The following is a 63,745-nucleotide window of genomic DNA, read 5'->3' as shown; positions in this document are numbered from 1 at the left end:
CCTTTGCCTTTCTCCTCACCCTTGCTGCCCTGGGACTGCACCTCCTAACAAAATCTTAGCACTTAAACTTGGCCTCGGGCTCTGCTTTCTAAGATAATCCTTTAGCCGTGTTTGGGCTTTCAGTATGTGCTGTACTGAAAATTTCACAGCCACAATAACAAAGAAAATTAGATTTAGTTTTGGCTCTGGTTTACTGTCCTGTTAGCCCTAAACTGCTAAAAACAAAAATGTTTTAACTTTTAAAAAGGCAACTAGTTGAGACCAATCCTCAATATATAAATTTATATATACATGCCTCCATGTTAGTATAGATAAAAATGTTTTTCCATTTATTGGTTCTTAGTGGTACTTCCTCTCAAGAGTAAATTCCTAGAACACAGGCGTTTGTATGTTTCAAACATTTGGAAGCTTAAACTTGAGATGAACGTGGGTAGAAAACAAAGAAAATCCTTTTCAATCATGATCATAAAGCTGTCAGTCGCCTGACGGTCTAGTTATATGTTTTTTGGTTCATTCATAAAGCCATGTTCTGACTTTCCTAAAATCTTACTAGGGAAGGCTATGTTAAAGCCATTTAAAGGAACATTTGCTGGTCCAGGATGCTTTGCAAAACAGCTTTTCTCTGATTTACTTAAAATATTGAAGACCTGACTATGTATTTTTCATGATCACAACCACTGGCTTTGTGGCCTCCTATTTATTGCAGGTTTGTCAGACCTTTCTCTTCCTCCCACGTGGCTTGCTAACCATCTGCAACTTGATCAACAGTAATTTGAGATGAGACTGGCCAGGGTCATATGTTAAACAGGACATTTCCACTTTCTTGACGACAAAATCCTCCCTTTCCTGGCCACTTAAACACTGCTGCATAATCTAAAAACATGGATCTGATGATCTTCTGCTACACGTGTTGGCAAAGGTCACACCTGCAGTCTACCTTTCTATTGGCACAATATTTATTTCATTAGAGACATTTTTATTGCTTATAATCTGGTGTATCAGAACATTTAAAATAATTTTTTTTAATGTTCTGCCTTCACCTACATTATCATGAATTGATTTTTGCAGGGAAAACTTTGTCATTCTATCATACAAACAATTTTTAATCTTTGCATTTGAAAAATGTTTTATGGGCTTAATTTCAATCACAAGCAAACATGAAGCCAGGCTGTACATATAATGTCTTTAAATACATTTTCACAAAAAGAAAAAAAAGTAAAAATATCTTGGGTTATAGATGTGGTATCAGAGCACATCCCATTAAGCAAATGTGAAAGCTTCTCTTTAAATTCTAGCACTTGGCTCTTTCCAAATGTATGAAGGCAGATAATGTTCTGGCAAATATACCGGTTTTATATATACAAATAGGTTTTGGCGCTTTCAGAATAGGTCATAAGCTTGCTGCAATTGTATTGCTGTTACCCAAACATTTTTAGAATTCTTTAGAGTTCTAAAAGAGACTGAGTCACATTCTTTTAAATGACATCATCAGTGATAGCAAACCTTTCTCTTCTGAGAATGGATTTCATTCTTAGAAATACCCCAGTCATTTGAAACCATACCAAGCTTAGAAATGTTTAGCAGGGAAAAATTGAACATGAATAAAAATAAGTGAACTGAGCCATATTTTTTTTAAATTAAACTTTGAGAAAAGGAGAATTAAGGAGAGATTGAAGCAGAAATTAATGAATGAGAAAACAAAACAAAAAAAAAACACAATTATTGATCAATTCCAAAAAGAATTCTTTGGAAAAATGGAAAGAAAGTAGAGAAACATCTGGCAAATCTATTTAATTTAAAAAAGAGAAAATATAAAAATTTTAAATGAGAAAGGAGACATAATACATAATAGATATGGAGAAGTTTGAGATTTTTTTAAATTATGTGGGATTAATATATACAGTTAGCTATATGCCAATACATTTTTTTTCTGGAAAAACATAGTCACTCAAATTTAATCAAGAAAAATTTAGAAAAAATAGCTCAAAACCAGAGAAGAAATCAAAAAAGAAATTTTATAGGCAAATTATTACAAATTTTGAAGGCCATATTATTCCCTTTAATATGTATGCATAAATATATTAAAAGTTAATTCATTTTATGAAGCAAATATAATTGTTTAAAACCTATCAAAAGTGTTACAAAAAGAGCAGTCAAAAAATATAAACTCACATAAGAAATCAAAACCCAGAATTCCCCCTGAAAATATCAGTAGATCACATCAATGAAATAAAAATTTTTAGCATGATCAGGTAGATTTTATCCTAGAAATGCCAGGCTATCTTAATAATAGGAAAATAATGGAAATAATAACTCATACATTTAGGCCATATAAGAAAAGACCTTATCTCAATAGACAATAAAAATCTAACATCTACTCCTGATTAAAACCACAACTAAATTTTTTTAAAAACCTCTTAAGTAAATATTAAACCAATAGCCAGCATCATATCTTTTAATGATGTTCTATAAAAATAATAATGCTCATGGTAAGATGGCCAAACTGTAAGGAAGAGGAGGAAGTGTAAAATAATTCCTCAGCCTCCCATTGTCACTCCTTATTCTCGCTCCCAGACATAACCTCCATTAACAGTTTCTTGCATATCCTTCCAGAAATCTCCTGTGCACAAAAAAGTTCTGACCATCCCCTTTGAAAAAAACATAGAATCATACTATACATATTGTTCTGCACTCACTTTTTTCATTGTATACCATGCCTTGGATATCTTCCCATACCAGTACATACATCTACCAAAATTTTTCCTAACAACTTAATATATGAATATATATATGAATTACATGACTATAACTGTTTATATATTATACAAATGCACCATAGTTTTTCACTCATCTATTGGGGAACACTTTCTAGTTCTCTGCAATTATATACAGTTATAGTAAGCATCCTTGAGTATCTGCCTATTGATGCTGATGTATTAGGATTAATGCCCAGCAATGGAATTACTGGATCCATTTCTGGATGGATATTTCCAAATTAGCACCTAAAAATTCTGGATTAATTTATAATCCCTCTAAAAGTCCTTGCAAAAATGTTGATAATTGTCGAGGCTAGGTGATGGGCACATGAGAGTTCATTTACTCAATCTAATTTCGTGTTTATTCCTAAATTTCCGTACTCAGTGATAGAGGCATTCTCATTAAACTCAGGTATAAAGATGCCCAATATCAACAGTATCCTTTAAAATTATGTTGAAATAATTCTAAGAAACAGAAACAGGTAAAACTATTGAAAATAGAAGAAAGGTTGCCTTTATTTGCAGATGATACTTTTGCTAGGAAACCCAAGAGACCTGATTAAAAAGCTCTTATAAAATAACGATTAAAAACCAACAACTTTTCCAGATCTAGTAATAACCTATTGGGAAATATATATTTTTTTAAAGATTCTATTCACATATAAAATAATATTGGCAACAACTGGAAGGGATTAATAGAAAAAAAGGAGAGAAGAGAAAAAACACAAAGGTAAAGAGATTTAAATAGATTGAGAAATCTGTTATGTTATCTTCTAGATAAATGTATCTATTCTTTATTTGTGATTTTCATAAAAATTCCAATAAGATTTTTTTTTGGAAGTTTAAAAAAAAATTAATTTCCGTTTGGAGGAAAAGACAGGAGAGTAGCCAGAATACTTTGGGAAAGGAAGAATAGTAATAGGAGATTCACCAGATGTACCAGATGTTAATACATATTATAAAGCCACAATAATTGCAATGACTTTGAACTACTGAGAGAAGCTTGATAGATTAATATTTCAGAAAAAGGCTTGAAAGAAAATTTAATATGCCCATAAATGAAGCATTGCCAATGAAGAGGACACAGATTATTCAATAACCAGTACTAGCAAAACTGGCCAATAATTAAATCAATAAGATGTTCACTTCATACTATTTACTCAGATACATCCTAGACGGATTAAAGGGACAAATGTGAAAATGAAACTATGAAAGAACTAAAAGAAAATGTAAATGAGTATTTAAGTGATTTTGGGTGGGGAAGAAACTAACAAAACATGGAAGATATATAGATGTACCTGCATAAGCATTTAGAACATCTGTATGTGTCAAAGATTACAAACATTAAATAAGTTGAGAAGTAGAAAGATATTTGTTGTAAATACAAAATGGCGGAGTTAGTATTTGCACCAAGGTCCTTAAAAGCCTTTTCAAAGAAGAAACCCCAACACCTTTTGGGCAAAAACATCATCATTGTATTATGGGTTATATATTAAGAGTTCAGTGGGAACAACTTTGAAGAAGAAGGTTCATTTGGAAGAATCATTTATCCCATTTTTAGAATGCAAGATACTTGTTTTTTGCATGTTTTGTTTTGTGTTTCCACCTTATTTCATGCATACAAAGTGATGGTATTTGGATTACAAATGCTTTTTTTCCAATTTCTTTTTCAAAAGCACCCCTAGAATATTGTGCTTCCCTGTCTTCTCTGGAAGGGGTTTACTTGATTTAATCTCATTGCAAACCTAGGGGTAGATACTCTTCCTCTCCCCATTTTCCATATTAGGAAGCTGTATTTTTGTAGCTTTAAGTACAAACAGGCAACAAACTGAAATACCAACATAAATAAGTCATTAGAGGAGAAGCCAAGCCACGCAGAGTGAACACCATTTTGAGAGAGAGGCAATTGTTAAAAAGTACCTGCCAATCCTCAAAGGTCTGTGCTTAGCTGGGTTCTCCCAACCTGCCCCATCTTTAGATGTCACAGACCACGCCCAAGGGATATAGCCTAGCTTTCTGCAGTGCCTGAATGAGCACGAGTTCCAGAGGCCCTATTGGAGAGAGGCTGTGAGGAAGTTCACAGATGCCTGCAGTTGTGCTAACACCTGCTGGGGGCTTAAAACAGGGGCTGTATTTAGCATGTACTGACTTTGCAATATGCATGAATTGTCTCATGTAACCATCACCAAACAATCTCAGACTTAGGTACTTTTATGATCTCCATTTTCCATATTAGGAAACTGAAGTACAGAAAAGGTAAGCAGCAGGCTGAAGCTCACACACTTCTACCGGAGTGGTAGAAGCTGCCCTTGACCCAGGCAGCTGGGGCTGGAGCCCAAGCCCCTTGGCCACGTGTAACCACGTGTACAGCCCTCCCATCCACAAGAGCTCATTCGACCCTCACAACTTTGTAAGCAGGTCAGAAAATATTCTCCCCAACTGACGCCACGGCAGTGGGAAGCCAGAAATGGGTTACTGGAATTAGACTTTTTTTTTTAAATGATCTGGAAGAAGCTGACAGCAGAGCATGGATAGACATGTAATAAGGAATGACTGGAGGGAAAACAAGACTTACAAGGCTTGGATCAGAGAAAGAAGTGCCCTGGACTTTAAGTAGATTAAACACAAGCTGCATGGAGGGGAGGGAGCTGGGGAACAGGCGAGCCACGGTTATCCTGAGTGTGGGGAGGATGAAAATCTTCCTAGCTCACGAGTACTGATGCTCGATGATAAACAGAGAGAGCCATCACACTCACAGCATTCTCACCACTTTGAGCTCGTTTACCTTCCTGAAATACCAGCTTGTACTTCGTATCACTGTTTGTCTAAGAATCCTCTAGTTAATTTATGTCTCTGTTTATTTACCTGGCCTTTGTTAGTTTAGATAACAAGGCTAGAAGTTATGTCTAAATGACCAAAATGAAGCTGAATTGCACAATAGGATTTTCATGCAGTTTTAAAATACAATCATGGTACTAAAGTTTATACAAATAGTTTTAGAGTTTGCTCTCATAGAGCTAAAACAGTATTCGTTAACCTCTGAACTTTCTGCTTGTTTTTTGATCACCTTATTTTTCCTAATGTCCTGAATACAAAGAAACTTCACAAGAAACATGCATGTTCTGATAAACTTACATCCATAAAATGGTCCACGTTAGATGCACCAGAACTCTATCTAAAAGTAGGAAGATAAAGAATCCTTTTGTTATATGATTGTTGCTCACTGATTTGTCTGGTTTTGTTTAAGTCTCAGATGATAGGTATTGGAAAAGATACATATATTCTGTACTCATTTCAAAATGAATATGTTCTTAAAATCAATATGCATCATCAACTGCAAAGGAAATTTTTTTACCTATTATAAATTCAGCATTAACCTAAGTTTTATGTATTGTTATATCAGTATCAAGATTTATAAGAATGTTATCTCTTTAAGTATAAACATTTTCATAAATAAATTTCTATCTAAATCCTCTCTCAAAAGTGAATAAATCTTGTGTAGTAAGTCCTTCCTAACTTCCTTTTCCTGCTCCAAGTCCACATTCTTTCCTTCTGTAAATCTTGGCCATCAAAAGCCTTCAGTGACCTGTAGCCACCAAACAGGTTCCCAGTATTTAATCTCAAATAGTTTAAAAAAAAAAATGAGGGGATTGTTCAGAATGAAATATCTGGCTGTGCCTCAGGGGAAAGAAATAAAAGACACTCAATCCATGGTTCTGCCAACATTGTTCTGATTTTTTTTTAAATTATTGCTGGTGCTGGCATGAATGAAATATAGAATGATTCATCCAATGAGAATGTGAGTGCTGGTAGAAAAGAAATCCAGGTGAGTTGAAAGAGAAAGAGATGAGGGACTTCTGAGGAAAATGCAATCAGAAAATGAAAAGAGAGGTTCTATGGAGGCAGGAACTCTTATATTTAAAGCCTGCTAGAGGCCAGTGACAGATGACACCAGGATGGGAGAAGAGCCGGGGGTGAGAAATTTCCAAGCTGACTGTTAAATAGATGTAACTCACTGATGAGTGTGCCCATGTGGGATTTTAATTACTCAGACATCTGTTTAGCAAAGTGTATACTAAATAGGGATCAAATACAGAGATCAAATTATGTGGGGAGGTGGGGGGAGAGTGGAGATGACATTCATGACTCAGAAAGGAGAGCCATCGGCCAGGGGAAAAATCAATCCCGGCTTTACATCTCACCAACAGAGAAGCAATTATTTTAGATGTGCAGCTGGTTAGCATCCTAGGTCATGAATTTAATTAAATAACCCTCGAGTGGCAGAAAACAGAACAAACCACTGTATTTAACTGTCAGTAAGACATGCTGCAAATCAATGGTCCTAATTCCTCCTCTTCTCCTTCCCGCCTTACAGTTGTCAGTAACAAAACAAGGTAAAAGATGCAACAGCATGGATGGACTTGGAGGGTATTATACTTCGTGAAGTAAGTCAGACATAGAAAGACTAATACCGTATGATATCACCTCTGTGTGGAATCTAAAAACTAAAAGGAATGCATATAACAAAACAGAAACAGACTCACAGTTATAGAGAACAAATAGTGGTTACCAGTGGGGAGAGGAATAGGGGAGGGAGATAAAATAGATGTAAGGGTAATATTAAGAGGTACATACTATTATGTATAACATAAACTATAAAGATATATTAAACAGCACCTTCAATACAGTCAATATTTTATAACAACTTTAGATGAAGTATAATCTGTAGAAATGTTGAATCACTGTGCTGTACACCTACATAAGACATAAAATATTTTAAATTATTATATCTGACTGCATAACACATATAATATTATAAATCAACTATGCAATAATAAAATGATAAAAATAAAAGCCAGTTTAAACCTAAAGAAAGTCCAAAGTGCCTTAACTAAGTGATAAATACAACAGTTACAGTTAAGACTCTAATTTGATCCTTTTAATCTCTGAAACTTAGAAGAGCTTCAAATTAGTCTTGTCTACACAGTGAATTTTGTGGCAAAATAAGGCACAGTATACACAAGCCTCAACATTTGCTAGCATCTAACTTAATCAAAGTTAGGCGATTTGAAAACACAGCAGACAAATCCTTCATGCTTTCGAGGTCAGTTTCTACATTTGACATCTTAGATTGGAGATGGCCTCACCCAGGAATTTAAGGTCAAGGTTTATGAATTTAAGGAAAGGGTTGGAGATTTGAAAACACAGCAGACAAATCCTTCATTCTTCCAAGGTTAGTTTCTAAACTTGACATCTTGGATTGGAGATGGCCTCACCCAGGAATTTAAGGTCAAGGTTTATGTTAAGCAGAACCTCAAATCAAGTTTAGAAACAGGCAAATCTTTAATCCTGTCTTTAAGAGGGTGGTTGGAGAGGAAAGGTTAGAAAAACAGGTCAGCCTCCTGTAAATATGAGGTTGTCATTCGCTTTCACACACTGCATGGAAAATGCCCGCGTGGTGCTCTGTGTCCTGCGCTTGTTTTACTCTCTGTGTCTGGGCAAATGTGTTTATATTAGAAAACTCCATGAGGGCAGGAAATTTAGCTTTTCTTTATCATAAATCATCTGGTATAAACTCCACTTATCTAAGAGTATGGGGCCTGGGTGCCCAAGTGCTGGCCAAAATGCGTAATCTGTCATCGACTATCAGATTGCCCATAAATCACATACTGGTTTGCACAGAATGGAACAGTTTACAAAATTGTTACATGCATCATTGCAAGTTATCTTTATAAGCATCTTATGAGTAAGCTGAGCAAGAATGATCACTCTTACTATTTAACAGACATGACTAGAACCCAGATTTCTATCATCTCCTTTTAAGCATCACTGATAGATGTGCACTTATTTCCACAACAGGTGAACTGAATGAGTAATAATAAGGTTTAACCAACAATACAATTCAACCATTCTATTCCTGAGCTAAAGCCCTAAAAATAAATTGTTGTTCATATAAGGTAAATGGGATATCCTAATGAAAGTTGATTTTTAAATAAACTGCAGTGGGGGTGGGGTGGCAGGGGAAACAATAAGGCAGGTTGGTCAGCCCAGAGAATTATAATTGACAAAATTCAAACTGGGGTGAAAATATCAAAGGATAGCATCATCAAGAGACACTATTTTTCCTCTAGCACAAGTAGGAAAATATTTTTTAAAGCCTCATAATAGAGTTTTTTCAAAGAATAAACAAACCTTCATTTTGCTTTAAGTGTTTCATGTCAAGAAACATTTCATAGCATATGAAATAAATAAATTGCAGATGATCAGGTTAAAGCAACCATCCAAATTCTATTAAATATCTTATTTTTCTTAGTTTAAAACTCTTTGATAAGTATGATGTTAAGAAGTGAAAATTTTCAAATACAACACAAGATAGCAAGAAATACATAACAGGAAATTCACCATTCTTACAACATTTGAGGAGGTCTTATCCCAGATAGACTGACTAGTTTCTGTCATTATTAGCACTGTCATCTAAGAAAAATAGTATTAATGAAGACAGATGAAAACTACTTTTATTTTCTCAGATTGCTAAAATGTTCATAGGAGAAGCTGGGCAGGCAGGAAGGAGAAAAAGGGATCCACAAAATTGCAGATAAAAATTACATCCTCTTATGCAATGGATCAATGAAATTACTGCAAGGAAACAAAATAGGCCCAAAAAACATACTAAAAAGTCAAACTAGAGGCAATCCTAGATTGATACAAGGCAAAAAGAAATGAGACAATCTTGGGTATGATGAAGTTTTAAAAAGATGCAACAAAACTTCACTGTTGGGAAATGATGACAGAGGTAAATCCAGAAAATGCCAAAAATAAATGGGTAGCTTTCTTTTGAAGGGGAAAAGAAGAAAGAGTCCAAGAAGGAAACCTGAAAGCCAACAAGATGGAAACAATGTGTCCAAGTGTCATCATTTACCTCCTCTCCAGGCCTCCCCGGCCATCACTGTAAGGAATGTCCCTTTAGATTTAAAAAAAAACACACACACACACATGCCAACTAAAACTCCTCAGTCTAATCACATATTCCCCAAGGTCAGAAACACACTAGATATGAAAAATGAAAGAGACAATTCTAATGCTGCTTTTACTTAAAATTTTATTGCAACTCCCTCTCACCCTTTCAGCTCCGCAGACCAAAATGCATGTGAAGTCTGAGTCTGATGGTACTCTTTTCAAATTATTCCTTGAATCTGACTTTTGAAACTTGGGTAAGTGAAGCAAGGACAAGGGAACACTGAGGATCTGACTTGCCTGCTTCCTTGTTTATTCATGAGCAGGGCTAGACTCAGAGGAAATCTTTCAGTGAAAATGAAAAGCGTGTCTGTATAATGCTTCATACTGACTTCCAGGAAAGGCAAGGGTAGAATTTAGGTAGAATAACAAAGGAGTTAGAAAACTTGGGATGAAGAGGAGAGCTTCCTAATTTCTTAGGAAAACTGACATAGATTCCATGTGTTGGGTTAGCACATTTGTACAACTAGCATCAGTGTGTCTTTCAAATGCTCTGTACTTTGTCATCCATGTCCTCTTTCAAAATATCTAAGAGTTTTTGAACATCCTCTTTCATCTCCATCTAGTTGAAAGTGTGTGTGTGGTCTTTAACAGAACAATTTAACAAATGCCTTAAGATTCTTTAATATCTTTTTAAAATTTACCTTTAGAACAAATCCAATACCAATTACCACGAATAGTTCCACATATATTCAAGCCACTAATTCTTAAAGTACTACCTAAATTTAGAAAATATAATCCAAAGATATTTGCCATTGAATAAACCTAGAATGTATTTTGTTCAACTATTTTGAGACATTCTTCTACGAATTTGGGTATAAAATTATAACTTTGTTCAGTGAGTAAGTGGTTGATAGCTGTCCACTCTCTGCAGAAGTGTGTCTGAATATCCAGGAGAGTAATACCTGAAAAAGAAAATTTTCTATTAGATCTTTGTGAAAAGATTCAGCACAGTAGGCACAAAAGATTCAACATTAGATATTTATTTGAAATAATTTTATGAGGGAAACTTCAAATACACTGACCAGTGATGCTCCAGAAATGCTTTGTGCATGAGGTTAGAGATGATCCAGGAAGACCATGTTAGATAAATAGCAGGACATTTAAAGGGTGTCATTGCAGTGGCAAAGAAGGGGCATTTCCAAAGCAGGAAACTTGGATCTAGTGACAGTGTTTTATTAGAGAGACTTAGTCTGTATTATGTCAAGTGACTGATGTTGCTTTGATCATCACAGCTAATAGGGTTTTTCCCGTAAGTTAGACAACACAGTCTATCATTACTAACCAATGCCTGCATCCTGACTGCCTTACAGATAGATTATTCTCAATGTATGTTTTAATTAGATCTGGTCACTCACGAGACCAAAAATTTCTGGGAGTATCATTCACATTAAAGAACTATTTAATAAATAGTTTACAAACAGCCCAGCATACAAACCTAGGAGATTAATCATTTTCATTGGTTTGGGGCATCTATAGTACTATAAATTTATACTTACAAATTTAATGTTTTATAAAATATATAGTATAAAAGTATTACATATGTTGATCAATGCATTGTGGGGTGCTTCATATATCATGGAAAGAATTTATATGCATATAAAATTATGTCAAAAATTTTGGCAGACATTCTAGAATAAATGGATAAAAAAGCTAGATAGGTGTAATTAAAAATTTCCCCAAATATTCAAAATAATTAAACCTTCTAAGGTGTTTTCTCCAGATTAAAAAAAAAAAAAGAAACCTAATGTTCAAGACTTGTTTTATCCTTTGTTAATTATCTTTATCCTCAAATGCCTGACTTAAAAGCTCATAATTTATATTACATTAATTTCTTCCACAATTTGTCAGGTTAAGGTGGATAAAACAGAGCTGTTTTTCTTAATAGTGTGCTTACAAACAGTCATAGATAAACAGATACATACATGCATACATAACGAGCTACCTTAAAGGATGTTTCTCCTCTAAAGGCTTCCTACCCTCAAAAAAATTGTCCCCCAGCAGTGAGTCTCTTTGAAGTATTCCTAAGTGAAAGAAGTTATAACTGTTTCTCGCTGAGTTAGTCACAAATTTTAAATCAGTCTTCACCTTCCCAGTCTTATAAATGTGTTAGACACAAGATAGGTACTTTTTAGAGAAAGGGTAAAAAGTAGATTTAGAAAACCAAAACTTGAAAATTGTGCTGTTTCATATGGTAGCCACTAGCTGTGTGTGGTTCTCAAGCCCTAGAAATAAGCGGAATGTGAATACGAGAAATATAACTAAGTGACTGAATTTTTGTCTATTCAATTTTAATTAAATATTAAAAACTGGTATTTGATTCATTTATTGGAAAAAATTTAGGTGTGTTTGTAACAACTTGTGAATATACTTTTCAACTGTAAACTTAACATAAGCTAAATACAGATCAAGTATTTCTAATGAAATTTAGTATCTGAATTGAGATGTGCAGAAAGTGATAACTACCTACCATATTTCAAAAACTTAGGACAAAAAATGTAAAATAGCTCATTAATAGTTTTTATGTTAATTACAAGTTGAAATTATAATACTTAGATATATTGGACTAAGAAAAATACATCATTAATATTTATTTACCCTGTTCCATTTTACTTTTTTTAAATATGGTTACTAGAAAATTTTAAATGACATATGTGGCTCACATTATATTTCTATTGGATAGCATTACTTTTAAGATAAAGCTTCCCCAACAAATCAATCAGAATCTACCAATAATCCTTGAGGTTTTACCTGGCTAATTGCCAAGCAAACTGCCACTGCATATTTCCCTCCCCGGGGACCTGGAGATGCCACAATCCCCAGGATTCCCCACAGGGTAGGAAATGTGCTAAGGGAGGACTTATACTGCTCACCCCCATCAGCAGAATGCTAAATTTAGCACTACCCAACTGCTCATAAATGCACACATGTACGTATCTTGGTATATGATCCTGTAAATAAGTACATCAGGTTGTCCATTAACTGTCAGAAACCCCCTACCAGCTAGAATCTGTCTGATGCTAAGGCATTCAAAAGCAGCTTTCCATTAGAAAAAAGTGTGGAACCCCTACATTAGCAATTAAAAGCAATTTAAATCTAACCAGAATATTTGTTTATGTCTTTTATATTGGCAAAAAATGACACAAATATTTGCTTGATGTACATTTATCATCAAAACAAATAGTGAAAAAATGTAAGTGGCCAAGTGCTGCTACCCAGTTTCCTCAGTATTATTATAATGTTAAGTTTGATCCACCTAATAATGTGATTTAACCCGGATATAAAAAAGAGAATAGGGGCACCCACAGAGGACTATAGAATATTTACTGAGTTGAATTCTTCCCATGTGCAAACCCTTTGGCTAAACATTATCTCACTTAATCCTGATAGCAACTCTATGAAGTAGGTAATGATCCACATTTTACAGATGAGGAAAGTGGCTAAGAGGGTTAAGTAGTATCTCCAAAACCACATTACTAAGTAGTTGGGACTGAGATAGGAATTTTGATCTGTTTCATACCTAAGTCCGAGCTTTTAGCCATACTCCTTATGAAAGAACCAAAATAAACCTCCCCCAAAGCCCTGGAAATTCCTTTCTTCTGCTGTCAACCACTGCTATTTCGACTTACCTCTTTATGGCCTTTAAGAATATAGGGGAATCAACTTCACCCTAGACCCAGGTAGAATTTGGGCTATTCTATTGTTATCATACCAGAAATGTGCCTACTGGAAGACTGTATGCATGCCTCCCTCCCCAAATTAGATGTTTCCTAAGAGCAACCTCGCCTTCCCAGTTTAGGCAGAGATCCAGAAGACAAGAGTTCCAAAAATACTTTCTGGCTGTAGGATGGCCCAGGACTAGAACTTAGGTCTTCTGACATCTAGTCCTGGGCCCCTTCCCTCTCATCATACCAACCACCTTTATTAAACATCTTTAAAGATTGCTAAAATTAGGAGGTAATATGAAATAACTGTTTAGGCTAAAAATAGCTGAGAGAATGTATCCACTGATACTGTGTCCTATAAGGAATAATTCTAAAATAGTCACCAAGTCATTTTTGAGAATTATGATAGCAAAAAATAAAACCCTTTTGAGATCATATTTGTCTGTTTTCATAGAAAGACAAGGTTTCAAAGAATTCTATAAAACTCCTCTAAGTTCTATAGAATCTAATGCTTCAAAAAATATCAGAAACTAGAAACAGTTGGCAAACCAAAATTCTTCATAATTAGCCAGTTTTTAAAATGAAATCCCAGATCACAGAATGTGAGAAGTGGAATTTACAATGGTATTTTGGCAAAGCAGCAGATCCAATTCTAATACGACAGAGTTTTTGATTTCCCCTAGTGCTCTGTAAAATAATCCTAGAAAGGAGCAGAAAGAAGACTTCTACTCAAGGAAGTACCTTTCCATTGGTTGATTCTAATAGGTCACTCCATTTGGGGAGCCCTTTAGTTTGCTTTTCTTCATTTTTCTGTAATTTTGTTTATATTAGAAAATTGCACTGAAAGCATTCTTCCTGAAGGGACATACATTCCATGTATAAAAATTAATTTTATATTCTTGATAAAAGATTTTCCTATTTCCTTCATTTACTGGTTTTTGTACATATTTTATATGTTATATAATCCTGTGGGTATGTTATTTTATTCATATATTATATATAGTGGATATACATGTTACACTACTCCTGGGATGTATTTTATATATATATAGTAATTTTCAAAGCTGTTATTGAAACCCTTTTGGTCAAGAAGTTCTCATAAACCTCCCCAAAGTGCATTAACTTGTACCTTTGGAAAGAATTTACTGGCAGAATACATGTGAATATAGAACAAATTTCAATCTTAAAATTATTTTTGTGCTTTTAAAATCAACGTTACCATATGTATTAAAAACCACTGATGTTAAACAGGAATTATAGTTTATATAACTTATATAAATTGTAACAAATTTTAAACATTGGAATTTATGTTCTCCAATATCAATTAAGAGAAAATAAGAAGTAAGTGTAGTATTAGAAAAATATAGATAAATATGGCCTTTAATTCTGTATGTTTTGTGGACACTTTTCAAGATTCAGTTGCTTAATAACTCTGTTTTTGGTAACTTTCTTATTTATTTGGGGTTTAGTGGTTTAGTTCTCCTCTAGTCTTACAAGGACTGAGACTTAGGTTTAATGCTCTGCAAACCAACATCATTTTAAAAAATTAATCTTGAAAATAGCTTCCTAATAAAATGTATCTAATTTGCAAAAAAGAAAAGAGCTTCCTGCTACATTACTATCAAGCATCTGCATTTCATAAACATTATTTATTTTTTCAAATATAGATAGTAACTTTCTTTTTTGCCATTCAACATCTCTTTTCTATTTGTAATACTCTCATTGATATGAAAGTGAGCTTAAGGCAGAAAAATAATATGCAGGGAATGGTGAAAATCAGACTCTTTCTAAATCAGGCTCACATTAAGGATTGTTAATGTAACTTGAACTCTGTATTTGGGTACTCTTCAATAAAGCATGTATTAAATTAGTACAGAAATGTCTCAAATGACATTCTAGTTCGATTTGGAAATGTATGTGTCAATCAGAGCATCGTTTAACTTGAGGGATAAAACAGATCAAGAGAGTAGTATACATTGGTCTTATGTGGTATTTCAAAGTCCACATTTTGATTTCAAAGTAGATATAAAATCTAGATATAGAAGAACTGTATTATAACTTTGAACTTCTCAAAGTCCATTTTTCCCACCTTACTATTTCCTCTGGGTAACAGCTGTTAATACTGTTGATGTACTCCTGAAGGAGAGATCCAGGCTCTGCTTTTATCTCTTGAATCTTTTTAAGTCCACCACTTGTTACAAAAAGCCTTCGAGCTTTGCAGTCATGGGGCAGCACCTTGAAAAGTGAAGCACATAAAAATGTCAGCTTTTCTTTTCCAAGTTGGATTTTTGCTACTGAAAAGCAGTAATACATCCGAGGAAATATAAAAGAGAATTTATGTCCAATATACCTGTAACATAATGAGCCTCAATTTGCTGATGATTGGAAGTAAAATGTGGCCTTTTTAGAAATGTATTAACTTTTTATGTTGTGGAGATGGAATAAAGGCAATGAACAGGAATAAAGGTGATGGAGATCCACTCATATATGTAAGATGCCAAGTGGTGTCTGTCCTTTGCTTATGCCCACTTGAGGTCTCTCCAAAATTAAAGGCAAGCTCCTTAACAAGGCACAGAAGGCCTTCTGTGACTCAGGTCCTAAATACCTCTCCAGCTTCCTTCTCCACCAATCTCCATGCTGAATTTTGTGTGAATAACCTCAAAGGGTGCATCCAAGCTATTTCTTGCCTATGCTGTTCCCTCTTTCTAGAATGCCCTTCCTCCCTCCATGCACGTCCCCCATTTCTTGGCTAACTCTTGTTCATCTTATAAGACTCAGTTCAGGTGTCACCTCCTTCAAGAAACTTTCTCTGGGACAACCCTACTCTCTTTTCCCAGGATGAGTTAGGTACTTTTCACCTCTTACAACATTCTGTTAAACCCCTATCAGTGCACATGCCATGTAATATTTTAATTATCACTTTATATGTCTGTCACATGTAAATGTCATCGAAGGAAGAAACCATTCACTCATTCATTTCTCTAGTGCCTGGAGCCTAGCAGACACTCTACACACATTTAACAAATGAGTGAACATACTAAGGAGTAGCCAGAGAAAGGAAATTGAGATGTTAGAGACAAGAAAAATCAGGGAAGTAGGGAATCAACAAATCCAAGCGTAGATTTTAAGAAGCAACCAATGAGAACTAAATAAAGCCACAGTGGATGTTGTTGTGTTTAGAAGAAAGAGGCAGTGGAGATGAAGTTAATTATTCAAGCCAACAGGACCATCAGACAAGGAGGGTGGGGCTGGGAATTACTGCTCTCTCTCATGGTCATTGCTACTGTTGCCTCTAACAGAAACACCCTTTCTTCCCCCTCCAACCTTACTCTTTTTTCAAAGACCAGCTTTTTTCACTTGTACTTCCTCCATTAAAGTCCTCCCTGAATACCTCAGGCTGCATTCACTTATTCCTTCTCAAATGAAAAAAATAAATAAGTAACTTTATCTTGAAGTCTAGCACTCTGAAGTGTTTTCTAATTGTTTTATCTCATGCCTGCAGCTAGATTATAAAGTTCCTTGAAGAAGAATTTGGTCTTATTCTTTTTGGTCTATTGCTTAATCATTAACAGAGTGCCAGGTACACATAGGCATTTAACAAATACTTAAAACTACACAAGGATCTTGCTAATAAAATGATAATACACATCAACTGGACAATAAAAGGTGACACGTGTATTTCTAGCAAATGGAATAGCCTACTGATGTGTCTGTTTAAAATATTTTGTTTGGCCTGGAGAGTTTTCATTACCTCCTATCTGTCTGCAGCCAGGTTAAATTAATATCTTTCTCATTCTGCCTTAAAGCACTTTCCCATCTCTTTCTAGGGCTCTGGATCCTTAGATTATGAAAACACAAAATTCCACCTGAAGCAAATATTCCCAAAGGCACATTTATAAGAGTATATGATATGCAGTATTGTCTTCATTTGATCTTGGCTGACTTCTACAAACCCCCCTGATTTACTTTAAAAGTGACTTATTTTGAACTCAGTTCAGGTTAGTGTTCACTTTCATAGCAAGTTCAATAAAACTAGAATATCTCACTCAGTAGCTGAAAATATTAGACTGTAAAATGAAGCTTGGAGAAATCATGTCAGCTGCTCATTTTCAAGAGCTGGTGACCCCCTGTCTGTAGATGAACCACTCATCTCCTTACTCCTCCCTCCCCCTTCGCTGGTCAAATTAGCAGGTCACTCCCTTACTGAGCACTCAGAAAGAAAAAAAGGTTGATTATTTTCTTAGAAGGAGGAAGACAGAGCATAAGTGTTAGAAGCAGAGAATTGTACACTGAGGTGCCTTCAACAACATTAAACCTTCTACCATTCAGGGACTGTGGTCCTTGAGGGGCAGCCAGGCTGTGGGAGATCATGGAAAGGGTTCGGAGAACTGAGGGCTGCTAACAGTATTATCTTCAGATGAGTACCAAAAACTAGGCCCATGCAGCTGCAGGGCCTAGTTTAAATGCTATAGCAATATATACTTTTGTTCATTGTTTGTAGAAATACAGAACACAAGCAGTAGGACCTCCTTTCTACAGCATTATAACTGACTATTCAAATGAATTTCCACTCCACCATTCATTTTTTATTAATTTTTAAAAACCAGCCTTAAAACATCAATGTTTTACTTCTTAAAAACAACTTTTGGGTTTTTAGTGGGGTTTTTTTTTTTTTTTGAATGCTTGATATGTGCCTGGGATTAAGCTAAATTCTTTACATATAACATCTCATTAATCTTTACAATGGCCCTATAAAATAGGTTCTCTTATTAGCCCCATTTTATGGGTCATTATACTAAGTTTCAAAGAGGTCAATACTTAGCTAAAAATATTACAGCTGGGAAACAGGAAACCCAGGCCACCCAACTCCAGAGCCTGAGCTCACAGCCACTGTGGGACACTAACTCCAAAAACCCCATTTGCTTAAATCCAGTCCCCTGAGCACAATGTGGCCAGTTCTCGATAGCTTAGCGTCCCCATCCTGGCTGTCCATGGCTATGGGAAAGCACTTTCTCTCTCTCTCTCTCAACCTCTGCTGTCAGTAGTCAGCCCCACTGGCTGTACCCCTTCCAGCAGCTCAAACTTTCTACCTTACTACTTTTAATCTGCATTGACCTAAGAAATATGACGGCCACATTTGTTAAAAGTGTTCACAAAATAAGTCAATAAACTCCAAATGACTGAAAGCATCTCCAGTAAAGTGCATGAACTTTGCAAAAAATATTTTGGTGACTCAGAGACCTTTTACCTTTTCTTTATAAGATCTTTCAGATGCATGAGACTAGCAGACACCGGAAAAATTACCCAAAGTTGCTTATCAATATAAATTATCTGCATTATAAGGTTTTCATATGTTGACTCTTTCCTCTCTCCAAGAACATAAAAAAGACAGTACAGAGGCTGTGAGAAAAATGTGAGGAAGAAGAAAGTGTGAATTTTATTAACTTATGTTCATTTTTTAAACTATATTACCTTCCCTGTCAATACAGCCCATGAGAGAGAAATAAGAAAACCCTGCCCCCAGCTTGCAGAAGACAATATTGACCCAATGGGAAAAAAATGAGCTAATACCTCATTTTAATTTTCTTCCCCCACTTCCAGGCTAAGAGAACAGCCCTTACCTTACTGAACTGTCCAACCACATGCTTCAGAATGTTGGGAGGAGCGTCATACAGTAATGGCTCAAGAGCTGGTAAATAGGTGCATTGTTGTAGGATATTCTTTAAGGCTTTTTTACTCTATTGGAATACAAAGCAAAATACATACCAAAGTAAGTAATCAATGAAAGCAGGACAAAAATTCATGTCTTGTGTTCCTGGAATTTTAAAGTGACATGAATTTCCTGGTATAACCTGGAGTTTCATTGTTTAAAAATGGTTGTCAGAAAAACTATCTTTCATTAGTTCACCATCAAATACCTTGACAGTTGTCTTCATGTTAAATTTTTAAAGGTACAGTGTATTATTGAGCTCTTAAACTATCTATGTGGAAATAAAGCTATAGCATAAAGCTATAGATTGTAAATTAATATATATCATATTTTATTAGTATAAGAATTAATATATATTAAACTGTGAGATAACTAATATGTCCTATTACTTCCAATCAACAAATGAGAGAAGGTGGTTTATTGTAGAAAGTCATTATCAGGCATTTCACGTTCTCCAAAAGGTTTCACGGCGTACAGGCATGTAGTGAGAAATATTCTATTATGTGCATCATTCAATGAGCATTTGCAGATATGCTGCTACAGCACATGGTTAGAAATTGCTCCATTCACAGACAGAAACAAAACAGAGAGGACCCACTCTACTGTGTAGAAAAGCTCCCCTCAGCAACAGGGGCTGTAACACCAGCAGTAAAAGAAGAGGCACCTGCATGGCCCCTTCCCACTCTCCCCAGAACCCTGTATTTCACAGTGATACCCCTTGGCACTGCCCCCTACCATAAGTGGGGCTGAAGAAGGGCCCCCCTGTGACTGTAGGACATCCCTGAGGCAGCTCTTGGGCCACGGCTGGTGGTGATTCTGTTTCCTTATAGTATGAAAGCCTGCCCCCTTCACTCTAGGAGCTTCGTGTTCACTAGAATTCCACACCTGCTTGTACATGGTTCTGTGCTTGAGCGCATCCTTACAACCTCTCCTCTGATCACCTCTTCCCTCTTCAAAGCCTTAGCCGACCTAGTCTTCTGGGAGCTTGCTATTGAATGTCTAGCAATGCTTTTGAAATGTCAGAGAGAATTTTGATTTTCACACCATGAATTCTACAATTAGTAAATGGATTCACTAAAAAAAAAAAAAAAAACAAAAAAAAAACCCTTTCATCACACTTGTGCTGTCAGTAAAGGATCTCTTGATTTTACGGTTTCCCAGAGACCCAAGCTAAACAGTCTTATGTGACCGCTTATCTCTTGACACTTTTGTCCTCAAACATTGTTTTAAAAACTAGATTAAATAAAAACAAGGAATGTAAGAATGTAGCCCAACTTTTCTCTACAAGTAATAGAAGCTGGAATTAAACTCTCAATTCCCAACACACCTAGTTATATCTTTATGAACCACCTTAGGATCACAGTGCACTTAGCAGGCCAACACATTTAACTTAACTGCTGTTGGTGACAAGGTCTACTAACAGGATAGCCAAGATCACATCCACTGTACCACGCAGACAGATTTATTCCAATCCTAGCAGTTCCAAGGTGTTGATAGACTGTCAAGTTATTAATCAAGAACTCCAATGACACTAGAGATCCACTGAGCTTTACCATCCTTTGTCAAGAAACATACTCAGTTTTCAACTATAAACTTCCTGATAGGGATCTATGTCATGATCAATAATCAGCTGTATTATCCAGAATGAAATAAATATTAGTATATTAGAAAAGTAAGATTTTTGTTTACTTGTCAACTTCTGGGCTTAAGATTATGAAGATGTAATTTATTTACTATAAATTCACTCATTTAAAGTGCACCATTCAATGGATTTTTAGTAAATTTACAGAGCTGTGCAACCATCACCACAATCTAGTTTTAGAACATTTTCATCATCTCAAAAGAAACATCATGCCCATTTTGTAGTTACTCCCTATTGCCTCCCCCTACTTACCCCATCAGCTCCAGACTACTCCTAATTGACTTTCAGTCTCTATAAATTTGACTTTTTTGGCCAGTTCATGTAAGTGGAATCATACAATATGTGAAGTGTTGAGTGTGGCCTTTTTCGCTGAGTATAATGTTTCTAAGGCTCATCCAGGTTAGACAGCGTGCATCAATGCTTTGTTCCTTTCATTGTTAAACAGTATGCCATTACACAAATTTACCATGTTTCATTTAGCCATTCACCAGCTGATGGACATTTGGGTTAACTCCACTTTTGGCTAATATGAATAATGCTGCTATGAGGATTCATAGGCATGCCCTTGTGTAGACAAATGTTTTCATTTCACTTGGGACAATACTGATGAGTGGAGTTGTTGAGTGATAATGGTAAATGGATGTTTAATATTTTGAGAAACTGCCAAACTGTTTTTCAACATGATTGCAACATTTTACATTCCCACCAGTAATGTAAGAAGGTTCAATTCTCCATATGATGATCAACACTTGTAATTGTTTGTCTTATTAATTATAGTCATTCTTGTGGGTGTGAAGTAACATCTCATTATGGTTTCAGTTTGCATTTCCCTAGTAACTAATGATGCTGAATATCTTTTCATGTGCTGATTGATCATCTGTCTGTGAAATGTCTATTTATATTTTTTGCCCATTGTTTAATTGGGTTATTTGTCTTCTTATTATCAAGTTGTAAGAGTTCTTTACATATTTTGAATACATGCCCTTGCTCAAATACATGATTTGTAAGTAATTTTTCAAAGTCTGTGGCTTGTCCTTTCATGTTCTCAGTAGTGTCTTTTGAGGCATACAAGTTTTTCATCTTGATGAAACCCAATTTATCAATGTTTTCTTTGATTATTTGTGCTTTTAAGTGCCATGACTTGTATCCAGAATATCAAAATCACAATGAGATACCAATTCACACCCATTAGGATAGCTATAATAAAAAACAAAGACAATAACCAGTGATGGCAAAGATGTGGAAAAATTAGAACCCTCCTATATTGCTGGTGGGAATGTAAAACACTGTAGCCACATTGGAAAACAGTTTGGCAGTTCCTCAAAATGGTCAAAAGAATTATCATGTGACCTAGTAGTTCCATTCCTAGGTGTATACCCAAGAGAAATGAAAACACAAGATACCTCTAAATCTAAACAAATGGAAATGCAATTGCCTGAATATTTTCAAAATACATGTAGGTAAGCTTCTTATATACAACATATATATTGTTTCAGTTTTTATAAGGTATTTGAAATTACACAGGTGCAAGCAGATAGTCAGGCTATGCGAAAATGTGCAAGAAATTCCAAGGGGCTGCTCCTTGGCTCTCCTGGATCAGAACCAATTAGAGATGCTTACAAAAGCTGACATACCTTTGGGACAAAATGAGCTTCATCATGGCTTTATAATTTGAAAGCTGCTACAGAGTAACAAATGAGAAACACCATTAGACAGTTCTTAAAGCTCTTGGATATATTTTCCCTACTAAGATAGTGTCAAATTGAACAGGCTTGGACTTTAATCTAAAGCCTTTAAAACAACTGATAGAATCCAAGAGACCTTGGGGAAGAGAAAAAGGGAATGATTAAGTCCCTACAATAAGAAAATATCTGGGTGGACTTAAAGCCTTGGAAAGATTGCTGACAGGGTAATGACTGATAAATCACTTTTAATTTAATACCCACTGTATTTCCTGAAAGTAAACATTGTATCAAATAAAGGCAGAAGGAACCTTTTATTAGTAAACCTAAATGTCTTAATAAAACCACCTTTGTTAAAATAGTACACAATAAAAATTATCTGACTTCAAAAAGTGAAGTTTTCAAACTTATTTTACTCCAGGGATATGTATACAATATAACATCATAATAATTCATTAAAAGCCAAGTTATATAAACTTGGTAGTATATAAATAGTATGTAGTGCTCCCCAAGTAACTATTTGCAAGGGTTTCTCAAACCATATTTACTATTGGCTCTGCTATTAATAATTCATGCTCTGGCTCATGTATTCTTTTATTTCCCCAGATCACCAGATATGAGGGTGGGGCAGATGAGAAGTGAGGAGGAGGAAGGAGGGGAGAGGGACGGGGAAGAAGGAGGAAGAAAGACAATGATGATAATAGGATAAAGAAATATGAGGCAAAAAGAGAACTCCATGTATGGGTTAAAATTACACATATGTAAGTCAGCTGTACTTGGACAGCTCATGACTGGAAATGGAGTTGTGGTTTCTCATCAGAAAGTCAAAGATGTACAGAACTGTTAAACAGGAAAAGACTTTAGCATGTTGTCAATCTCACTCTCTACAAAGCATTGCCAAGGAATGGACTCAAGATTGGAGATGTGTAAGGGGACCCCTAAAGCTATTAAGTCATTGCTTTGATCTAGAAAGTCTTATAAAAATTGAAAAAGGCTTAATCTTAGAAATCAACTTCCCTCAGTGAATTTGTAGAGAAAAAAACATGTACACATAATGAAATCAACATAAACTCACTTTTATAAAATTTATAAACCAAATAAATGACTCCCTACATCACTTTCAGATTCCCTCAACTGTGTGGCTCAAAAAGACTACCCGCTTCACTCTACCATCTAAAGTTGCTCCAGCAAATATGTTTTCCTATGTTACTTTATTGTTCAATTAAAATTCAAATGTAATTTAACTTACTGTTGATATTATTTTAAATTATTGTCTTTTCTGTGTAATTCCCCCAATCCAAGTCAATTCTGAAAGTGGCTTTCAAAAAGTTACATGTTTTCCTAATAGTGAGCATTCTGGGAAATATTTTTCTTTCTTTGTGACTCTAAATTATTTAAAAATTCATTCTACTTTATATTCATGTTTTATGAATCATTTTAGTAGCTAGTAACATTTTTTTTCAGAAATTTTGATTTTTTTTAAATGCATGATTTAAAATGCTTAGTGAATCTTATGGTCAATTTTCTTTTAAGAAACAAAGATATAATTAAAAAATCAGGAAGAAGGGGGAGGGTATAGCTCAAGTGGTAGAACGCATGCTTAGCATGCACAAGGCCCTGGGTTCAATCCCCAGCACCTTCATCAGAAAAACTACATAAATAAACCTAATTACCTCCTCCCTGAAAAAATAAAAATTTAAAAAAAAAGATCAGGAGGACTTGGAGTCAGGAGAGGTAGCTCGTGGCTTCAGGAATACCTTTGGAAATCACCTAAAATTCTTTTAGACTCAATTTTTTAATGTAAAATGGACTAAAGTTCTCTCTGGCCAATTTCACATCCAAAATTCTATTATTCAATCCCTGTTTCATAAGAAAAGTCCACAGAAATGTAGAAGGCAGCAACCAGACATTCATTGTATAAACAACTTTGTACTTGTTGAGAACTTAATTTAAAATACCTCTCGGATTCTTTGAGTCAAGGGTAACTAATGCATTTTCAGTCACCTCAGTTCTTCAGATAAATGTCTTTCTCAACACAGAAAAGCAATATTGTCCGTAGTGAAAATTAAAACATTTTAAATTACATATTTTTAAGAGTGAGTCAAAAATCTAACAAGTCTTCATTAAAACGGTGAAGAATTAAACCCTTACTTTTATTTGAAGATCCTCAGAACTTTCTGTTGACATGTACAAAGAAAGCAGAACAGGCAACGTATTGGTGACCACGACAGCCCGGGCGTGCTCGGGAGTGTGTCTCCCAATCTGTCCTAAGGCCCAGGTGGCAGCAGCCTTAATGTGGTCTTCTGGCTCTTCCGACAAGCAGACTGACAACATGGGCACACCCTGCAGCGTTGATCAAAAGAGCAAGTGTTATGAATCTCGAGCGGGATTAAAGAGTCTTCCCTGCTTCACAAACATTAGAAGGAATCATTTTGGTCTTGATCCTTTTTTCCCCTAAATGGTTCAATAAATGAGCACTTCACAGGGGCTGTCATTTTTCAAGTTGATAAAATGGCTAGAACTAATTTATCTTAATTATCTGTTACAATCCAACCAAACTAAATATCTCTACTAGCATTTACTCCCCAAACAGAGGCATTTAATCAAAAAACAGATGCCACAGATTAGTATTTAGGCAAAACCAGATTCCACTGTGACAAATCAAAAATGCAAAGGACTTTAAAACCTTTTGTTTTTCTTTTGTCAAAAAAGTTAACTTAGAATCCTTTTAAAAAATTGCCTCTTCACCAAGTACAATAGATCTGAGAACAAAATAACTACTCTAGATCCAAAATCAAATGACTAATATGAGCAAGGATTCTATTTAAGTGAATTTTTCACTAAATATTCACTAAAACCTTTCCTGAAATAGTAAATTTCTGTTAATTTTGGTCAACTTTTAAATGATATTTTTGCCCATTTTCATGTGATTATCAAAGCAGAGATGAGTATTTTTGTTATACAGATGGCATGTGCTTATATTCTGCACTTCAAACTTCAATTTTATCTAAATAATCAAAACAGAATTAACTAAAGGACCTCAAATACATTACAGTTTATGTATCCAAGGAAGACTCAAATAACCATATCAAATTATAATTCCAGATTCTGTATAGGCATAATTTTCTAACTCAAGACAGTAAGAATTATCACTTTAAATTGAGGACCACAAAAGCCACGATCACATGGTCAGGCTACCACAGCAAAGGCCAAGTGATCATATATACATTTTTTCCCCTCCAACTTAACATTTGGTTTTTTAAGACCAATCTCCTGAGGAAATGTGCCCTATTTCTTCATTGGTAGCCCTTACAGTGCCACTTGGAAAAGGAAAAGCCTGAGACAGTGTTGTGTGGTTTGTCTCAAACCGCTGCTGCCCCCACCTCGATCCTCAACTGAACAAAGGACAAACCAGGCGGGAGAGGCCAGCCGTGGCCCCGGACCAAAGGAGGGGAGCACCTCCTGGTTCATCTGGGGAAGAAACAGGAAGGAAAAGCAATCACTGCGCCTTTCAACCTCCTTCCTACATGCAGACTTTCTGACTACCCAAAAAGGACTGAGAATCAGAAATCCCAAAAACATCCCCACGGTGACCCTTCAGAAAGCAGTGCTGCTGCTCTGGCCATGATCGGAGACTTTCATAATAGAAGGGCAAAAGGAAAAGCGCAGGATAAAAAGGGAATGAAGTAAAGAATTATCAAGGAATAGGTAGAACATAAAGATCTGAGGCTCTTTTTTATCCTGAGGATTAGCAAGGGATTGAAAAAAAAACAACACTTCTGTTTAACATACAGAGGCAGATTTTCCATGCTGATAAGAAATCCATACCCTAGAGGGTCTCCAGAGACACTGGGAGCACACAGCCTTTGAAGCACGTTTTGAGAGATCAATACATTCAACAAATATTTTTTTTGAGCACCTACTATGAGCCAGGGCTACACAATCTGGTGGGTTAATACCAAGTTGTAAATTGAGATACCACCAAGTCCCCAGAGCAAGGAAACAAATGTTGCTATCCACCACATGCTCTGAATTGCCTCAGTCCAACAGAGAAACCACCTCATGGAAGCTGCAGGAGAGGGAGCCTACCCAGTGGCAGGAAGGGGGAGGATGTACAGACCTCTGAGAATAATGAAAATGACCATGGGGCATGTCCTTTATGATAGCTGTCTTTAATCAAAGTATGCTTTATATTATTTGTAAATAGATACAGCCAATCCTTCAAGATACAAGCATGTAATATTTAAGTACAGATAATACTAATAATACTCAGAGGTATTGATATTAAATACTGAGTAGAACTCTAAACTTCCTGCCAAGTAAGCCTTACTTCAAGCATTGCTTTGGGAAACTTACTAACTTGAAAAGAACTGGCAGTTCTTTGACTCTGGTCGGTTGTATTTCACATCCTGTGGAAGAGCATTCATCTGTGGTTCTGTCTTAGAGTCCCTCACTGCAATCATGAGAGGAAAATGCAGCCAAAACAAACCTTGGAGATGATGACAGCCATTGCCAGGTTCTCAGAATGAGCCGCCACATAGCCAAGCATCATGATGCCCGGCAGCCTGATGTTCCCTTTGCAGGATGCGATGCAGTCGATCACAGCAGCAACTCCTCCTGCATTCACGATCAACTGCGAAAGCTAAGAGAAGAGGAGGAGAGCTGGATAACCCATGACCCTAAAGGGTAAGGTGGTCTTTAAATGGTACTCTAGCATTGCCAAACTTTGATATTTAGGACCTAGAATGCATCTGGTAAAATCTGAACTGTCATTTAGTGAAACTATTATATTTATCAAAGAACTGTGCAAGGATAACCATCCTATTTCTGGCGTGTAGACAGGGCTCCCTGTGAGGAGCCTCTCCGTGGTTCGACTTTCCATGCATCGATGGCACAACTTTTATCCCTGTCATTGTGGATGTCAAAATTCCTCATCCAAACACTAACCCTAGGGCCACTTTGTAACTAGCTAACTGCTGAAATCCCCCATCCCCGTGCGTGAGTATGAAGCAGACTGGTCACACTCACTGAATGCTGAAAGGCAAGGTCAGACTTGAAGTAGTCCAGCCTAATTATCCCTCCTTTGCTAGCAATGGTCACTAGCTGATGGCATTGCCATCTTGAAAAATCTCAGCCAGATAAAGACACTGGGTGAAATAAAGGATGAGGACTTTTAAGGTTTAGTGAAATGAAACTGATTCATCAAAATATACACAGAAGAAGATACAACTTCAGGATCCACCTGTGGTCACTTGGTCTCTATTCCTTTTGCATCTAAGTGCTCGGATGCACCATGTACAAGTGGCTGTTAGGTTACACCAGGTTGGGGGCCTGGTGGGCTCTCCCAATCTAGGGGTGCACTATCTCTTACTACACCCAGCTGACCTAAAGTGATGGAATGACAAAGTCTACGGTCCCTACAATCTAGAAATGGAAAGTAGAAAATGGTTAAAAACTGAGACTTCAGATTGAAACTCTGTTGATATAACCCAATGGTTCTCAACTGGGGACACTTTTGTCCACCAGGAAACATTTGGCAACATGGGACACTTTTGATTGTCACAACTGAGGGGAGGGGTGCTACTGGCATCTAGCAGGCAGAGGCCAGGGATGCTGCTGAACACCCATCCTACAGTGCCCAGTACAGCCTCCCACAACAAAGAAATATGTGGTCCAAAGGTCAGTAGTGCTGAGGATGAGAAATCCGGAGAACATGTGACATCGTCCCGGGACTTTGTGAATAATTTGACATCTTACTTAAAAACTAAAACTAACTACATATTATTGTAATCAGAAACTGTTTTTTTTTTTCCTTCTTTTACCTCAGGTGTATGCTTTGCAATCTCTCTAATTAAAGTGGAAGCATTTTTCTTCACATAGTCATCTTTGTCCTTCAGACACGTGAGTACAACAGGGAAAATCTCCGCTTCAACCACCATTTCTGCCATATTCACAGAGTGTTTTGCGATCTGACTGAGAGCGGAAAGGACCTGACGCTGTTAAGCAAAAACCAAAGCAAAACATCACGAAGAGTCCGCTGAAGAGCTCAGGTGTAATTTAAACAGCTTTATGTACAAGCAAATTCCTTTATGAAAGGGAAAAAATAATCACATATCCAACATGGCCTAAGATTTCTGAGTCACGAGGCACTCACATCCTAGTCTTACACCTAAAAGCTCAAGTTCTTAAATTCCCTAATTCCCAAGTTAAAGGTCTTAGTTCACACTACTGACTATTTAAACCTCTATCTACTGAGGCTGGTCAAAGAATGATCCCTGGATGAATACTATTTCTTAATTATGCAATACTTAAATAATTACAATAAAGGCAGTAATGTAACACAAAAATAGTCAAGCAGAACTAATATTTTTGGCATGTTGCTGATACCGTTTTAAAGAACTTTCCATTGCTTAATTAACACTACTAATTTAAACCTAATAGAATATAACTATTAGAATATAAAAGTATAATTGGTGACTATGAACTAAAAATTAGATTTTAGAAAACTATAAAAAGACTAATATAAATATGGCAATTTTCATAAGAAACTTCAGTAGTCTAGTGGGCTAGAAAACTTTTAGGTCTCTTCTAACCCTGAGATTCAATCATTTTGTTATTCCTGATTTTAACTATAAATATTAACTCTGATGCTACTCCTAGTTTTCAGCATTGCACACATTTTTCCCAGTCACGTTTCTTATTGTCTAATCCTTACAGCATAATTTTCATGCATTAAAGGACCAAATACATAATATATTCATATCTCTTTTCCATGATAATTTACTAATTATTTTTTAAACACATAATAAGCTGCACACATTTTCATTTTCTTAGATTATCAGAAGCCTGGTTTGTTTGCTGGTTAACTTTATTTTTAAATACCTTCAATTTAGCATCAGGGTTCAGGATCATCTGGGCTAAGTGAGCGATCGCTCCCACATCCACCACTGTCTGAGCCAGCTCTGGAGAATGCTTTGCTATATCACTAAGGGCCGAAGCAGCAATCCCTTTCAAAGCAATTTCTGGCTCCTGGATACAGAGCACCAAAAGAGGAACGGCTCCCGCATCCACCACAGCTTGTGACAGTTCTGTGGGTCCAAGAAAAGTAATTAAGTGAGTATGGGTTACTGACCCTGGTACAAGCCACTTTTCACCCTGACATAGACAGCAAAGGGAAGAGGGGAGGGCGTACTTCACTGTCTCGACATCTGCATTTCTAATCAGCCTTCCTGGCTTCATGAACCATGTGGACCAATCCTGAGCTGAAAAGAATGCAGGTCAATGGACGGACCTCAATTTACATGAACACATTTGAGGTAGATTAGGCTGAAATGGCTTGTTATTCTTTTTTTTTTTTTTTAAGAGAGTAAGCAGATGTCAGCTGTTTAAGCTCTGACAATTCTGCGCTTCTCAATAGGCAAGCATTTTATGCATGGTTTACAATAACAGAGAAAATTAAAGTACCAAAAATTTACCAACCACACTAATTAGGCAGTATTTTGTGCTACTTACATGAGTAAACATTAACATGAAGCTTGTGCCAATAATGTCGATTTTTAAATTCCTTTCATCTTAGAGTACTTTTAAAAGATTTTTAAAACTTTTATCAAAAACTAAAAGATGCATTTTCATTATACACATAGGAACACTTTCAAAAATGAGAGCTACAATTGAACAAAATACTTTAATATATATACATGTTAATGTTAGATAAAGAAATAAATTTCTCTTAATTTTACATGTCAGAAATCATATGTTTTGAATATACATGTTGATTTACTTGTGTGTCCAAGAATAACAGCTATAAAAAAACACATTTTTAAATTATAGAGAACAGGAATCAAGCAGGCAGATCCATACAATATATGTGTAAAAAATGTCTTTTGAGAAGCATAAAACACAGTACATACAGATTCTACTCTCACTGTGTTGATGGCCTCTCTTACTAAATCACATATATCCATTTCTACAATCTCTTCCTTTCAAATTATGTTCTCATTTTCTCAGATTTGTAGTGCCTTGAAAATTTATGTCTTAATAGCCAAGCTATCAATTGAGCATGTCACAGTCTTTAAAGAAAATAGTCTTTAATTTTTCAAAAGATTGGTAATATCACATTTTCTAAAAAAAAGAAAATAATGTTAGAAAATGCAGGTTAGTGTCCAACACTTGTTTTCCTTCAATTATTACAATTATCTTAGAAGTCCCAAGATCGTCTAAATGATTCATTCTTTCATTAAACAAGTATTAATGGAAGGTTATTATGTGCCAGACTCAATCGGCACTGGTGCAGGTGACACACGTCTACAAATTAACACTACGCTGATTAGCAAATATGTTTCAATTTACAAACTCTAGTGTGAAATATGAAATACAACAGGAAGTTAATTTGTAATCTCAAGAACCAGATGCAGATAAGAGGAAGATGGGTTTTTTCCAAAAAGGACAATAGCAGCAACAGACTGGAATATCAGTCTAACAGATCAATAGAAGAGATTCCTCAGAAGCATCTCTGAGGCTCTACTGCAATCACCTGAAGACCAAAAAGACAGCAGGTGAAACACATGATCACTATTTCTGTCTGGCCACCCTCACCCAAGGGAAATGGGAGGAAAACAAAGTGTGATGTCCTGTGATGTCTAGATGTAAAATTTTTATACTTTATCTTAATTATGAACTTGTTACTTAATTCAATTCATTCCAAATTATACAGGTGTTGTATGGTAGCATCAACTTTATATGTATATATTTAAGGGTACCTGGAAAAAAATATATATATATATACAGTTGACCCCAAACAGCACTGGGTTTGAACAGTGTGGGTCCACTTGAAGGCGGACTTTTTCAATAGAAAATACTGCAGTACTACACCATGGTGGTTGGTTGGATTTGGAACCACAGATACGCAGGAACTGCTGATAAGAGGCTGACTATAAATTATACTCAGATTTTCCACTTCAGGGAGGGTCGGCACCTCTAACCCCTGCATCATTCAAGGGTCAATTCTAAATAGGCTAAACACTTTATTTTGAAAGAGTATTATTTGAAAGGATTAGTTCATCTATTTATAGATTTTCACTTCTATACATAGTTTCTAAGAGTAAAGAATATGCAGTAAACAACTGTTTAAAAGTACTATTACTAAAAACTTTATCTTTTCCTCAAATAACTGAGTGCCATATCCTCCTCTCCTTGGACTGTATAATGTTAATAATTCAGCAAGCGGTTCTTCTGACTTGTTACCCATTCCCCTCTGAAGCTGTTTTCCATTCTTTCTGGAGCAGTGATATTAAATGCGGGAAGGGCTGCGGATGGCACCAAAGAAGGGTTTGCCTGAAGGGAGTGAAGATTCCAAGGACCTGGATGGGGCCTAGCAATTTTGTGCTTGTAGTTTCATATACTTTACAACTCCAATTTATATTGTCCTACAAAACCCAGGTCTGCTTGTGGGTGGCACACATCATCGCTCATAGATGACATGGTCCTACCACCTTCATACAGATACTGGGTGCATAAGACAGTGCATATCAGGTAACAGTACAATAGGCCTGAACATCCCACAGGCTCACGACTTCATCCTGCCACAGTCACTGCTCTTTTCCCTGTGGTATATCTTTGTCTTCTTCCCTTCTGTCACTTCCTCTGCTATTCCTGTGCCAGTCGCTGTTGGCATCCACCTAACAAGCCTATGTCAGTCAGGGCATGGGCTTGTGAATCAATCCTGGCAAGTGGACCCTGAGAAGAAGTCAGCTAGAAGCATCTGTGAGAGGTTTTCCTCTGTAACAAATGGAGATATACAAGAGGAGACACGGCCTCTTCTTTACTGGATGTGGTCGTGTCTGCCTGCAAATGACATCTGGAACACCTACGTCCATCTTGCAACTAACACAGAAGAAATCAACAATGTGCTGAGGATGGCTGAGTACAAAAATGAAAACCATCTGGGTCCTCCATGACACTGTTGAGCTGCATAACCAACCTTGGAACTGCCCTGACTCTGAAGTTTGTGTCCTGTGAAAGTTTTTAAAAAGTCCACATTGCTTAAGCCACTTGTGTATGAGATTCTGTAACTTACCCCAAAACACACTGATACAATTCTATCCTTTCTCAGGCTTGTTGTATCTACATATTTCCCTCTCTTTTCTGGTCATTGAGTATTCATCACATGCTTAATATGTGCTAGAAACTCAGCTAGATCTTGGGGAAGCAGAACAGAGTGAAACTGTGTTCTGTGCTGGCAGATTCTGCTCAGGGTGAATATACAAACAGACCACCGTGCAGAGCGGAGCTGGGAGTCAGGTGTGTGGACTGTTTGGGGAAATGCATACACGGCTGCTGTTTCGGGCAATGCTTCCCATCTTACTTGCTTCTCTCATTTTCTTTTTCCCTATACTTTTCTACCCTAAAAAAAGCAGTACAACACGTACAAAATTCTGGTACACTTAAAATTACTCCCCATAGGAGAAATCTCACAGGATACATTCTTAACTCTAATTTGGAAATGAGTTTGTGTTGTTCAATTAATTATTATATTTAGGAAATCAAAGATTGATATGTACAGATGCTCGTAAAAGGTTTGATCAACAAAATAAAAGCAGTGAGTCAAGAAATTTGTCTTCAGTGCCTGAAAATATCTTAGCCTTATTTTAAATTTTAAATGAATCTTCAAAAAATTAATTTTTAAAAACTGTACCTTTTATGCAAGAACATGTGACATAATCATCTACTGTTAGATGACAAGCAAGATTAAAGTAGATACGCAAAAAGATGCAGAGAAAAAAGCTCCACTAAAAGGACTTATATGGTACCGATGGTACTACTGATGATGTATTTTTCTTCTCTATTTGCCAAATTTTCTTCAATGTGATTTTTTAAACATTTTTATATTGAGTTAGTCATTTTACAATGTTGTGTCAAATTCCAGTGTAGAGCACAATTTTTCAGTTATACATGAACAACATGATTATTTTTTAAAAATAAAAGATGGCTTTCAACTATACATACAGCTACTGCTGGGAGTAACTATACTAACACTACTATTAAAAGGAAAAATAAATATAAAGACTTTAGCTTGTATCTCAATAAGGCAGAAAGTATCCTGCTTTAAAAAATGGTGGGAATGTATGTGTCTTTTAAACAAAATATTAGGAAAGAGAGTGCATACATGAATATTCTTTGAAGAATTACTAACATGTACTAGAAATATGATCCATTTACTCTTTCACACTTTCCCTCATCTTAATTCATGCCCTTATTGCAGTTAAAATGTTACATTTTTTAAATGTTAAGGATTATTAATTTTTAACAATTTTTTTGGGCTTCAAATTGTCAGGGGAAATAAAACCATCCAATAGCACCTTCCTTATTCATAAATAATAATTAAAGCCATCGATTACATGCATGAAGGCAATGAAATATACAGTCCTCAAATGTGATGGCCAGTGTTCTCAGCAGAGGACTAGCTAGTTCTGTCCACCCTCCTGAATATCTCACTATTGAGTGGAGGAACTGAGGCAGCCTCTTCTATGGGACTGTGACAAGCATTAGATATAATTTTAATATTAAAAGAGACATGGATAAAAGGGAGGACTTTTAAGATCAACAACATTCATAAAATTAGTACTATCTAAAGCTGGATGAGTGGAATATTAGAAGTGACTTTCTGCTGATCAGAAGAGACTTGCACAGACAGGAATGCCCATCAGCATAAAACAGGCTGTAACAGGTAAAACCAGGTACATCAGGGCAAAGGGATCTTGCTTTAACAGGGCTCACAATGGCTTTGACCCCCTCCTCTTAATTGTTGTGGCTTAATTGTTACATTTGTTTAGATCAGGAGTGGTAAACACAGGGCCCAGGCAAGTAGCTGAAATAAGCAAAGTCAGAGGCGAAACAAAAATAGCAAGTGTGGAGCTAGGAAACTGGAGCTAGGAAACTGGACATTTACACACAGCGGCTGCAAGGAGCAACCATTCAGCTTCAGCCTGGGGCTGCCACGCAGGGATATAGGACTACTGTTGTCAGATCTTTGGATTTTTTAAGAGAAGCCAGACATCAGATTTTTTAACATGAAATTGCCCGGGTTTTAAGTGTTAGCAACTTAAAAAAAAAACCAAAACTGCGTAAGACAACGTAGCACAGGCCAAATAAAATACGTCCATCTGTGGGTCACCGTTTTACAACCCCAGGCTTAAACCTTACACCTTCTAAAATGAGCTGTGGGGACTTTCTGGAGGTAAAAAGGTGACGTTCTTTCTACTTTTGATTCTTGAAGACATGTTTTGGAGTCATAAAGGAAGAACCACTATAGTGGTCGTATAAGAAAATTCAGAGGTGAATTCCAAGAACTTGATGAAAAGCTAAAAATTGGCCTGTTAAAAAAAAAAAGGATTAATCTAAACGTATATTATGATACTCAACTAATTTTTCTGCTCATAGTGAAAATGTAGGAGGGAAGAACTTGAGCAACATTAAGGGGTTCATCATGAGAACTCATAAAAAAGACTCAAAATTTTAAAAGACTCTCCCAAAGGAAAAAAGGGGGAAAAATCTATGTGTCTTTAGCACAGTAATTCAAAAATAATTAAGAAAACACCTCAGAAACTCTTAATTCCTTTTAACTTTATTGCCTTTTATTTATTTTTCCAAACATGGATTTTAACTGCCTGTTTCTAAGTCCTACAAAAAGTTATATTTTGTTTCATTAAAAGAAACTTATGAATCATCACTTCTTTGCATTTAGGTGGTCCCATCAGTTTAAAGGTAGGCTGGTTTTATATCTGGCTCTGAAGTACTTAACTGTATCACCTCAAGACCTTTTTGAAATAAAGCAGGTTAAAAACCACATTTAAGACTTGGCTACCATTTATGATGTTAACCTTATGTTACAATAATCAGCCATCCTATTTAACCAAATTTTTCATGACTCAGTGAAATTATAGAGAAAACAAATATGGAGTTGCAATCACCAAAGCTGCTTATATGCTGACCATACTCGAGTATGATTTTAGGAATGTCACTTCCAAAGTAGAAGACATTTGTCTAGTTTTTGGTCTAACCCAGCTGTTTACAACTGGTTTGTTCATCTGCTGTTATGTCAGAAATCACACCAAACTTAGCTGCTTAAAACAGGAAACATAATCTCATAGTTTCTGTAGATCAGGAGTCTGGGAGCAGCGTAGCTGGGTGGTTCAGGCTGTGGTGTCTCCCTAGGTCACGATCAAGCCATCAGCTAGGGCTGCGGGTATCTGTGGCTCGCCTGGGTCTACAGGATCTTCTTCCTAGCACACTCGTGGGAATGCTGGGAGAAGACATCAGTTTAGTTCCTCCCCATTTCCAGGCTTTTCCATAGGCTGCTTGTGAGGAGGCTTCCCCCAGAGAGAGTGGTCCAGAGGAGAGAACCCAAGACAAAAGCTGCAGTCTTTCATAATCTAACCTTGCAAGTGAGATACTGTAACTTCTACTATTTTTCACCTGCTCAGTGTAGAAGGAGACTACACAAGGATGTGAATAGGAGGAGGCAGGCATGGAAGCCAGCTACCAAAAACCTTTATTCTTCACTGACACATCTTCCATAGGTAACAGCAGTTCCCTAGAGCTAGATTCTGAGCTGAGAAATTGACATTTCCAATTGCAGGTGGGAGTGAGAGAAGGTGAAGGGAATTTGCATATTATTATGAAGAAGTCTAATGCATGATTTTTATGTATCCCCCACCCCCACAAATGTCATTTCTCCTACTCATTGTTTCCACACCACTTCTCTCCCCTCGATCTTCAGAGCTGCTGTCTAACCCTTCCATATGGGTTGAGTGTTTGAGAGATCAAGGGTTTACATACATACATACATACATACGCTTTGAAGGTTAAATAATTCTAGCTCCTTTGAAAAGTCAAGTAAATCAAATAAGCCACTGATCTGGAGCTAATGGGGCCTTACTTAGTAAGAAATTACAATCAGCTGGGTGGACAGCACACACAAGGCTCAAATATGAAAAACACCTTCAAAATATGGTTACAAAAAAAAATTCAAGAAGTGGAGACAAGAGAAAAAGAAGGTGGGAAAAGGTAAAGACTTGGGTATAGCCCTGGAAGGCAACAGGTAGCATAAGATATGAGGCAATTTTTCAAACCCCAATTTTAGCACATCTTAGTTTTGTACTTAGAACTACTAGACAGCTGAGACTTAGCCATATTGGAAAAGACAAAACTACAGAGAGGGTCTGGAGTGCTCTTGTAATGAAGAAAATGACAATAAATTACTTGGAAACAGATCTTTACAAAACATATTTTTTTGCACCTAGAAATTTTTACATTTGTTTCCACTTGCTTTATATAATATTGCAACCATAGTTGTAGTTTCACTCCACCTACAATCTGCATTCTGCTTCAAAAAAAAAAGAAACCTTAAATGGAAAATGCAGATTTTATTATTCAAATTCACTGACATTCAGTCTTTGTTCCAGCCCAGTTTTAGATAAGTTCCTGCCTTCAAGGAGCACAGGCTGATGGAGGAGGCTGAACAGTAGGGGTTTACCAGTGCTCCAGTGGAACTTTCTACAAGAACACAGAGAGGAGAGAGGAAACAGAAAGGAAATGGATGGTTAGAAAGTTTACACGGCGCTTTTATACAAGTGCTCCCTGGTCAGCAGTTCTTGGTGGGACTCCCTTTGAGTGGTTCCTCGAAGCTACCCAAGGGTCTCCACTGTCCCCTTTTGTTTCTGAGGATGTAGCCGGCCCAACACTGTTAATAACTGCATAATATCCCACTGAGTAACCATGCCATAATTCACTTAAACATCCCCCCAATTCAGGACAGTTGTTTTGCTTGATTTTGGTTTTTGCCATTATGTACTACAGTACACTGAACCTCTTTGTGCATTAATATTACATTAGTTAGGGGTGTGGGTATAGTTCAGCGGTAGAGTGCCTGCTTAGCACGCATGAGGTCCCAGGTTCAGTCCCCAGTACCTCCATTAAAAATAAACACAAATAAAAGTTTTTAAAACTTGGGGAAAAAAATCACCTCAGTGATGCCTTAAAAAAAGATTATGTATTAATTATCCATAACTACAAACCAAATGACCCAAACTTAGCAGCTTGAAACAACATCATTTATTATCTCACATTTTCCGTGGGTCAGGAATCCAGGAGCAGCATAGCTGGGGGGTTCAGCCTTAGAGTATCTCATGAAGTCACTGTCGCACTGCTGGCTGGGGCTGCGGCCATCAGAGGGCACAAGCGGGGGGACCTGCCTCCCAGTTCACTCACGTACTTCTTTGGAAGCTCTGGCTCCTTGGCTGTTGGAGACCTCAGTTCTTCTTGACACGGGCCCTTCCACAGGATGCCTGAGCATCCTCATGTCACAGAAGCTGGCTTCCCTCAGAGCAGGTGAGGAGAGGCTCCCATGACAGATGCCTTAATCTTGTAGAGCTGGTCACCTTTTCTCAGAAGTGACACACCATCACTTCTGCTGCATTCCAGTGGTAACACAACCAGTCCTGTTACGATGTGGGAGGGGACAAGGGTGTGAATTCCAGGACACAGGATCTTGGAGGGGTGTCTTGGAGGCTGGCCACCACGGATTGTACATTCATACACATATAAGTCCCAGGTTATACAACCATACATACATCTGTATGTATATGCATACATGTGTGTATTTACTTAAAATAGAGGCCCAGAGATGAAGCTACCAAGGGGGTGAGTGTGAACATTTTTTGAGGTTCTTGATATTTTTAGACAAAACCACATGAAACTGCTGTTTTTGTTAAGTCAAAATCAATTGAACATAGGTAATTTCATACAGATCAACCCAATATGCACTGCAGTTTTGTTTTCCAAAGGGGATTATCAGTGTGTCCCCATCAACAACGTGAGTCTAGTAGTTTGGCCACTTATAAAATACATTTCAGCCCTTACATCAGTGATTGCTCAAAGTTGACTCATAATTTACTTGTCGCCAGATGGTAAGTTTAGTTCCATGTTCCTTAACATGCTGCCTACTACTGTTTAGTGACACTCATTAATAAACACGAATATTAAGTGTGACTTTTTGAGGCCTCAGCATTAAGTACTATATTGCCTTTTAATAAAAAGCCAGAGAGCAGCACAGGCACAGTGCTGTCCAACAGGAATATGAAGCACATGTACAATGTAAAATTGTCTAGTAGCCACATTTAACAACTAAAAAAAATAGGTGAGATGAATTTTAATAATATACATTGTCTAACATAATATATACAAAATATTATAATTTCAACACATAATCAGTATTTTAAAGTTTTAATGAGTTATTTCAATCTCTTTTTTCACATCAAGTCTTGGACATCCAGTGAATATTTTGCACTTCCAGCACATCTCAGTTTAGCTGCTTAAATTTTCACTGGAAATATTTGATCTGTAGTATTTAGATTTCAAAGGGTTTACAGTTGAAAAAGTAAAGTCACATACCCATGTTGTTCCTATCATGCCTAAAATTTTTTTGATAGTTGAATTGATTATCTATTTTTAATTTATATTAATTAAAAGTAAGTAAAATTTAAAATTTAGTTCCCCAGACACACTAGCCACAGTTCAAGTACACAACAGTATACAAGTGACTACTGGCTACTATATTGGTAAAACTGTAGTGTGAAATCAAAGAAGATACAGAGAAATATTCCATGGCTAGTAACGGAATTATGACACAAACGGTTAAATAATTTCTCAAGGTCAGAGGTCCTATCTTGAAAAAAAATGCTTTGATGCAATTAACCTGTACTACGTTTTTATAGCAAGCTGGTTCATTTATCTAAAACCACAGACAAAAGCATAGTAGACCCGAAAATTAACTGTGCAAAATCAGTCAGGTAACATGATAATTATACAGCAACTATTTTCCTGCAGATTATAGATTTTAAAATTTATGGTGAAATAAGATGACAAACATGACATTTCAAAGTACAATTCTTATGTTAACAAAGTCCTAAGCTTTCAATAACTAAACTCTCATAGCTGTTTGTGAAATGCTTAATTGGCGTATGTTCAAATTTCAGTCAAGTACTCTAAGCCTAATGCACTTCTAAAAATTCATATGTAAATAAAAGTGTTTTTCCCTCAATATCTAACAGGTGCTAGGAGGATTCATATGCTAGGAGTCGGAAGATAAACAAGGTTCAAGAAACAATTCTGTTCAAACTCACAAAATACGGTATGATGCGCTGTTCAAATGTGGTTTATTTACAAACCACTAGGATACAAATACCCTTCTCTTTAGTCACTCAGCGTACACACACACACACACACACACACACACACACACACACACACACACAGAGTGACAATTCTCCCACAGGTTTTGGAACTAAACAGAAAAGAGCGTCAGACTAAAAGAATGTGAGGTACCATCAGACTGAGAGGTATTCTGAGTGGCCGAGGGCTTTCCTTCCTCCTACAACTGCACTATCAGTGTTACTTCTTTTTATTTCTATGCCCAAAGTTGGCTCAGTGGTTATCTGGATGAAACAAAGTTCTTAATAAGACAGTAAAGATTCCCCTTCCTGCCATGGTGTGAAAACATAATGATCCATCTCTCACTTGGTCTGATGTACCACCCCGTGTATTACACATCCTCCCCAGTCAATATGGTACATCTCTGTTCAGTGTTTGCCCAGATTCTAGATTGTAAAGGCTTAGAGGTGAGATGTTAGCCAACTTATTTTAGTTTGTACAGTAAAAAAGACATGGTAACATTCACATAAGTGCCTCATATACTTTTTGATGATTACGATGATGACGGTGGAGATAAAGAAATTGTTTGTTAGCCTTATATATAAAGTTATAGATCTCAGTGACTTAGGGATCTGAGATCACAGAATTATATTTTACTGCTCCATATTCTGAATTCCAAAAAAACTGTAAAAAAAAAAAAAAAGCTTAGAGAACTTTATGAGTTTAACTTTAAAAATCTCAAGAAATAAAAACACAGAAGAATGCACACACAATTATTTACCAGCATAGAAACTAACCCTAAATAATGACTAACAAATTAGGTAACTACTGAGTAAAATGAAAATGTTACTTTGTTTAACACATTAAGCTTCTACGTCCAAAGAACATAGAAGAGACATTTATTTTCACTTTTAACCTTTTTCACCAACACCTAAAAAAATAGAAAAATATTTGTAGAAATAAATATTAAGATCAAAGTAGGTATAATATATAATATGTATAATCCCATATACATCATTTGCTTGTTTGCTTATGTGTTCCCTCAACCCCTCCAAGATAAGTTATAAAAAGAAAAAGATGCCACAGAAATCAACATTGTCATCTACAGGCATCAGCGAAGAAAGCTATCTTCAGGGCTTTTTAAACCAAGTTTTCATTATCTGGCTCTTGGCCCCTCACCCCATCCATCCTCATGCTAAGACATACAGTACAAAGTCCCTAGTTGTCTCAGATATTTGTCACTAATATACAGATTTTGTTTAAAGTGCTTCCTAAGCCTGCTCCACATGACTTGGACTGCTGGTGTTTATATGTGGGTGGCATGCGTGGCATAAGAATATCTGCAAAAATTCTGAATTTTGCAATTATTTTCTCCTTTTATCATTTCATCATTCTACACGACGTGGAAAAGTCAGGCTGGCCAGCTCTGTCTGGCTTCCTTCCTTCCACCGTCTATTTGGTCCCTAGGAGACGACAGTCCACTGAAGGTTCCCTGTGGCATCCAGACCAGCCAGTTCCTGTGAGCACTGCGCCTCTCCTAACTGCTCCTGAGCTGGAAGGGACGTTTCTCATTTGAAGTGGGTCTAAGGATACAGATCAGGTCCACAGGAGAAGGACTAGTCACACTCGTGGGAACCAGTCACCAGGGAGTAAAAACAGGGGCATCCGGCAAGGCTTTCAGATACTAGGAGCTCAAAGCCGAGGAGAAAGAGCTTTCCCGCACTTGCCTTTCCCCTTCTCACAGAAAGGACCACTGTTCTGAGTAACTGCCGGCAGTTCTGCTGTAAATTGCTGTCTGACCAGAGTAAGTCCTTTAGCCTCTCTGTTTCGGTTTCCTCGTCTGTAATACATGACAACTAGGTTCATAATTAAACTGTTTAGGAACACCGACTAGAAGTACTCCTCTTTGCCAGGATGGAGAACAACCGAGGTTTCCAGGAGACAAAGTGGACAAGAGTTAGCGTTTTTAGCGAAAGCTCCTGAACAAACACTGAAAACTTGGTTTTGAGCCCAAATGCGCAGACCCCTCCTACAGAACCCCGCCTTGACCGCTGCTCCCCGCGCGGCGCCCAGCGCTCTAGTCGCTGCCCCGCGCTCCTGCGCGGCGCGGCCCACGGTCCCGAGGCCGAGGCCAGGCTGCCGGGCGGGAGGGTCGGGCCCGGGACCTGCCCTTTCTGGGCCCTCTGGGCGGGCGGGAGCGCTCAGACCACCGGGCCCACCTCCCTCCGCCTCGCCCCTCAGCTTCCCCCCTGCGCCGGCTCCGGCCTCACCCCCCACCCGTCTCTCCAAAAGCAAGACTAGTGCCTGGAAGGAGTGAGAGGTTTGACCCTATCAGGTCAAGGTAAACAGACTGCTGCTGCTGCTGCTGCTGCTGCTGCTGCTGCTGCTGCTGCTGCTGGGAGGGGACAGTGCGGCGGGAGGGGAGCAGGGAAAATACAGAGAAATAGCTTATTTATCTTTAAAGAGGTGTGTATTATCAGGTGTATTCAGTAACTGGTGATTCAGTCACAGGGGTTCAAGGAGACAGTTTGCAGAGGTTTTTTTAATGCCATTTCTGGTTTTTAGCCCCCCAGTTTCCTTTGGTTATCTGTAAAATGTTTTAAAATCTATACACAGAAGTAAGTTTTAGAAATTGTATTCTTCAAATGAGGAAAAGTCAGATGATGCCCAGTGCTTTCTCTCTTCTAATTGCTTGCTTTATTTTTGTTTCCTATACACAAAAGTGTTTCCTTCTATTGCCATTAAAGGTACATGTCTTTTGCACCTCCTTTAAGGTTTCTATTTCCTAAACTGTCTAATCAAACATTTTACCACTAATTCTCAAAGGAAACACTGAATGAATCCCATTAATCTCAATATATTCCATTTTTAGGAAATCACTGAGAAAGAAATTGGGTTATTTGGAGGTAAATCTTCTATTTTCTCTGATATTCAGGATGTGAATGATGACTTTCTGCTCACTAGATAACAATTCCCTTTCCTTCTGAAAAATCTATAGCGGGAATCTCTTCTGGGAGCTTCTGGGTCCCAGGCCCCTAAATATTGTGAAGTATTGAAATTACACTGGGAATTCCATGTGGGAGCCAGATTATAGCAAGAATTTGGAATGGAATCCCTAAGACAGATCCTATTCATGAACTATAACCATTTAGCCTCAGATTCAACAAAGGGAGGTGTGCAAAGGTTATCTATGGGTACCTGCCCGAGAGTGTGTCTGTACAGTTGTCCCTCAGAGCCCTTTTGAACCACCCTTTAAAATACTCATGTTACAATGTTTGCCAGAAAGTCCTCTGACATTAAAAAAAAAAAAATTGCTAAATATACTCATGTAGTTTCCCCATGATAACCAGCTTCAGATTTAAAAACACTGCCTTAGTTTTCTCAATCAGCGTGTATTAAACAACAGTCCTAAGATGAACCTCCTTGAAAACCATACCCTAGATATTAAGGAAATAATTTTAATATACCAACTCTAAATGAGGATAATTTTCTTTCTCAATTTACTTTTATATCATTTTATTTCTTTTTTGTCTCCAATAGTGTCACCATTTAAAAAACCAAATTAAACATAGCCATGGGACAGCCACTTCCTGTTTCTATTTTGAATTCTTCCTCAATACTCTTTCAAGAGGTACATAGTAGATACTAACTACTATATATAAAATAGATACACAACCAGTTTATACTGTATAGCACAGGGAACTATATTCAATATCTTGTAGTAACATGGTTAAAAAGAATATGAAAATGAATATATGTATGTTCCTATATGAATGAAGCATTGTGCTGTACACAACATTGTAAATTGACTATACTTCAATAAAATATATTTTTAAAAAAGAAATACATAGTAAACTTGTATGGTACAGTGGTTGACACACAGCTTTGGAGTCAGACAGATTTAGAGTCAAATTTTGGTTCCACCGTTAATATAACCTCAGGCATCCTAAGTTCCACTCTCTTCCTCTGTTTACCTGGGAGAGTCATACACACCTCCCCTAAGTGTCTCTGCAGTTAAAGAGAGATCATATCCTAAAGCATACTGCACAGAGCCAGGCACATAGTAATTACTCAATAAATGGTAGCTATTGTTTTATACCTACATACACATTGAAAAATCTGGAAAAAAATCCCTGATTCTATCACCCTAGTAACATAAACATATATTTCTTTGTAATTTACATCCATATAAAATTCTATTTTTATATTATTATAATTGTAATATATAATTTTTTTCACATTATAATCACTTTTCCATGTTCATAGGACTCATAATTACCTTTTTAGTTTATTGAATGAGATTCCATTAAGCAAAGTACTATAATTTCACCACTAAATTCCTGCCAAATACTTGAGGGTTTTGATATTAGAAATAACATTACAATAACATTTGTATGAATGCAGCTTTTTCATTCTGTGGAATTCTTTCCTTAGGATGAATTCCCAAAGCAGACTTTTTAGAATAACCATGAACTCTTTTGTGATTTAGATTAGTTTTACCAAACGGCTTTCCACAAGTTTAGACAACCTGTAGTGCCTCCCCCAGTGGGCAGGAACACCATCGCATCCTCTCTGACCTTCCCTATTAATGCTGATATCTTATGTTTACTGGATATTTACCACGTGCCCAGCACCGACCTATCTCATCATCCTCACAACAGAGCTCTGAAGAAGTACTTCCTCTTTTGCAGATGAGGAAGTTGAGTTTCTGAAAGTTTAAAAGCCATGTCCAAGATCACACAGCACCTGAGTAGTAGACCTTGGACTCAAACTCAGATCTGGTCTAAGGCCACAGTGCTCTTAGCCACTTGGCTCTATTTGTGCTTTACTCTTTTTTTCCCCCCGAATAATAATAGGTAGGAAATGATACTTTCACTCATGTTTTAATATGCAGTTCTTTGATTACTAGTAAAGTTATTTTTACATACATTTGTTTTGAAACTGTCATTTTCTTGTGTTATTGGTTCATATTATTTAGCAACTTCTGTAAAGTGGCGGGGGCAATTTTGTTCCCTGTGTGTTTTTCACTGACCAGCTGTGTCAGCACCGCCTTCATACAGGAGGCCCAGGCCCCTTCTGGATGCCTTCACTGAGCTGTCAGTTTATAAAAGAAGGTGCTCCTCCTCTTTCTCCTCCTTCCTGCACAATACGGGCCGAACACAAGTATGTTCTTGAAAGTCACCATGCTTATGTCTTTTCAACATTATTCAGTCACACGACATGGCTCCTGGCTGGTTTGCAACACCCTACCATAAGTGAGAGCAAAGACCCAATGTCCCCTGAGGGATGACTAAAATAATTTTGTAACTGAACCAATTTACCAACGTCTTTGAGAATCAATCAATATCTCATTCTCCATCTACCCCCTCTGCTTCCCTTTCTGTCTTCAAATTTCTCTTCTGCTAACTAAGATAAAGACTGAAATGTAGGGGGTTTTTTGTGTGTGTGAATCTGTGATCCAAACAACTTGGTCATCATTCAAAATCTATCTCCCATAATGTATAGAAATATCATTAAAATCTAATCTATGGTTAACTAAGCAAAACCAGATTTACTTAATTAATGTAAACTTTAATAATCCTATTTTATAATAAGGCCCATTACCTGCATTATGTCTTGCAATATAGCTGAATGCCCAGGCTGCAGCCTCCCTGACTCCAGGGTCAAAATCTTCCAAGCATACAACCAGTGTATCCAGTGCTCCACAGTCCACTATCGCCTGAGCTAGTTGAGGGGAGTGTTTACCAACTGCTCGTAACACAAAGGCAGCCGCTTTCTTGTAAAACCGCTACAAAGATAAAAATAGACAAAACTCAGTGAATTGAGCTAAAAGTTAAAATAGACCAAAACCAACATAAAAATGACATTGATATTAAAAAAAAAAAGCTCAACAGATTTTAAATACAAAAGATGAAAAGTATCCTGCAAAATCATTAAATCATTTTCAATTTTTGATGTTCCCCCATTGCTTTTGTTCAGTAACTAAAACAAAGTCTTTGATCACATTTCAAATGTTTTACTCAGAAACATGGATCTGGAAATTGTATAAGATAAAATATGAACATTATAGTTCCTACAAATTCATAAAATAATGAGCTTTTATGTATGTGCATGGCACTGAAAGGCCTGTCCTGTGGGAATTCTTGGATTGTGAGTGTGTGAAAGTAAACTGTCCCCTGACAAACTCATCTCCTTTACTTGCCCTCAGTCTCTAAGCATGACCTCAACTAACCTTTCCGGGGTCCCATGTTATCCTGAAATAACAACTGTTATGTTCTGAGGCGCACTTAGCAATCATCAGGTAAACATAAAGGCAAAACATTTGTGATACATTTTAAAACTTCTCCTGGCAATTAAACCAGGCCAAGAGTAGGATATGTTATTTAACCCTTCTAAGAAATGCATTTTTAAAAAGATAAATAAAAATTTTACCATTATGTGAATTTTAAGTAATGCTTCATATAGTTATAATATTTTCTACATGTAAATTTTATCAGATTAAGAAATAGAACTGAAACACAAGGCTAACATGTTTTCTTTGGACAGTTAAAAAAATTAAAATAAATGCAGAGGAAGTATTTGTCTATAACACTCACTGTTGTTTCATGGTTAGCATAATGACAGTGATGGTCTCCTAACGCTAGGTTTCATTAATAGAACCCCAGTAAGTGCCCTATTTTGGATTCTAAGTTTCTATTTCTTTCCAGTGACTACTAAAAAGTGACTAGGTGACTACAGTACCTGTTTTGAAAGCATTCTATTTATTAAGGCTAAAATATTAAGATTCAATAAAAATTATATGAGAGACAATATATCAAGCATACTTTAACACACTATATCTCAAAAATTGGTATATGTTGATAGTATAAGAAATATACTATGTTAGTAACAATGTTTTGATTTGATATATTTCTTTAGTTTCTTAAATAGCAACATACATAGACATTAAAATATTTGTTATAAAGTCTAATTTTAACATGTCAATAACCAAATATCTACTAACTTATAAAAAAAATTAGAGAGTTTTAAAGTAGCTTTCCCTAAATTATTTTCTTATACTTGTGGGAAATTAATGGTGATACAGTTCTTGTCATTCCCTTAAGCTAATTTGACTTTTGATATTGCAGAATTTCCAAATTCACAGACAATTTACTGGGCACCAATAGTCAGACTAACTATAGTGCCTAGAATTCACACTCTTCTGACCTCATTCCTCCTTCCTCCCGATGTCCACTTCCCAAATCCCTAACTCTCTTCTCTTCCGTTCCTTGCTGAAAGAATTGTGAAAGAAAGAAAGAAAGAAAGAAAGAAAGGAAGAAAGAAAGAAAGAAAGAAAGGAAGAAAGAAAGAAAGAAAGAAAGAAAGAAAGAAAGAAAGAAAGAAAGAAAGAAAGAACGAACGAACGAGGGAGGGAGGGAGGGAGGGAGGGAGGAAGAGCGAAATCAGAGGACTTGGCACCTCATAAAGAAGAGATGAAATCTCCTGGGAGAAATGGGCTAAAGGACTGGTAGGGGAAGGAGGCAGAAGCCTGTGAACAGTGCCCCGCACTCCCACTCTGCCCTCACTTCGGCCCTAGCACTGTTTGTCTCTCTGTTAACTAGTGGGCACTCATTCACACTTAGAGAACTTCTCTGTTGAGAACCTACTACACTGGACACCAAACACAGACCCTGCCCTCAGAGAAGGAGCTAAGAGTCAGAGAAGAGGACAGTCTAACAGCATCTGATGATAGAAGGAGCGCCTATAAGAAAAATAAGATTTCTAGAACTCCTTCTAGGGATAAGACAGTCATTAGCAAATGACTCTCCAATCTAAAAATTAAGGCACATTTTTAAACAATTAGGATTTTTTTTTTTTTTTGGTAAAACACATAACATTAACCATTTTGAAGTATACAATTCAGTGGCACTCAGTGCATTTACAATGTTGTGCAACCACAACTATCTAGTTCCAGAATGTTTTCATCACCCCAACAAGAACCCGTCTATATGTTAAGCAGCTGCTTCTTACTGCTCCTCACCTGCACCCAGGCCCTGGCAACCACTGACCTCTTCCATCTCTATGAATTTGCATATTCTGGATATTTCATATAAATGGAATCATACAATATGTAGACTTGTCTGGCTTCCTTCTCTCAACGTAACATTTTCAAGTTCACCCATGTTGCAGGATGTATCGGAACCTCATTCCTCTTTATGGCTGACAGTATTCCATTGTAATGCATATGTAACATTGTTTTTAACCTAGTCATTCTTATGGCTATCATGAATAATGCTGCAATGAACATTTGTGTACAAGTCTTGTTTGAACACCTGTTTTCAATTCTTTCAGAACTATAACAAGGAATAGAATTGCAGGGTCATGTGGTAAGTGTGTTTAACTTGCAGAGTAACTGCCAAACTGCTTTCCGTAGCAGCTGCACCATTTTACATGACTTCTCCACATCTTCACTAACACTTATTTTTTTCATTTCTCTGATTTTCTGTGGCCATCTTGGTAGGCAGAGTGCTATCTTGTTATGGTTTTTGAGTTACATTTCCTAACGACTAATGCTGTCAAGCCTCTTTTCGTGTTCATTGGCTATTCATGCATTTTCTTTGGATAAATGTCTATGCAAGTCCTTTGCCCATTTTTGAATTGGATTGTTTGTCCTTTGGCTACACAAATAGGAATTTAATCTTAAAGACATGTCAAGAAACATATATCCCTAGGTTATGGTAAAACAGCAGGTTGGGATGAACAGTCCGAGACCCTACCTAGAGGAAGGTCCTTGACTATTAGAAACACAGAGGGAGCCAGACAGGCTGGGGAAGAATGGAGGTGCGCTTAGATGACTCTTAGGCAGGCTTGTCTCCTTGACAAAAAATGCTTTGTCAAACCTTCCTTTACATGCATTCTCCTTCCTTTTGGATGTTTCTCTCCCCCTGGCTTCGAAGCTGTCTCTTATTTGCCCAGGGCTCCATATACCTTTCTGAGATTGATCCTGTAACTTTAATATGCCCATATATAGGAATATGGCCTTCTGCATAATTCCATTACAAATTTTAATGTCTTCTTCTTATATAAACACTAATAGAGAAAAGCTGCCAATCAGCTCCAAAGATATAATACCCTAAAGATATTATTCTGTGCAGTTCAAAGAATTGAAGGTTATATTAACATCCTAATATTTCTATGCCTACAAATTTGCAACTGTACCCAAACTATCAAAAATCTTAAAATCCAAAACAAAAGGGGGAAAAAAACCCCATGTAATTAATTTTTTTAAAACTTCTTACATTCTGTTCTACCAATGAATAAACGAGCTGAGGAAGAATGCCGCCTTTCACAACCGCTTCTGCTAGGTCATCGTTATAATTAGCCAGTCTCCCCAGAGCCAGCACAGCAGTCTGCTGAATTGTTGGGACCACATCCAGAAGAAGAGGCCGCAGCAAAGACATCACACCTGAGGTGAGTTATGAGAAAACAGAAATCAGCAAAATGTACATTAAAAAGCAAACATACAATTCAGTGCATATGCAGATAGGAAAATTAAGGGGAAAACATCGGTAAAAAACAAACAAAACAATCATCACTAAAAACTAACGGGATATTAAGCAGCGCCTAACTGGCCAAGGCATAGAATCATACAACATGTAATTATCAGAGCAGCAGCCTAGCATGGAAGTAAGAAAGGCCTTGGAGAATGAGAGTTTAAATCCCTGGTTTGGCAAACACTAGCTGTGCGACATGACGGGGCTGTCCTTAGGAGGGCAGAGAGACACTGTGACCACACAGAAGAAGGCCAACCTAATGTGTGGAGCGGGCTGTGGGGAGCTGGGATCCCCCACCGCAGCCTCTGACAATCCTGTTTTCAGGCCTCGGATCAGCCATTTCCTTTCAATCAAGACTTGTTTGTTTTTTCTGATTCCAACTGTTGGGTCTTTTCTCTGATTCCAACTGAAAACTTGGGAGTCTATTACAGAAATTTTATCAGGACCTATTTCAGGGCCAGGTGAGCTAGGAGGGCCATTTGGCTAGGGTCTCACATTCATAAAGGGCTGCAAATTCAGATTTCTGACATTAACTCCAGATAAATAAATTCTTTGAGATAAGGAAGTGTATCATGTTACTGGCTCTCATAATATTTATTCTAGGATCGAATGAACACATAGTAGGAATATTATCATCACAACAACAATAAAAGTATCTTATATATTATTACGTGCACGCATTGTTCTAAGGATTTGTTTTCCATATTAATTCACTGAACTCTCATAACAAACCTATGAAGTAGGCTCTGTTCTTATGTCTGTTTTACAGACGTGAAAATGGAGGCTGAGAAAGGTTAAGGAAATTGTCACACAACTAAAATGGGGGAGCAAGGTTAGAAATTCAGACATTCTTTATTGTAATTACTAAATAAATAATGTGTCTGGGAAACTGAGTCGGTGGGGGAAAATAATTGCATTTGGGTCGTTTTATTGGGTATTCCAACTCTATAGTAACTTGGCCTTACTATAAAATATGCAAAATAATCCACGGCTGTTTGTGCCTTGATGATGGTGTTTTAGTCTACGATTACAAAAAAAGTAATGACAGAGTTCAAACTAGAACAAAGTGCTCCTTGACTTTCTAAACTTAATTTATAGCAGGCTATTCAACTTGATGTTATTATATCTTTTCTTTAAAAACATACCCCAGTGACCTATAAAAGCAAATACATCTTACCAATATTCTTTTATAATGTTTATATATATATATATATGTGTGTGTGTGTGTGTATTTATATATATATATATAATGTTTATAATGGTATATCCAGAAACATGTGAAACAGAATAAAAGGAAAACATTTACAACATTTAGGATTAGACCAAAATAAGATAAATAATACTACCAAATAACATGAGTGGAGAATAATGATGCTTATCACTGAAGCATTTAATGATGTGACCTGCTGCTTTTCGTAGTTCCCAGGTTAGTGATCATTCTGATGTCTAAGCTGGCTTGGTCAGATCAGTCCCCATAAGGCCACAGGTACAAGTCTGCAGCCCATGCAGGTGGGTCAACTTTGCAGGCACACAGCCCCCCTCCTCACGCCCAGGCCCCAGATCGTGTTAAACAGATCAGCATGTCCATGGACCTAAGTGTTGCTTACACTATTCTCTACACTTTTTTCACAGAGATAATTTCTGACACATCTCACCATAAAGTATTAGAATGACTACTAAATATTAACACGGGTTCCTTCTAGAAGGTTGGATTTAAAATAATTTGTTGATTTCTTCTCTATAGTTGCTTTATTACTTCATTTAGGTTTTTAATTGTGGTAAAATATACGTAACATAAAAATTAACATTTTAACCATTTTTAGTGTACAACTCAGTGGCATTTAATACATTTCCAATGGTGTGTAATCATCACTACTATCCAGGAACTGTTAAACTGCTTTCCACCGAGGCTGCGTCATTTTGCGCTCCCAGCAGTAAAGCATAGGGTTTTAATTTCTCCCCCTCCTCCTCAACACTTGCTATTTTTTCAAAGTAGCCACCCCAATAGGTGTGAAGTGCTATCCCTGTACGGTTTTGATGTTTATTTCCCTTGCATGAATGACGCTGAATGTGCTTACGGGTCATTCGTACAGCTTCTCTGTTGAAATGTCTGTTTAAGTCCTTTGCCCATTTTTTTAGTTGGGTTGGTTGTTTTTGTTGATGAATATAACTTGATATTTTTATAGTGAATATGTAACATACTAAGTAAAACGAGTCAATACTCTAAAAGAGAAAAGCTAAATTTGTTATCATAGATTTTAAGTTTCATAGTAAATATGTTAATGAGGCCAAAAAAAGAGTACAAGTATGCTTAGAATAGTTTTAAAAGAATCACAAATATGTTTCATATTATTTTTTCCGATGATCATGATCATCAACAGCTTAATAGAGCTAATATACCACAAATCTCCCGATGTTGGATATTTCTACTTTGCCATTTTAGCAACAGGATATTTTACCTCCCAAAAGCTATTTCATTTGTCCATATACTCAACAGAAATTTCTACTTTATATATTTTCTCCTCCCTTTTTCTACTGTATCCAGCCCGGGAAAAACAAGGCCAGCAAAATGGCACCCAATTCCTTTCCCTCTGCTCCTGTATCATTATCAGAGTGGGGCTTCCATCCAGATGCATCCGCTCTCCCACACTTGCCTCATATTCCTTCATTCAGACAGTAGCACAATAAGAAACTTAAAACATTTAAAATCTCTGGATCCATAAAAGTAAAAGCTAAAGTTTCCATTTAAAATATCTGTTTGAATAAGGTCATTCTTATTGGAGAAAACGTTGCCCCAAATTTCCAGTCCTTGTATTGCCTCTTAGTGCTTCACAGTCATCAGGCCCCAGGAACATGTTTTTGTCTCTTACACGGAGGAAGCCTAGAGGCTTCATTTTTCTAATTGCAGGTTTGTCCTAAAAATACAGAAAATGATGCCAGAGGAACTGAGGGAAGAAGGAGGGAAGGAAAGAAGGAAGGAAGGAAGGAAAGAAGAAAGGAAGAAAGGAAGGAAGGAAGGAAGGAAGGAAGGAAGGAAGGAAGGAAGGAAAAAGAGAAGCACATATAACATAAAAAGAAATTTCTCCTTACCTGCCTGTCCACTAGGAATCCATGATGATTGATCCTTGCTGAGTGAATGCATGAAAATGGAAGCCCATACATTACAATCGGAAGAGATGCTACAATATGTGACAGACAGGGTCTCTGGGCAGCAGCTAACGACCTCACTGGGGCCTCCCCTGAAGGAGTCTGCACGTCCTATCCAATATTATAACTAATCGTAAAAATAATTCATATATTCTACTCTAATATCTACAAAACAATTCTGTCTTCTCCATACAAACTGATAAAATGGTATGAAAATGTTTCTGAAATGTAACTTGTGGGCCAAATCTTTACAGTCCTCCCCCATCCCGACTTTGAGTTTCTTTTCTATATTTCTTGTTCCAGTGCTGTATTGAAGACATTGTTTCTAATTTATCGTCATCCAGTTATGCAAAACACAAGAATAAAAACAGCCTCATTGATCCTGCCCACAGTCATTCATTCAAAAAATAGACGAGGGTTTAGCAAGTGGCAAGAAATAGGATCACATACACAAGTAAAGGCAGCTCCTACTAATAATCTAGGGGAGGGGATTATAAAATAGCCTCAAAATGATCACAACTCTTTTAATACAACATGGGCCTAGTCACTTTAATTTTGCATACCAACTGCACGTAAATAAATCAGGAAAGAAATGTCAAGCACTTCCAAATACAAAAAAGACAACTCACTCATTCTCATATTACATTTGTATAATTTATACACATATTATCTCAATCTGAGGAGTTCTATAAAGTTACTTAACATCTCAACTTTGTTCCGTTAAAAACAAGTACCTGCAAACTAGGTCTTTGGGTTCGTTTAAATCAAAGTAAAGATTTCTGGTTGCCCTGGTTACTGCTTATCTTTTTTTCCCCCTCTAAATTGCGGTAAAATAAACATAATGTTACACTTACCATTTTAACCATTTTAAGTGTACAATTCAGTGGCACTAAGTACAGTCACAGCATTGTGCAACCATCACCACTATCATTTCCAGAACTTATCATCATCCCAAACAGACACTCTCTACCAATTAAACAGTAACTTCCCATCCCTCTGCTCTCAGCCCCTGGGAGCCCCTATTCTACTTTCTGTCTCTGTGATTTTGCCTATTTTAGACAGTTCATATCAGTGAAATCACAGAGTATTTGTTCTTTTTTATCTGACTTCTTTCACTTAGCATAATGTTTTTAAGTTTCATCCGTGTTGTACCATGTATCAAAGTTTCATTCCCTTTTAAGACTGAATAATATTCCATTGTATGTATACACCACATTGTGTTTATCTATTCATGTGTTGATGGACATTAGGGTTGTTTCCACCTTTAGGTTACTGTGAATAACGCTGCTGTGCACATTGGTGTACAAGTATCCATTTGAATGGAACTGCTGGACCAAATGGTAACCTGTGTTTAACTTTTTGACCAAACTGTTTTCCATGGTAGCTGCACCATTTTACATTCCCACCAGCAAAGTACAAGAATTCCAATTTCTCCACATCCTCACCAACACTTATGTTTCATTGTTGTTTTTAGTAGCCATCCTAATGGGTGTGAAGTGGTATCTATCCGAGGTTTGATTTGCATTTTTCCAAATGACTAGCGATGCTGAGCATCTTTTCATGTGCTTATTGTCCATTTGTATATCTTCTTTGGAGAAATATAATCGTTTTAAGTCTTCTGCCCATTTCTGAAGTGGATTTTTTGTTGTTGTTGGTTGTAGTTCTTTATATATTCTGAATATTAAGCTCTTATCAAATATATGCTTTGCAAATATTTTCTCCAATTCTGTCAGCTGTCTTTTCATTCTCTGACAGTATCCTTTGATGCCCCTCTTTGTTTTTTTAGGCTTAAAAATGAAATGATTTCTACTATATATTTTCACTTTCCTATATTATTCAAAATTATCATAAACACAAAATACGTTAAAAATGTGTTGCTGTAAATTTCACAAACCTTTAAAACTTCAAAATTCCAACAACATGTTTTATTTTAACCTGAAACTACTTTCTATATATCTATTTACTATGAAATTTGCTACTACAGTTCATTCAAGTTTTGGAAGTGATTTCTGCATACAATTAACTGATACGCAGCAAAGGGTTCACCTTTGACTGTCAGTATTACTCAGGCATTCTGTTGGGCTCCCATGAGAACATGAAAGAAACTTCATGCTTTAGAAATAGAAGGAATCTTGCCCTACTTGTTACATGACTGCCTATGTTGAGAGACAAATGACTGAGGTGTCTGGAGGGAGATTGGGTTCATATCTGGACTACACCACTTCTTGACTGTGGGGCCTCAGGGAGGTTACTTAACATCTCTGTGTCTCAGTTTCCTCATACACAAAATGGTGACAAATTCCAAGACTACCTCAGAAAGTTATGAGAATTAAAATGAGTTAAAATTTCTAAAGGGCTAGAAAGATCAGTTGGGACAAAATAAACACCAGTAAGTACTTGATCAACAAAAGCACTGAGATCTCCCACGGCAGCCTTAATGCCGTTACAGAGTGAAACACCGTTTCTGGCTGCTGTTTGTGTCCCTTTTCCATTAATGAATGGTGCTAATTTGCCTAAATAACCAGAAGCCTTGGAGTCATTTTGAACTCCCCCCTCCTCACCTTCCCCCCCGCCCCCTTCTGCTGAGTCACAAGTGGTGCAGACCCCTTACCCAGCATGACTGCTGTAGCGAAATGGGCACCTGGCCTTCCCCACCCTGATTCAGCCCCCTTCAGCCTGTTCTCCACCCTGCTATGAAAATCATCTCTCTAGAACACAAAATGGACCCCATCATCCCTCTAATTAAAACTTTTCAGTAACTTCAGGATAAATCCAAACTTCAGGTGAGGGCCTTCCTAATTAGGCCTGTTTTCCTCTCCAGTCACTGACCTGCCTCTCCCCTGTCCCATTCCCCAGAAGCTCCAGCCACACCCAAGCATCCGCCTTTTCTACAGAGTACCACCTTTTCTCTGGCCTCTTTGCCTTTACACGTAACGGTCCCTCTACCTGAATGCAGCTTCCTCTCCCTCTGCTTCATCTAGCTAACTCCTAGGAAATTCAGCACACCTAACACCTCCTCCTAGAAGCCCCCCATGACTGGTGCCCTTCATTTCTAAAGCTCGGTTTGGTACCTTTCATGTGTGTTCCATGTGTCTATACATTAGGCACTTATCAAAATGTATTTTATTTATATATCCCTCCATAAGCAAATAAGCTCCTTAAGGATGGAGTCTCTGCCTTCTGTTTCTGCATGGTCAGCATCTAAGCATGAACCTGGCACTTGGACACTCAGTATGTGTGTTGAATGATGAATCAACAAACTGTGAAAATTAATGTGCATTTTTCTCTTTCCAGGTAAATTTTAATTAAAGTAACAAAATGGATAACATATGTTTCATAGTTTTTTCTTTAGCTACATGAGGTCAGGTACATAAATGTCACTGTTATCATAAATTCATAAATCTTTTAAGGAACTCAAATGGGTCATTTAACCTATTCCCTCATCTAACCACCCCACATAAATATAATTCTATTTTAATTTAAAAGTCTTCCAGAGAGCTGCAAATTTTAAATTAGTCCTGTCTTCTGTCAGTGTGATTTCTCTTTTGCAACACACACCTGTTATACTCGTCTACCCGGAGAAGAGTGGAACGTCTAGGAATGGAGTCAGTGCAGAGGATGAAAGGACAATTCTAAAAACACTGCCTGCTCCAAGAGATGTCATGGGTAATATTCGAAGAGGAAACATTTGAAAGGCATCAATTCAAAAATCTATCTTCAGATGAAATTTTTTGTTTTATTCATATTCTACCTACTTAAGATTTTTCTGAGATAGATTAAAAGGTATGGATACAAAGAAAGTAACTGAGAGCCATGTCATGGAAAGGGTTTTTTGGATTTTAGGGTTGTTGCTTTTTACTAGAAATATAATTTAGGGAGAGTTGTTACAAGTGAACTCTGAACATAGCACTGAGTTTCCTGGCAGCAAAATTTAAAAAGGGAGCCACTTTATGAAATAAAAGGAAACAGGAACAATTTTTTTCCTGACGTTTTATACCTAGGCCTGGCTTGACACATGATAGTTAAGAAAGATTGGTAGAATAAATGAGTATATCTTTATATTAAAAATAATTTAACAGCAGAATGGACAATGTCTTCAGTGATAGATTTTTAAAGTTATGAAAAAAATATTTTTAAATAAGCCCTGAAGAAGGGCAGGGGCATATTACAAGACTAATTCTACAAAGACATTTCTATGGAAAAATAATGTAATCTAGTCTAGGTACATAAGTTAATAGTGATTCTCATGTGACACAGAGATAGAATATACAGAAAAGTGGATAGAGATCATTTCCTTTGGAGACACATGGACACAATATCAATATCACTTGATTTTTAATAGAACTTGGTTTATTGTAAGAGAGCTAATTTGCAAATTGAGACAAGATTTTTACTAGAACTTGAATAAACAATAAATTTAAGAGTGAGCCACCTTCATAGTAGAAAACTTGAGGTATACAGCAAAACCAATATTTCACTTTGGAAATTAGAGAAGGCTGACTCGTGTTCAGATGGCCATCCTGCCCATTACAAGAAAAGGCCAAATTTTTTCTCAAGGTATGACCCAGGATTTCTCCCAGAGCCAGTACATCTACTCCATAGAAACCCCAAAGTTCTGCTCCCAGTGAACATGGAAGAAAAGCCCTTCACACAATGTATGATTAGATAAAAAACCAAAGGGAAGAGTTGAGTACACACTCACATCAATCAACCGACGAAGACCCAGGGCTGCCCTCTTCCTCATGTTCTACCTCACATGTTCTCAGAAAGCCTGGAGAGCAGGCAGTTATCACAGGGCACTAGGCACCCTGGGGTCTGAGGAAGCCTTCTCAGCATGCTCCCTGATAATGGTGGGACTCAGTCTAACAGCTCTCTGAAGTACTCTCTCGGTTCTCAACTGCCAGTGGATTACACACTTTCCCCGGGTGCTTTTAAAGAGCTTCTGATTTGATAAGGCTTCCCTTAGAAGCCAGAGCAAGCCAAAAGGTCTTCTAGAGCTCTGAAGCCGGCTTCAGCCCTAAATACAACTTCAACTCCCTCAAACCTCCAGGTATGTATCAACTAAAGTTGGTCCTCTGCGTCCGGCCTCCACTCAACAACCCGTGATGGTCCTCAAGGAGAACTCAAAAGAACTTTGTGCACAATGACTGGATGGGCATTGGTACCCAAAGGCCTAAACAGATGACTCATTTTAACAGTTAACACTGAGGTTTATTCGGAACTCTGAGAACATCTAGGAATAACTTACATCCTACCCATGAGGCAACACAGAAAGAGCACAAGGTCAGACAGCAAGTAAGAAACAGGTTCTAGTCCCAGTTTGGCCACTAACTCACTTTGTGATGTGGGCAATTATCCACCCTTCTTTGAAAGAAGATACCCATTCTATCAACCTGAGCTGTTAATAAGAATCTCATCTTTTAAGAGATATGCAAACACTTGGAAAAACAATGACTCCTTCCTTCGTTCTGTTGAATCATCTTTGGCATCTGCTCTAGGCTAAGCATTGTGCTGGGCATGGAATTCAGTTAGTGGAGAAACTAAATCATTACAATTGTGATAAGGATGATGAAAGAGAAGTATCAGAATCAAGGCAAGATAAATCAAGAGACAGCTCACTGTGAGGGCTCAGGGAAGGTTTCCCTGAGGAATCAAGCTCCAAATAGAGTCATAAAAATGAGTAGAAACTAAGCAGGCAAAGAAATGGAGGGAAAGGTTCTAGTCAGAGGAGCAAAGGCCTCAAAAAAAAAAAAAAAATTTAAATATGAAGTGTTTGTAGGAAACAAATAACTTTTTAAAAACATTTAATCTGTGGCATTAAAATTTAACCCACATCATTTGCCATTTCCAAAACCCACTCTTACATGTTCATCTAGAGCTTGGATTTCTTTTAGTCACCCAGCTTTTCCTAAGAAAACAGTGAGATCTTAGCTCTGGTTATAGTATTTTCTACTTATGTACCAATGCTTGGATAACAAAACAGATGAATGTCCATGAAGGAACAATGATTTGCAACACAGACTAAAATTCTGAAAGATCTTGTTTTTAGGATATATTGTTAGATGCACACAAGTTCTGAATTTTTGTTAGTTCTCTAGAATATTTTCCACTGAAGTATATATTTTTAAAAAACCAACTCTATCCCTGTCCTTAAAAAAAGCCAGTGCTCTGAGTTAATTACATACATTCACAACTGTAATATTTCTTTTATATTGACAAAATACATCAAATTTAAATAGCATAATTGGTTAAGTTTTTTGAAGTTGCTTTACTAATCATCTTTTCAGTTCCAGTACCCTTTGGAACAGTAGTTTTTGTAAGGAAATCATGGTGCCTGTACCTCTCAGGGTATGTTTTAAATACATTATAAAAGTACACTACAGGCTTTTCCTTCTCATAGCAAATTGAAGTCCTAGATCATTAATCTGAAGATTTTCACCCTGCCTCAGACACATGTAATTTAAAATCATTTTATGTCAACATATATCACTTATTTTCTTGAATTCTGAACCAAATAAATTGCCTCAATTTGCAAATTAGCTTCATACAGATGCATATTTAAAGTATTAGGCAACCTTTTATATTTCTACTCTTCTGAAAATGTGCATAACTACTACACTCATTTGCCATGTTTACCATTTTGCTACAGGTTACAAGTGAAATATTACAAAGTATTATTTAAAAATTTACCCCCCACTTTTCTTATGTAAGTAACTGCTTCCGAAGTTTATTTTATATAGCTAAGCAGTTTAAAAATCATGTTCCTGGAGCTTTTATTAGCTTAGTTAAAATTAAAAAAACAACAACAACAACAAAAAAAAAACCTTCTAACCAACCTAAGAGTGGCCTCATACTCCAATATTACCACAAAACACTTTTCTTATATTTTATAACAACCACCTCCAATTGCTGAAATTCTACAATTGATAGAAGTTAACAGGGTATTATCGCTATCATTGCAGTCATGTTACTAATTATTCAAAGAGTGGAAGTATCCAAATTCATTTTTAAATTGCTGCAAGATGCAATGGTTCAAACATACAGGGTTTGAGGGTGCATAGAGAGACTTTATAACAAACATTAAACTTTTTAATGTTTTCACGTATCATTCTTTTGATTTATAAGGAAGAAAATCTCAATGAGAAAAGAAAAAAAACTCTAGGTTCTGGACACACTGTATACAGTTCTTGCTAGCAACAATTTTGGACAACTCAAACTTATTTTTGTCCAAATACTCTGAAGAAGATATCTTGTAAAACTTTGTTTGCTTTATAATTACTTTGGACATATTTAATAAAGAACATTCTCTCATTAGCACATCGAAAACACAATGGAAAAGATCAGAGATTTTAAATGAACTAAAACTCCTTTGACAATTTTTACTTTTAAGGTTCCTTTCACCTTGAATGAATTAAAAACTTCTTAACAAGTCAACTACTGATTAATCATGATGCCTATATGGAAAACTTTTTTCATATTATTTTGGACCTATGATACATATTTATTTAAACAGTTTATTAGGGGAGAAAAGTAAGAAAACAAAACAAAACCCTCCTAGGTATGTGGACAGTATGATGTTAAAGTCAGGAACAAAAATGCATTGGTGTCATGCTACCAAAATGAAGTCACTTGACTGGGCAAAAAAAAAAAAAAAAAAACCACAAAACAACAACAAAGCTTAATCAAAATATATAATTGATGTACACATATTGTGTCTCATTCAAATGCACTTTTAAGTCGATGGTGCATTTCAAAAAATGAACCATTTGGATGGTTAACTATTAAGAGAAGTTTTCACAGCAAAGCTTATAGGGATTTTTTAATTAAAAGAATATATATATTGGAATATTCATTATCTGTCTCTACTTAAAGTTATTAAAAGGGTGCTTAAGTTGAATTTAGCTAACATGAAATATGTTAAAAATAAGTTCCTCAGTGGAAAGAAAAATCTTATCATTCTCAAGATAATAGTCAAGTGTGTAACTTCAAAATATTAAGTTCTATTCCTTTTATATTCCATTCCTTCATAAGCCAGACAATAAGTGGAAATAGGTGGCTATTTAAGAATGTTGTATCTAATTGTGCTGTACAGCAGAAATTGACACAACATTGTAAACTGACTATAACTCAATTAAAAAAAAAAGAATGTTATACCTAAGTCACTTCTACTTTGATGATGATTTAGCCTGTTTGGATTGATTAAATTCCATAATACATCCTACACTGTATACTTATGAGAAGAGATAATCTGTCACTATTACACTAAAACATGATGTTCTGTATCTTAAGTGTTATCTGTACATCTATATTTCAGTATCAAATTTCTAAAAGAATGTCAATCATTTCCCCTTTTTAAAAAATCATGTTTTAGTTTAGCTGTATACACACTGTCAAGAAAATTAAACATTTGTAAATAGCAAGTGTCCATTCACAAAGGCTACTGAGTAGAGCTGAGAGGGGGAAAAAAATCTAAAAAATAAGTGCATTAAAAAATGTAGTATGCTTTAATAAAGTTACAATAGTGTATATGCAACACTGTGTGACCAGCACTGCTCTGGGTACTCTGAGTTGTATATATGCATGCACACAAGCACACACACATGCAGAGGAAAGAAAACCAGTCCAGGTGAAACAGCTGTGGAACAAAAGATTAACAAAGTTGAAATTTTTAAAATGGAGGGCAGGTTAGTGGTTGCCCAGAGTTAGGGACAAGAACAAATTGGGTGTAGTTATAAAAAGGCATCACAAGGGATCTTTGTGGTGATGAAAGTGGTATCTTGACTACAGTGGTGATGGGTACACATGGTATAAAACTGTTTTGAACTAAACACACACATACACTTAAACTGGGGAAACCCGAAAGAAACTGATGGATTTTTATCAGTGTCAACATCCTGGTTGTGATACAGTTTTGAGGTCCATGAGATCTCCATATTATTTCTTACCACTGCACGTGAATCTACAATTATCTCACAATTAACAGTTTAAAAAAGGATTATAAAATTCACTTTCCCTATTCTAAATACATCCCCTACCACCACCAAAATTAAAATATGCAATGTATAAGCACCAGAACCCCTCCTAGTGACAAGAGAAATGACCACCTAGGCACAATAGTAATGCCCCTCACAGAAACCCAGTTTAAACATTATGTCTAAACATTCTTGCCCTGAAAATATGTTCTTAATTTTCTTCTGATTCTGTGCTAATTTAAATGAGTTTTAATGATCACATCCTATAAACTGAAGATTTCTTATAACACAGTAGTGATAAAATGCGACCTTCAGATAGTGGTGGAATCATTCTTTATCAAGAGACAGAGATAGAGCCGGGGAGGAAAGAGAGGCAGGGAGAGAGGGGACCACCATTATCTTCTCTGTTTATGATAAAAGATAAGAAAATCACACACACATACACACACTCTCTTCCTTTCTCTATAGAGTCTACGTGACTTTGGACAGAGAGGTGGAATAATAGCACCATAAGGATTTCTCAAGGCTAGGTCTCTGCCTTCTTTGAAACTCTTGGAAAATATTTAAGCATATCTTTGCTCTTTCACTAATGCAAGACTAGAAATAACGTGTCAACCGCTCCGGAATTCCTTTGGCGTGAGAAGTCGAAAGTGATCAAAGGCAGGGCATCCGGATAAAATGGCTCTGATTAGGGTAGATTTCACATTCATGTAAAATGATTTCCAGGCAATTCTTATGGTCTTGACTTTCAACCTTACAGTTGCTTGGTTGCGATAAAGATGGAAATAAGGACGTCGGGCCCCTCTCAAGCCAATTTGGAAACTTCAGCAGAAAAGACCCGCTAAAGAGACAGAACGCTTCTACAGCCTTCGCAGTGGTTTGGAGAAACTCAGGGACGCCGTCCTCCTGTCCCCATCCTGCCGCTCGCAACAGCCCAGCCGCGAGGGGAGCGAGGCGACAGGGACCCGGGGCTAGGGGTGGCCAGGGGACACCGGCGATGAGGGGCAGGGGATGCCGGGGGTAGGGGCGAAGCAGGGCCGAGGACCCCGGCCAACTAGGAAAGGAGGTGCGGGGCGAGGCTGGGGCGCCAAGGGATGCGGGGCGACGCGGGTTCGGGGTGAGGGCTCACCTGCATTCTGCAGCGTCTCGATGTTCTGGGGTCTGGTCGCCAACTCCGCTACCGTCTGGACGAACTGGGTCCGGGCTTTCTGGTACTGCTCAAACACTGCGGGAGAGACAGGCTGCAGCGCGCCGCCCGCGGCCCCGGGCCCCCGCCGCCCCCCGTCGGGGCGCCCGGGCCTACCTTGCAGCACCTGCCTCTGACTCATGGCGCCCACGGCCCTCCGCCCGCCACCAGCTCGGCGGCGCCCGGCCGGCGAGTCCGCGGAGAGGGCGATCGCGGCGACCAGTCGGCCTCCGACGGGAGCCGTTTTTCTGTGTACCCGCGTCTCCGGGGCAACCGGCCGGAACCGGAACGCGGCGGTCTCGCGGCAACCGCAGTCCCGGGAGTGACGTCACGGGGCCCCCCTCCCCGGCGCCCCGCTCGGTCCGCAGCCGCTGGGGGACTCCTCCTGGGGGGGGGTCCCCGGACGTGCGGAGCTGGCCCGGCTGCGCCGAGAGCAGTGCGCCGTCGAGTGTCACTACCCGAACCCAGACCCGCGCGGTTTCCTGACCGCTGCGGGGCCGGAGGGAGCCGCACGCGCCCAGGCAACCGGTTCAAATGCAGGGAGATGAGCAAACTGCGGCGATGCAGTCGCCTGGGCTTCGACGGTCGAGAGAAATCACACGTGTGTCATTGTGTAAATCTCATAAATTCATTTCTTGTCAGTGCAACCTCAAAGTCAAATGTTTTCCCCTTTAATCCCGCTTTTACACACCTGGCATTTCGGGTTTCAGGATTCCTCGAGGGTCAAGACAACTATGTTCATATCTTTAATTATACCGTATAGAAAGCATTTAATAAGCCTTCCTAGAGATTCAGTGAGAAAAGCAGACGAAGAAACAATCTGATAAACGTCTTATCCTCCATGACTTTCTCCAAATTACTGCTAACTTAATTGTTTCCTCACTTTTATGTGATTTTTAAACACTTTGTCTTTTAAATTTAGGCTTCACTTTGTTGCTGAAAGATGTTTCCAAAAGAGAGGGAGAATCTTTACCTGAAAACTCCTGATTCAAATTATCTTAACTAGCTTCCCTAGCTTACTTAACTAATTCTTTACCCAGTTCCTTTTAACAAAAGTTAAGTAGTCTATTACTGGTTTCCAGCTTGTCTGAAAACTGTATACCAAATGTTTCAGTGACAGGTATCAACTTTAAATGTCTCTCCACCAGAAACTACAATTTCACCAGGTGTCAAGTGAGAAGCTAGTCACAGCTGCTGATGGGTAGTGCCAAGACAGGAAACCTCTTGATA

At 37.2% G+C, this 63,745-nt stretch overlaps 1 protein-coding gene across 2 annotated transcripts; it reads right to left on the bottom strand.

Moving 5' to 3' along the window:
• Positions 1-9,491: 9,491 nt before the first annotated feature.
• Positions 9,492-62,847, bottom strand: SPAG6 (sperm associated antigen 6). Of its 2 annotated transcripts, XM_032473692.1 has the most exons (11): positions 62,633-62,845; positions 62,459-62,554; positions 48,956-49,122; positions 45,282-45,465; positions 29,352-29,557; positions 28,292-28,465; positions 26,959-27,111; positions 24,621-24,812; positions 19,057-19,173; positions 15,525-15,670; positions 10,379-10,675 (listed from the first exon to the last, which is right to left on the bottom strand). In XM_032473692.1, the coding sequence occupies exons 1-11, from the start codon at positions 62,655-62,657 to the stop codon at positions 10,606-10,608; spliced, it is 1,530 nt and encodes a 509-aa protein (XP_032329583.1). In that variant the 5' UTR covers positions 62,658-62,845; the 3' UTR covers positions 10,379-10,605. The 2 variants fall into 2 exon arrangements, with proteins under 2 accessions (XP_032329584.1, XP_032329583.1); XM_032473693.1 differs by lacking the exon at positions 15,525-15,670 and having other exon boundaries at positions 9,492-10,675; positions 62,633-62,847.
• Between the last annotated feature and the right edge of the window lie 898 nt (positions 62,848-63,745).

This window comes from Camelus ferus, chromosome 35 (assembly GCF_009834535.1).
Source record: "Camelus ferus isolate YT-003-E chromosome 35, BCGSAC_Cfer_1.0, whole genome shotgun sequence".
Classification (NCBI taxonomy): Eukaryota; Metazoa; Chordata; class Mammalia; order Artiodactyla; family Camelidae; genus Camelus; species Camelus ferus.
The sequence above is the reverse complement of the archived record's forward strand: the minus strand, read 5'-3'. Positions and strand labels throughout refer to the sequence as shown.

Bases quoted from the DNA above. Each gene is read 5' to 3' on its own strand.
- SPAG6 (XM_032473692.1), bottom strand. From the start codon at position 62,657: ATGAGTCAGAGGCAGGTGCTGCAAG. The intron at 62,555-62,632 runs GTAGGCCCGGGC...TCTCTCCCGCAG, and splicing joins TCAGAGGCAGGTGCTGCAAG to TGTTTGAGCAGTACCAGAAA. The intron at 24,813-26,958 runs GTTTGTTTTGGC...TCAACGCTGCAG, and splicing joins TGGCTGTCATCATCTCCAAG to GGTGTGCCCATGTTGTCAGT.